Here is a 72,089-nt window from a genome sequence, read left to right as displayed (position 1 = left end):
ACACACATGCACACATACAACTAATGAGACGTGATTCTCTCGTTACCCACGTGAGACCTGCAGATTGAACTCAGGTCGTCAAGCATGGCGGCAAAGTGACTTCACCCACAGCGGTCTCAGCAGCCCAGCTTCTTTTATTTGAAACAGTCGCTATGGGGATTGTTTATGCTGTTCTTCTGGAGCTTTTCCGTACGTTTATAAATAGACGTGGGGACGTGTTTCATTTGTGTTGTCTTTCTACTAAGTGTTTTCCTTTCAGTGCTGGGGCTTGAACCCAGGACCTTGGGCCTAGCAGGCAAGCACTCTGTTGCCGAGCTATCTCCCCAGCTTCTCAAAACTGGCGTTTTCTTTTGGCTTTGAAAGTAATGTTTTCAAAGCAGAGCATTTGGAAAGTAGGGAAAGGCACACAAAGGAATTCTGCTACCCGGAGATCATCACTAAAGGTCTAGATTATACCCTCCCAGCGTGCTTTCCCTGTGTGCCTGTGTTTGCTAGCTTTGGATTATATGGACACTTCTGTCTTATAACCTGCTATTTTCTCTCAGCAGCTCATATCAACATTTCCCAGGTCGCTAAATATGCATTCTTTTATAATGACTTAAGAGTATTTTTAAAATACTTTTATTTTCAAAATTACCCTTTTTTAATGTTAGTGGTAGGGAAATATGTAGTCACAAGACATAAAATAGTGACAGAAACCTTGTCTTCTCCCTGCTCCAAGCTCCCCAAAGTTTCAGGCTTTTCCCTTCCAGTGTGCTACCCTGCAGCTATTCTGGGCACATATAAACAGATGTGAGGACAAATTATTTTTCTCTTCCTTATGCGCAAATGTCAGCACACTGAACTAATTTTACCCTGTGCTTTCTTTGCTTAAGGTTTCGGAGAGAACGCTTTGTATCAGTATTTAAAGAGCTTTCTCGTTTTTTAAAATATAGGATTAAATGCTTGCGCAAGTACAGAGTGCAGCTACACGGGAGGCCACAAAATGACATTCTGCTTTGTCAGTGACATCACTCACATAACACAGGGGGCAGTAGACTGCGTATCTCTGCAGAGAGCAGTTAGGCAGTGCTTATCAAAGCTGTGCAGGAACTCTGATCAACAATCCACTTCTAGGAAACTGTTTCCCTGTGTACTAGCCCCATGTATGACATCCTGTCCATGCTTGCATTTTGTTTTCATTTTCTTTAGAAATATTATATTCTATCATAAATACCCAAGGCTTCTTAACTGTATCCATACATTTAAATGCTTTCTTTTTTTAGGTGGTCTGACAAATGTAGCCCAGGCTGCAGTCTTCCTGTCCCCCAAGTATTGGGGTGACAGACATGTGCCCCCAATGATCGACACCTTATTTTAAAAAGCTGGAAAAATTTCTAACATCGTCTCTTTCGGGTTTTGGCTCCAAGATGACCGAAAGAAGAAACAACAGTCATGCCCAAAAGGGCCGTGGCCATGTGCAGCCAATTTGCCGCACCAACTGTGCTCAGTATGTGCCCAAGGGCAAGGCCATTAAGAAGTTCATCATTCAGAACATTGTAGAGGCCGCTGCTGTCAGGGACATATCCGAAGCAAGTGTCTTCAATGCTTATGTGGTTCCCAAACTCTGTGTCAAGCTGCATTACTATATGGTGGTATACCATTCATAGCAAGGTGTCAGGAATAAATCTTGTGAAACCCGAAGGACTGAACACCCCCACCATGATTTAGACCTGCTGGTGCTGCACCATGACCTCCACCAAGGCCTGTGTAAAGAGGTGGCTTTGTAGGAACAGAAGGAAAACACCTTGAAGAAATAAAATGGAAGATATACTTTAAAAAAAAAAACTAACATAGACAATAAAATACACAAAGGAAGGTGTGAACACAGGCCCTGCTTCCATAAATTATGTAGTCACAACATCTGAGTGTGGGGAAATGACAGAGCTATCAGATCTAGAGTACAATGGGCATGAGCCTTAGAGTGAGAAGACTGCCCTTGTGATCATAGTATCTCTCTCCCCTTCTAGGTAAGCACCACACCGCAGTGTTTTAGAGGAAAAACACTGACTAATAGACTTTCAAACTTTGAGAACAGTCTTCAGAACATTTCACATGGTCTGGAAGTTACAAGTGTATAGCCAGAGGTTTTCTTCCACCCTGTCCAGCCCCGCGGTCCTGTAGTCACTTCTAAAAAAAAAAAAAAATCACTCAGAGAGCAGTCCTCTTTTCCTCCTGGGCAGCTCAGGCACCATGGCCATCATGAATGACACAGTAACGATCCGGACCAGGAAGTCCATGACTAACCGTCTGCTTCAGAGGAAACAGATGGTTATTGATGTCCTTCACCCTGGGAAGGCAACAGTACCAAAGACTGAAATTCGGGAGAAGCTAGCCAAAATGTACAAAACCACACCAGATGTCATCTTTGTATTCAGATTCAGGACCCACTTTGGTGGCAGCAAAACAGCTGGCTTTGGCATGATCTACGATTCTCTAGATTATGCTAAGAAGAAGGAGCCCAGACAGACTGGCAAGACACGGCCTCTATGAGAAGAAGAAGACCTCCTGGAAACAGCGGAAGGAGCGCAAGAACAGAATGAAGAAGGCCAGGGGCACCGCAAAGGCCAACGTTGGTGCTGGCAAAAAGTGAGTGGAAATTGGATACAGCCAAAGGAGTAGATCTTCGGTGATTTGATCTGCGGTGGTGTACAGACAATTTCGGAGAGAACAAATAAACTAAAAGCTTATGAAAAAATCACTCAGAAGCTTATATTAATTATAACTTCTTTGGCCATTAGCTCAGGCTTATTACTGACTAGCTCTTACTCTTAAATTAACCCATAATTCTTTTTTTTAAATTTTATTTTACAATACTATTCAGTTCTACATAACAGCCACAGATTCCCTTGTTCTCCCCCTTCCTGCCCCTTCCCCTTCCCCCCAGCCCACTCCCCATTCCCACCACCTCAGATCAAGGCCTCCCCCGAGGACTGAGATCGACCTGATAGACTCAGTCCAGGCAGGTCCAGTCCCCTCCTCCCAGATTAAGCCAAGTGTCCCTGCATAAGTCCCAGGTTTCAAACAGCTATCTCATGCAGCGAGCCCAGGACCTGGTACCACTGCCTAGATGCCTCCCAAACAGATCAAGCCAATCGACTATCTCACCTATTCAGAGGGCCTGACCCAGTTGGGGGCCCCTCAGTCTTTGGTTCATAGTTCATGTGTTTCCATTCGTTTGGCTATTTGTCCCTGTGCTTTATCCAACCTTGGTTTCAACAATTCTCACTCATATAAACCCTCCTCTTTCTCGCTAATTAGACTTCCAGCACTCCACCCAGGGCCTAACCGTGGATGTCTGTATCCAGATTCCTCAGTTCTTGGATGGGGTTTCTGGCACAACTATTAGGGTGTTTGGCCATCCAATCACCAGAGTAGGTCAGTCCCAGCTGTCTCTCGACCATTGCCAGCAGTCTTTTGTGGGGGTATCTTTGTGGATTTCTGTGGGCCTCTTTAGCACTTTGTTTCTTCCTTTTCTCATGTGGTCTTCATTTACCACGGTCTCCTATTCCTTGTTCTCCCTCTCTGTTCTTGATCCAGCTGGGATCTCCCCACTCTCTTTCCCTCGACCCTTGCCCTTCATTGCTCCCACTCATGTCCAGGCTGTTCATGTAGATCTCATCCATTTCTCCGTCATTGGGTGATCCCTGTGTCTTTCTTGGGGTCCTGTTTTCCAGGTAGCCTCACTGATGATATGAGTAGCAGTCCAGTCATCCTTGTTCCACATCTAGTATCCTCCTATGAGTGAGTACATACCATGTTTGTCTTTCTGAGTCTGGGTTACCTCACTCAGGATGATTTTTTCTAGATCCATCCATTTGCCTGCAAACCTCCCATAATTCTTAATCTATGTCTTGCCACATGTTCTGTGGCTTACCAGTCTGCTGGCATGTTTTTGTTCCTTTGGCAGCAGCTGGCATCTCCTCTCCTCTGCCTTTCTTCCTCTCTCTCTAGTTACAATGTACCACCTAACCTTATTCTGCCTCACCATTGGCCAAACAGCTTTACTTATCAGCCAATCAGAGCAACACATATTCACAGCATACAGAAAGACATCCCACAGCACAAGTGTAACACTGTCAAAGAAGTAATGTTTCTGTACTTTTATGAAGGCCGTTAGAAAGAAACATCATTTAAAAACTAAGGTAGGTGGCCGAATGGCTCAGTAGGTATAAACACTTGCTACCAGGACCTGAGTTGGATCCCTGAGCCCTACATAATGGAAGGAGAGATTTGACTCCAGCAAGTTGTCCTTGGATCCCCACACGTGCTGTGGCTCATGTCACCCTCCACCAAGTAAAGAGATAAGATGTAATATTAATAGTAATAATAAACCAAAGGGGCATGGGGAGGTGACTCATTGGGTAAGATCCTTTGCTCTTCAAGCATGAGGAACTGAGTGTGAATTCCTAGCTACACATAAAACGCCAGACATGGTTGTGCAAGCCTGTAACCCCAGCACTGTTGGTGAAAGGGTCAGGAAGATTGTGGCGGCTTGCTGCTACCAGCCTGGCTCCCGATTCAGTGAGAGAGCCTGTCTCTAGAGAATAGAGTGGAGAGCGATAGAACTGCCTTCCTCTGGTTTCTGCATGCACACCCGTGGGGGTGCACACCTGGACACACATGTGTCCACACCACACATACAATAGGAAAAATGCTAGAAGCCGTATAAAGGCTTTTGCAATTTTTCTTCCTGCACAGTAAGGTAAAAGTTATTCAAGAATCCACTCTTCTTGCCCAATCGTATCAGCCCTCGTGCCTCCTGCCTGCCCAGTGCATCTTTGTGCCTGACTGAAATAAAAGTTTCCTGAACGTGAGTATTTGCACAACTCGAAGCTGTTCTGTACCCTACCAGTGCCTGCAACAAAGCATTTCAAAAACTAAACGTCACTAAAGAGAGCTGAGCTGCCCAGGAAAAGTAGCAGTCCTTTAATTCATCTTGTTGTATAAATAAGATAGGAATAAAGAGAAAGCCTAGGATCCCCATGTTCCCATTTTACCACCGAACAGTGTCAGGTCGAGGCTAAGTGGGTCCCAGCCAGTGGAGCCCTGAACTAAGGCTCTATGTTTTTAGGATCTGGGAGCTAGGAAGAGGGTGCAGATAAGAAATGCTTAAGTGCCAAGTCAGAGAGTGGCATCAGGTGTGCCTCCCTGCAGGTCCCTGGGAATGGCCTCTGTGGAGAGGCCCCCAAAGAGAGGTACCTGAGTGAGGAAGGCAGATGCAGAGTGCCCAGCTGGGACCTGAGTCCTTGATAGTGACTCCTGTCTGAGATCACAGTACCTTGGCTGTGCCCCAAGTCTGGCGTAGGAGGGCAGATTTTTCCCATGTATTCTGTAATTGCCTGTGGTCAGGCCTGAGAGATCACACACAGGCTTGGGGGCAGAGGTCAACCTCCTCCGTACGGTTGGAAACAATGTAAATGTTTCTCATTAGGGTATTGACTATGGCAAGCCAGGACGTTGTTTTACAGTATAGTAGAGAAACCTGAGTCTGTGGCAGCATGGTCAGGAGCCTTGCCGAAATAGATGACTTACTTGAAATAAATGATTGACTCGAGGACACAGGGTTTAAAGAATGCGGTGGCCGCAGGGCTGGCAGCAGGGAGGCCATTGCTGCCCCTAGATCTGATTGAGTGCAGGAGAGAAAGCGAGAGAAGCTCCTGAAGGGATGGGCGGTTCAGGAGACAAACATAACTGCGTCGGAGCTACAGCCTGCAAGGGGCCTGGCCTGTTAGTACCCAAGGAGGAGACAGCACCAGGAAACCATCTGTCTTTTGCTAACGCTTTTTCTCTGCTTCACCCAACTGAAACCAGAGGGTCAGCAAACCTGTTTGACGTGGCCTCTGATGGAGAAGGACATAAAATTTGGAGAAAGAAGAGAAAGTCGAAGTTGCAGAGGCACACAAACTGTCCAGATCAGTAGTTTCACTGTGTAACTATATGTGTGTTCAATTTGGTATCCATTATGCATTTAGTTTGTTTACAGATATAGCTTTTGCTCATTACTAAGTCATTTAATTAAATATTTGCATGCCTGTTCTAATTTTCATAAGGTAGATGGGAGAGAGTAGCTGATAAAAATCTCCAGAAAGCTAACACTAACGAGCATGGGGACCAGCTTGTCTTCCTGTGTCTTCGTTAACTCTAAGTATAATTATCGATCTTTGCCATTTTAATAGAGGGAAATTCTGACTTGCTGCTTTAACCGTTATGTCTTTGACTTCTAGTTTTACATAAACATACCAGACCAAGTTGCTTTTGGCATACCATATCACACATGACACTGGAGCTTCCCAGCTGAAAAGGGCCTCCTGATATCTAATGGTAAAGCCCACGGCTCACCTAATAGCTAATGGTGAAGCCCATGGCTGACCTAATGTCTAATGGTGCAGCCCATGGCTCAGAGCTTTGCATTAATGTTCTAGATCCTCACTTTGTTTGCTTCTTGGTGAAGACCTCCCTCCTGGCTTGTTGGCTTTTTATCCTGTCCTCATCTGGCCAGAGTTCTCTGGTGTCTCTTCCTCACCCCTGTGATCTCATATGTAAGTCAGACTTTTCAACACCATGACAAGAACCTGGGAGGACAATTTAAGAAGAAAGCTTTATTTGGGGTCATGGCTTCCGAGGTTTCTAAGGCTACCCAGATCCTTTGCCTTAGACCTGAGGCAAGGGGGCACAGCAGGGCAGCGGGATCCTGTGGTAGAGAAGGCTGCCACCTTCTAGAAACGAGGAAGCAGAAAGTAATAGGAAGGGACAAAGGTCAAGCTATATACACTTTGAAGGCATACCACCAGAAACTCACTTTCTCTTATTATACCCTACCACCTAAAGATGCTACCACCTCTACAATAGTGCACCAGCTAAGGACTAAGCCTCGAATACGTGATGAACATATCAGAGACATTTCATACTGAGACAATAATACCTTATTGAAATGAAATGGAAAACCATTAAACTGATTTCCTTGAGGCTCTGCGTCCAAAGACATTACAAACTAGGCTTTCAACTTGGAAATTTTGCAAGCTCATAAAAGTCCCTGCCCAGCCTAAGTTCCATGGAAAATCCTAGCTCTAGTCACTAGCCAATTATTTCCTGTCTAACATTTGTAAAGCAGTTGAAGGGCAATGCCTCTTAAACTTTAACATACATGCAATTAGCCTGGGAGCAGTGTCCAGATGATGGAGAGTGTTCGGATCCTTAGGCAGATCTTAAGAATACCCCCTCCCAACTTCCCCCCATGCTGCTGAGAACGAACACTAGACCTTACAAGCACTCTACCATTGAGCTCCGTCATCAGTCCTTGGTCTTCTGAGACAGGGTCCCAGACTGGCCAGGAACTTGCTATACAGCCCCAAAGGGCCTCAAATTCAAGACCTTCTTCCTTCCACTACTGGAGGACTCAAATGCTGGGATTCCAAGTGTGAGCTGCCACGCCTGGGAAGAATCTGTTTCTACCCTCCTCCCAGGCAAAGCTGCTGCGGCAGTCATAAGGACTGTGTTTTCAGTAGCTATGATACAGACCACAAATACCCAGAAGCATTGATTTGGAAGCTTAGAAGAAAAAAGATTTGAGCTTTGTTTATAAGTACCACCTTATACCTAATCTATGTGTATAAATTAAATATGTGTAAAATTATGTATAAAAGAGCAAAGGCTGTTAGATACGGTTTAATATGTTAAAAGTCATACTTGGTTTCAAATAGTATGCCAGCTGTTGTAGATCTTAGACCCAAACATTCCCAGCACTGTCACTGTCTGATTCTCTTTAAATATTCTACCTCTATCCTTCTGAATGGGAATGAGCAAAGATTCTCTCTTCAGGGAAGAAGTTAGGAGGTAGAAGGAAAAGATGGATGTTGGTAGGCATGGTTCAACCTCACTTTTTCTCAAAAATTGTATTGTGCCAGATATGGTAGTGTGTAACACGAATCTTAAAAGGTCTTATTAATAAAAACAAACCCGGAGCCAGGTATTGGGGTGAACACTGAAAGATCAGAGAAACAGAACAGGCCACATCCAACCTCACCTCGTCAGTTCCTTAGCTGATCTTGTTTCCTCAAACTGAAAGCCTCTGAGTCCTCATCTGAATGGATCTCAGCTGAACTGCTGCTAAAAGCTAAAAGCTTAAAAAGGCTCTAGTTCTTGGTCCTCATGCCTTATATAACTTTCTGCTTCCTGCCATCACTTCCTGGGATTAAAGGCGTGTGTCACCATGCCTGGCTTTTTCCAGTGTGGCTTTGAACTCATAGTGTGGATCTCTGCCTCTGGAACACTAGGATTAAAGGTGTGTGTGCCACCATTTTATCGCCCCTGTGTCTATCTAGGGGTTGTCCTGTTCTCTGACCCCAGATAAGTTTATTAGGGTGCACAATATATTGGGGGACACAATATCACCACAGTAGTGCATGCCTGTAATCCATGCACTTGGAAGGTGGAGGCAGGAAGATCAGATTCAAGGTCATCCTTGGCTACCTAGTGAGTCTGAGGCCAGCCTGGACTACATAAGCCATTGTCTCAAAAACCCAACATTCTGAACATTAAAAATGCTTCTCAGGCTTTAGGATATATAACAACCACATGGGACGCTTGGGAACATTGCAGGTGACGGGGCCATGTTCTGGTGTGTTAGTACGAGCAATGGAGGAGGCGAAAGAATGCGTTTTCAGGGGCACTCCAGGTGAGTCTGACAAAGTTGGATCTGGACCCTGTTTTTGAGAAACATTGAATTTCCAGACTGGCAATCACCTCTGGAGAAGTAAAAGAAAATGGGCAAATATTCCCATCTGTTCGATTGTAGCCTTTTAATTCCAGTAAGAGAAAAACAAAAGACAGCACCCACCCATCTGCAGACAGTCTGCCAGCCCATCTCTCTGTAAATTTGGCAAATGGAAATCAGCGTCACCCAAAATCCACAGGAACCTAGGATTGCAGAGTTGGAGTCCCAGTGCTTCCTCCTTCGTTTCCATTTTACATGGGGTCCCAGGAAGCATACACCCAGAGGGCGCATTCACAGAGCACACCCCCCCACACACACACAGATACACACACATATCACACACACCACACCACACACCACACATATACACACATGCACACCACACACACACACACACACACACCGTACACACACCATACCATCCACACACCACATACACACACCACACACACAACACACACAACACATACACACCACACACACACACGCACACACACACACACACACACACACATTTTACCAAAACAAAGGTTTAATCAGAATTTGTAACACACCGATTTTGTTGTTTCTCTCAGATGTTTTGTTGTCTGGAAACAATCATGACACTGGTTCTGTAGTTAGTGTAATGAACTCACTACTTCAGAAGCACTAATGTGACATGGCTACTTGATGTCACAAATGTTCACAAGCTTTTAGAGCAGTAAAAAGACTCTTCTAAGATCACATAGCTGTGAACAGGACCTCAAACTAGTACTCAGATGTAGTGGGTAGCCATTCCAGCTTTGGTCTGGAAGTTCCAACCCCCACTGAGGCTTCTGTAACTATCATGCCTACAAGGTGGGGCCAAGGGAGGGCCCTGAAGACCCGAGATCGGGATGCACCCCACTCTCTTGTTTCCTGGACCCTGGACGCTAGAGGTAGAGAAAGGGGAGTTCTCCAGAAAACACCGCCGGACTGTGCTGCGTCCTTCCTAGAACTCGAAACCTACCTATCCCTTCATTTGTAAGTTATGCCACTAAATAAATCTCCCTTTTAACTGCATGGAGTGGCCTTAATAATTTCACCAATACTCAGACATTAATTAGACTTGTAATCCAATGGTATGTTCACCATGGCTGACTGTATAACACAATGTTGGTTTTATAGATCCCAGCTAGTTTTCTCCTAGGTCAGGGGACCTATTTATATTGATAGATCGCTTGCTTAGTTGAAATATTTTGAAGGGCACAAATGTCTTTTCCCTAAACAAACCACTAGATGGTAGTGTAAACTCTCCTGACAGTGGACTGTTTGTTGAGTTTAGTTGAAATGGATTCAGGTTTGTATTCTGTATTTGCACCCATGTCTTGTGACTTTCCAAGTTGGTATTCCTTTGTGGGGAGGCTGAGATTATTCCCATCCTGGAGAAACTGTTATATGATAATTGCTTTTAGCATAGAAAGTCTAAGAAGGTGGTTAAAGACAACTGTAGTAACTTTAAACTCATCATCTGCAAAGAAATACTCTGCTTAGTACAAATAACCCACTTTTAAGCAGGGCGTTCTCAAAAGATGAAACACAAATGACTGAGAAACACCTAGAGAAATGCTCAACATCCTTAGTCATCAGAGAAATGCAAATCAAAACTACTTTGAAATTTTATCTTACACCAGTCAGGATGGCCAAGAGCAATAAAACAAGTGACAGCTCATGCTGGGGAAGATGGAGGGAAAGGAGAGCACTTATTCACTGCTGGTGGGAGTGCAAACTTGTTCAGCCACTATGGAAGTCAGCATGTCGGTTCCTTGGGAAACTGGGAATAGCTCTTCCTGGGAAACGGGGAATAGCTCTTCCTGGGAAACTGGAAATAGCTCCTCCTGGGAAACTGGAAATAGCTCTTCTTCAAGATCCATCTATACCACTTTGGGGCCCATATCCAAAGGACTCTACATCCTACTACAGAGACACTTGTACATTCATGTTTTTTCTGCTTTATGCATAATAGCCAGAAATTGGGAACAATTTAGATGTCCATCAACTTATGAATGGATAATGAAAATGTGGTACATTTACACAATGGAATATTACTTAACTGTTAAAAAAAATCAGAAATTTGCAGGTTAATTGGATGGAGTTAGAAAGAATCATCCTGAGTGAGATGAACCCAGACCTAAAAACACAATACTGCATGTTGTCTCTTATATGTGGATGTTAGCTTTCAATATGCATGCTTACATCCCATATAACCAGAGAATTTAGGGATCTAGTAAGGAACTGGTGGGGGGAGTCTTCTAAGGAAGGAGAAATAGAATATATTTTTATGAAAAGGCAGGGGTGGGGGCTGAAATAGGAAGATTAAATGGGGAAGTGGGGGGAAGAGGAGATTTGGTGGTTTGAATGAGAATGAACCCCTCCATAGGCTCATATGTTTGAATGCTTGGTCTTCAGTTAGTGGAACTATTTGGGAAGGATTAGGAGGTGTGGCCTTTATTGGAGTAGGTATGGCCTTGTTGGAAGAAGTGTGCCACTGGGGATGAGCTTTGAGGTTTCAAAAGCCCATGGCAGGCCCAGTCTCTATTTTTCTCCTCTTGCCTGTAGATCAGGATTTCAAGCTCTTAGCTATTGCTCCAGCACCATGCCTGTCTGTTTCCTGCAATGATGATCATGGACTAACCCCTAATGAAATGTTTTCCTTTATAAGAGTTGCCTTGGTTATGGTGTCTCCTCGCAGCAATAGAACAGTAACTAAGATGGGGGGACCATAGGGAGGGACAACTAACACTAAGGATTATTTGAGGACCATATGGACACCTACTACTGTAGGAGCTTCCTAACAGATATACATATCTGAAAGAAATCTAAATGGAGTCACTGAACAATGGCAGAGACAATGAATGCCTCAACTAGATATCTTATGTACCAAATGAAACCTCCACTGCCAGGAATGGGTTACATATAGTTGAATTTTATGCCAAAAAGGCAACAAGGAAACCCCCAAACATCTCCAGCATTTGTCAAGACTATTGGCTGTGCTCTACAAGTTGATGGTAATTCCCCATTGCTGAAGAAAACACTTACATATCTCATTGAATACAGAAAAGTTGAGCTGGTACCTAACTAGGGGCTTCATCCCTACTGACTATTGTTCACTGTCCTATATGGTACTCTGCACTTGATTAGGGGAGAAAGGTAACCATCAACCCAGCTTCAAACCCTGGGTTGTACAATGGTGTCCTGCCTGCAAGATATGATGCTGGTGGAAGAGTGTCACACTGTGGGAGTAACCAAATACTCTGATTGGATTTAAGACCCACTCCACAAGGTGAAACTCGTCCATGACACTGCTCAAGTCACTAAGACCTTGAGATTGGATAGGCCGTGGACCTAAGGGAAAACCAAATACTATTGTTCTGCTAAAGGAACAATAGCAACAAGATATTGAATAATATTCTGTTATACCCATCAGTCAGTGCCTCACTCAGCCATTGTCAGAGAAGTTTCTTGTGGTAGGTGGGAACTAACACAGAGACCCAGACCCACAGCAGGATAATACACAGACAGTGCGAGATTTTGGAGTACTCAGTCCTAAATGGGATGTTTTCATCAAACCCTCACCTCAGGCTCAGGGAACTGCAGAGGAGGAGGCAAAAAAATTTTAAGAGCCAGCGAGGATGAAGGACATGAAGGAAACAGTGTTCCCCCAAGACAACGGGACTGATGCACAAATGAATTCACAGAGACGGGCAGTGTGCAAGAGCCTGCACAGGTTTTAGCCAGATGGGGTCCCAGTGCTGAGATGGGGAAGCGGACAATGGGCTAACCAAGAAGCTACTTGCAATTGATGCCCACTTTCAAAGGAAAATATTAGTTTTCTCCAGTGGAATCTCACTGGGTATATTAACCACATTTCATAGGTAGGCCCTATGCTGGGCAGTAAATGGTCAACACAAAATGAACTCAATGGTATCTTTGTAGACTTTAGGTCTCATATTGTTTGGGCACTTTTTTGTTTTATTGGTCTTCTACTTACATATTTTGGTTTCCATTTTGTGGAAAGTATGTGAGTTTTTTATTTTTTTTAAGACGTGAAAGATGGAGTTGGGTGGCTAGGAAGGTAGATAGGATCTGGGAGGAGTTGGGGAAGGGAAAAAGTGTGATCAGAATATATTGTATGAAAAAAATTTTTTCAATTAAAAACTTTTAACAGAATAAAAAAGAAATATTCTGCTTTGTATGATTTTTGTCTTAGCTGCAGTAAGGGTGGAAACATGACTTATGTATGTACCATTAGCTAGTGATCTCTCTCTCTCTCAATGTGTCTCTTTTTCTTCTCTTTCTATCACTTTTTCTCATTCTCTCTTTCCCCCTTCCTCTCTCCTTCTCCATACACTGTTTTCTCTTCTTCTTTGGAGAATCCTGATAAATGCAACTAATAAGGGGATAGTTACAATAGGTTACTTTAAAACAATCAATTTAGCATACAAAAGAGAAACTGAGTTAAATAAAGCAAAGGGAGAGATAACTAGAAATCTCCACGACTGTGGTCTCCCACCCCAGTCACACTTCTCTGAGGTCTTGTGAGAGGAGGTACCCTTTTGTGACCGGCACTATTGTGTCTCTAGTGCTGACCACAACTTTTGCCACATCATAGGCACTTGGTAATATTTTTGGTTGAATGAATGAGCAGTTTTGAAATCTTCCAAACAGAAGGAAGGATGAGCACTTAATGTCACAGGTCCAGGAAAAAATTATGACAACCATATACTCAGCAAAATGTCGGTATCCAAGTCTGCACGTGAGTTCTACATCCCAGCTTTAAAAAGTTCAATAGAAAAATGAAAATGTGGGCAAGAATTTCACAGCACAGGGAAGCTAGTCAGCTCATTAGCCTGTTAAACTGCCTCATTAAACGTCAAAGAAATGCACTTTATTAAAACAGGGACAGACGACGACCCAACCAATGATACTGTCAAGAAGCTGGTATTCTAACAATAAAGGATGGGCAAGAACATGGAGTAGAAAAGAGAATACATGCATTATGCATAGGAGTGTAAATTGGTATAACTACTTTAGAAAACAATGTAGCGTAAAAAATTCTTCCATCCAAGGATTCTACAGTCCTACTCTATCAGTTCCAGTGATCAAATACCTGACAGAAGCAACGTAAGGGAGAAAGACTTAATTTTGGCTCACAGTTCAAAGGGATAGAGTCCATCACAGCAACAAGATACGGCAGCAGGAGTGGCCCAGGGCTGGGACAGTGGAAGCATGAAGGGGCTGGTTACATGGTAGCAACCAGGAACCAGTGTGTTCAGCACGAATGTAACCCCATCTTTATGTCCCTGCAGCCATGTTCCACATCCAGAAGGTTCTACAACCTCCCAAACAACACCAAATGGGGACCAAGTATTCAGATACATGAACCCATGGGGAACATATTCATCTAAAACATAACATACTCCCAGAGAAAGCCTTGCACATCTGTAATGGGAAACATGAGAAAAGTATGGGAATGTTCAGAGCAATGCAGTTCCTAATGGAAAGACATAGAAATTTGATCAGATACCTATTGTCAGGTATACGTCTCTATTGATGAGCAAAGAGAAAGATGGCATGATGATGCCAGCTCTTGTATAGTCCCCGAAGAATGTCTTCTATATTGTCCAACCAGAAAATGCAGAATAAATGTTTTTTTAAACCCAAGCAATGTAATTCATCATGTCCCTTCTTTTTCTTCCCACTTTCAAAATGATTTATAAGCCAGATGTGGTCCTTTAATCCCTGCTTTAAGTCCCTTCGGAGGCAGATGAAAGCTGTGAGTTCTAGGCCAACCTGGTCTACATTGAGAGGGTGATATAGAGAGACCTGTCTACAAACACACAAAAAACGAACCAAAACAAAATTTAACTTACAGTAGGAAGTATGGCTATAAGAGAGAAATAATTTGCCAAGTTGAAACTCTGACTTTACAAAGTCTAGAGTGTGAATGTATAAGAAAATACTTTTAAAAATAATTTCATGACCAACTTTGAAGTAAGTTTGTTAGTCTCTGACTTGCACACTGACTTCGTCTTCACTTTGAAACCCACTTACACCCTAATAAAATGAGCCAGAAAAGCCATGGGGAGGATGTGGTCAGTTCCTTTCGCAATAGTAATTACCTAATGCCTGCGAGAACTGCCTTTTCCTCATAGCTGAGGCCACTTCAGCCACTGATGAAAACAGCAGATGCTGTGGGACGTGTCCCCTCCCGGTCAGCAGATGCGAATGGCCCTCTCATTGAAGAACAGCAGTGCCAAGGAGTCTGTTTACTCCGCTAAGCCCCGTTATGAGAATACCAAATGTGCCCTCAAGAAAAGCACCATTAGTGTTAAGGGTTGAATTCCATCTCTCAGGAACAGAAAAAAGGCAAGGAGGAAGGAAAAAAAAGCCCTCTTGGGAAACAGGAGACTCAGTTAATATGCTAGAGGAAGAAAATGTAAAAGAATAAGATGCAAGCAAAGAGTGAGGAGATTAGAGGGTCAGCCACATTTGGCTCCTAGTGCTGGTTATTGCTAACTAGTCAAACTCTGACGTTCTGTCGTTTTGAGAAAGCTGATTAGAATGTTATGTCTCAGCTGCTTTATTTGAGGGATGGACGAAATACAAGAGCCACTTAGCAGAGTTACGAGAATATAATAATCCCCATTTCATTCTTAGTCTACTCCACAGCAGGGGCACAATGACCTTAAGAGGGGGTTCTGGGTTCTGAGTTGAGTGGCTTGTTTTATTTATCAAAGGTTGCTTTAGAAGTCTCTTAAAGGGTCTCTATACTGCCAAGTTCATGTTCTGTATTTAAGCCACCAGCTCAGGATGACTATCCAGAAGGCACAATGACAGTGTAACTCGGCCACTAAACATGGGTTAGGTAGCAGCTAAACAACAACAGTGCAGATTTTACATCTGTGAGTGACACTTCTGAGCTCCAGAATCCTACACAGAAGAACTTGTTTGACATCTGCACGTGGATATGTCAGGCCTTTCTAACTTGGCTCATCCAAACTGGAGCTCTTCCATCAATGAGTTGGCTCTTTCTCCATCTCAGTCAACTATGTTTTTGTACATCCAGATGCTCAAGCCAGAAATCTTAGAATCATCGCCAAGTCATATCATCCCTTTCAAAAAATAATATTTTTTAAATCTTTGAGAATTTCTAACAATGTATTTTGATCATATATATGCCTCCCCCAACTCCTAGAACCATCCTTACACCATCCACCCAATTTCTAGTTTTCCTCTTTTTTTTTTTTTTTTTTTTAACTCGAGTCCAGTTTGTATTACGCAACTACTCCTGGGAGTGGGACCTGCCTTAGAATGTGATCATCCAACCATGGATCACACCATTAAGAAAACCGACTCTCCTTATGCCAGCAACTATCAAATGCCAATGGTTCCTAAGTTAGTGGTGGGGTTTCATGGTTATCCCAACCCCTCCCATGATGATATTTTGTGTGGCTTGCTCTAAAGTAGGTCTCACAATCCATGTGACTTTATATGCACAACTGCCCTGTTGTGTCTAGAAAATGGTTTCCTTGAGGTGATCTATCACCCCTGGCTATTGCAATCTTTCCATCCCCCTTTCTTTGAAGATCCTTGAGCTTGAGTGGGAGGGGTGTGATATGTAAATCCCATTTAGGGTTGAACACTCCAGGGGTTCTCATTGTCTGCATGATGACCAGTTGAGGGTCCCAGTTTCATGGTAATTGCCATTTACTACAAGCAGAAACTTCCCTAACTTCATCCATTTCTAAAAGAAAATTTTTTCATATTAGAAAGTCAGTAAGTAGTCCATAAACCAGTCCTTGCTAAAGATAGTCAATAATGAAGACAACTTTGTTTCCAGGTGGATTTCTCACCTGGTCCTTGCTTTCTCCTGATTTGTTCTGTGTGTCACTTAATGAGTCTGCTCTCCAGAAAGTTCTCTGTAAGCCCCTCCTCCCCATGTATGTCCATACCAAGGCTTCCAGGGCCATTTCTTCTATTCCACTCTTTGCTGGGGCTCGGCTGGCTCATCTCCCTTTGCTTAGCATTCCCAGGACCTCTGCTCTGACTTCTCTACATCCTGACAAAGCTTCTGCTCCCTCTCTCCATCCAGGCTCTCTCTTCTCTGGACCATGTTGATGGCTTCCAATAGTTGACGGCTTTCATACTAAGAATGGCTCCATTTGTTAGTCGGCCCAGAACTCTCTCAGTTTTAGAAACCTAGACTTGGGGAAATGGAGTTTAGTTTAGTGGTAGACGCTTCCCTAGCATGTTCAAGGCCTTGCATTGAGCCCTCGGTACTAATAAGGGGTGGGGGGATGAAATGGGGGGAAGGGATTTTCATTGGCTTTATTCCTCACTTCTAGAAAGTTCTTCATAAAGATTTCTTTCTTTCAGACTTGTCCCCTTCACAGTCACTGTTATTTCCTGAATAGCTGTCTTTCTTTCCTTTCTCCAGTTTTATTTTTTCTTTGATTTTCCTCTTACTGGTGTGTCCTGAAGTCTCCAAAGAGAAACAGAGGAAGAAATGAAGAGAAGGATTTTTTTTATGAGCTTTGCATGTGTTTGATTCTGCATTTCTGCAAACTTTTCTTTTTCTTTTTTAAATTTAATAAAGTTTATTTGTTACAGATGCTCTATTAACATTCTCTCAGATTGTCTTTCTCAAGGGGACAGTGCAGTTGTGATCCCAGTTTGTGTTTTTCCGACTATTTTCTTTTTTTTTTTTTTTCATTTTTCTTTATTAAGAATTTTTCTACTCATTCCACATGCTATCTACAGACCTCCCTCCTCCCTCTTCCCACCCCCCAGCTCTCTTTCCCATGCCACCCTGCATCCCCACATCCCCCAAATCGAGATCTCCCATGGGGAATCAGCAGAACCCAGCACACTGAGGCTAGGCAGATCCAAGCCCCTTCCCACTGCACCAAGGCTGTGCAAGGTGTCACACCACAGGCACCGGGTTCCAGAAGCCTGCCCATCTTGAGTGAGGTAACCCAGACTCAGAAGGACAAACACAGTATGTACTCACTCATGAGTGGATAATAAATGGGAGGGAAGGGGTGGCCAGACTGCAACCCCCAGCTCCAGAGAGGCTAGCTAACAGGAAAAGACCCTAGGAGGGACACATGGATGACCCTGTGAAGGAAAAGTGGATGAGATCTACATGAGTGGACTGGGTGTGTGTGGGGGGATTGGCAGAGGGTGAGGAGTGGGAGATGAGAACATAGGGAAATGGGAGGGTCAAGCTGGAACAGGGACAGAGTGGGAGGGCAGGGAGGAAGATACCATGATAGATGAGGGCATCATGGGAATAGGAAGAGGCAGGGTGCTGGGGATGCTCTCAGGAATCCACAAGGTTGATCCCACCTGGGTCTGCTGGCAATGGTCCAGAGGGTATCTGGACTGGTCTACTCTGGTGACCAGCCTAGCAAATAACCTAGCTGTCATCATAGAATCATTGTCTAGTGACAGATGGAGGCAGATACAGAGATCCACGGCCAGGCACCAGGCTGAGATCCGAGAATCCAACTGATGAGAGAGAGGAGAGATACTGCAGGCGAGGGGCGTCGAGATCATGATGGGAGGACGTGTAGAGATGACCGGCCACACTAGTGGAAGCCCATGAACTGTGGACTGGTGGCTGTGGAACCCCCATGGGACTGGACTAGACCTTCTGGTTGTTTGGCTTGAACTGTTTGGGGGGCACCCAGGCAGGGGGATCAGGATCTGTCCCTGGTCTATGGGCATGCTTCTGCAAACTTTTCTTTTTAATATTCCTCCCCTGCCATCCCCTCCCTCCCCCTCCCCTCCCCTCTCCTCTGCTCCCCTCCTCTCTCCCATCCCCTCTCCTCTTTTCTTTCCAAGTCTATCCAATTCATGAGAAGTTTTGCTTCTGTCTGGTTGTTGGGAACATTAAGAATTCAGCTAGGCGGGTCCCCTTCACCCTGAGTTGCAATGTTCTCTTGTAATGAGCCTTTTGTGGTCATTTCTCTCTGATACACCTTAGTTCAGGACAAATCTACTGTTTCTCAGCTTCCCCACAAGATCTGTGTTGACATGACTACATCTGGGACAGGAATGTGCTGCACATTTCGACCCTGAGCATTTAATTAAGTGCCAGGTGTCCGTGTCACCTTTGGCATATTTTTGGGGAAGCTCCTTTCTGCCATTCTAGTTTGTTTTCTTGGGATGTCTTTCTCTTTGTTTAATGTTTTAGTTCCCATCAGGGCTTCATATAGGAAATTTAAGCCATTCTCTACTCATTAATCTCCCAGAAACATGGTAATTATCAGATGATTCTTATTCATTAAGCTACAGTTGTATTAGTTCTTTTTATTGTTTTTCATTATACATTATTTTCTGTTCTGCCATCTACACCTTTCTAACTCTTATTTTTCAGGTAAGATAAAAGTCCTTTTTGTACATGAGGCTGACGATGGGGTTTCCCATCCTGGGGTCTGAGCTGGGGAGGGCAGTGGCTAGGTCTGTGAGCAACATGAACAAATCCTACTGCCCATCAGAACTTTCTGTCCGTCGCTTCTTAACCTGGTGTGGTGCTTGGGAATTTCCAAGAATTTGGAACATACTTCCCCAGAACTGTGGATAAAGGCCAAACAAATCTCCCATCTCTGTTCATGTATTCTGAAATGAAATCATGCTGTTAAATATTTTAATAAAACAAAAATCCACATCTCAGCATTCCAGAGCACACTGGTTTTCAGAAGTGTGTTTACAGCTGGGGGAACTTTAAATCTGTCAGCATATCTTATTTTAAAAACTGAAATGAGACAAACGGGATAAAGGTGAAATGAGAGCTTCTGTCAGCAGCAGAAGCACAGGGAAAGAATTCTTCCTAATGTAATCTTGATGAAAATTTTACAAATTGCTGCACACCAAGACGAACTTCTGTCCTTTGTGTATTATGTATATATGTAAATAAACACCCCCAACCCCCACACACCACCACCCAACACACACACAATTAGTCTCACTGTATGGCCCTGGCTAGCCAGACTTGCTATCTAGACTAGGCTGGCCACAAACTTACAGTGATTAGCCTGTCTCTGTCTCTTGGGTGCTGAGATTTAGTGTGTGCACCACCATACCCAGCTTGCGTAATATTTTTATAAAGTGCTTAACCCAGTTAGCCAAGCAACTTTAGATACATGATCTTATCTGGGATTTACAAAAGAAGTATGTAGGTGGAAATGAGCTGTCTCCCATTTTACAAACCAGGTAAGGTGAGCGGGGTTGGGAGTTATTAATGATTTGCTACTGGGTGGGACCCACGTGACAAACTGCTGTTCCCCTTGTACTGACTGCTTTTTAACCTCCTTCAGTACTCTGTGCAAGTAAGGATGACGCCCACCTAGTGATAATATGCCTTAGTGTGTGTTTATAAATATTAACAATGAATGCCTGAAATTTATCTATACCCTGAGGCCAAGAGTTACTATGAAACAGGAGTTGAGATGCTGTAATGTAATCAAAAATAAATATCTGGGTTCCCACCCTAGTTATTGTGCCTAACTCCTTAAACATTTGATAAGAGTGTCTTTTGTGTGCTAACAGAATAGTTGGGACCTCAAAGGGCTCACAGAGAACTTCAGATTAGCCCAAAAGGCCAGGTCATAAGTGGACTATTGGCAATCTCACACTCCCGTGCCTTATCCGCAGGAAGTGGTAAAGGGCTGGCTGAAGTGAGGTCAGTCACCAGTGGGAAATGATTATTCAGTATCTTTGTAATGGCATCAGACTGAAAACCTCTGAAAGAGGGACTTCAAAGAGCTTCCTTCCTGTTGGGTGAACACACGAAAAGTGGCATTTCCAGAGAGAGGGGAACCTCAATACCCCCGCCCAGACCTCTTCCTTCTTACTGTTCCCGAGCTGTATCCTTTATAATAAAAATGACAATGGCAGGCAGAATGGTTTTCAAGTTCTGGGGATCACAAAAGCAAATTACCAAGGGTGTCCCAGGAACCCCTGAAATTAATCAGGGAGTAGGACCAAGGATGGGGCTTAGGATCCAGCTCAGTGGGCAAAGCGCTTGTTTGGTATACACAAGACGCTGGGTTCCATCTCAAGGACTTGGGAGGGATGGAGATGAGGCAGAGTGCCAGTGCCAGCTGGGGACTTGTCTGTAGAACACCTGAGGTAGGGGCGGTTTTGTGAAGCAGAGCTTCCGTGTCAGAATTAAACTGTAGAAGGCGCACACAGTGTCTGATGAGCTGGAGAGTAGCTGGTAAGAGAAGACAGTATCAGCAGCCACAGCAAGCACCGTGGGAAGAAACAACTTGAGATGCTGTTCGTGCTTGTGGGGCAGAGAGAAATTCAGTGGTGTGCGTGGGACCTAGAACCTTGGTCTCATTTAGACCTCCTTTGCTGGAGTCACACAGTCTTCCTGTAAGGAAAGATCCTCAACCACCTGGATGCCTGCACTAACTGTGAACTTCTGCCAGGCTTCCCAGGCATCCTGGTTGATGGGGTCCTTGATGGCCCCAGATGAAGGACTTACACAGGTCAGCCAGCTGGTTGATGTGATGTACCTGCTGGCATCATCAGGAGACTTGAAGTCCAGGTCATACTTGCCAGATGTGAAGAACTCAGAGGCAGCCACATCTGGCCACTCAGAGCCCTGCTGGAGCCCCCAGCTTTGTAATCACGTGACTGGTCTGAGTCGTTGTTTCTGTCACCTCACTTCCAAGCTAGTATTGGAGCCCAGTGTCATCTCTAGGGTGGCTGCAGGCAAGCCCCCTGCCCCAGCAGTTCTGTGGCAAAATAAAAGCCTCAGTGACCCATTAAAAAAAAGAAGACCCTCAACAGTAACAGTAAATCATGAACAAAGTAAGTTTGGATTTTAAAGTGTTCTATGCTGAAAACTGAGAGCCAAAAGATGAATTAAGTAAGCATCTATGTTACTTCACTTGAATTTGTCCCACCTTCCCACTCCCTCCCCCTTTCTCCAGGGACAAGATTTCTCTGTGTAGCTTTGGGCCTGTTCTGGAACTTGCTCTGTAGACCAGGCTGGCCTTGAACTTACAGAGATCCACCTGCCTCTGCCTCCTAAGTGCTGGGTATAAAGACCTGCGCCACCACCGCCCAGCTTCACTTGAATTTGTTATGGAGCATTTTCTCTCCTCCAAGGAAAACAATGACAAATACTTATATTCAAGCACTTTATTTGTAGCTTCCTGTGCTAATAATATGTGACCCATGGGGTCCTTGATGCCTCATGGAATGATCAGGACAATTATTAAGAAAATGCACAGACAGGCTGGAGAGACGGCCCAGCAGTTAAGAGCATTAGCTGCTCTTGCAGAGGACCTGGGTTTTGTTTCCAGCACCCACATGATGGCTCACAACCATCTGCAACTCCAGCTCCAGGAAATCTGACACTCTTTTCTGGTCTTCACAGGCACTAGGCATGCACATGGTGTACATACATGCATACTGGCAGAACACCCATACGCATAAAATAAAAATAAGTAAATCTTTTTTAAAAAAAGGAAATGAAGACCCACAGATTCTCTTATGAAGGTAAGATGGGCGGGAGGTTAGGGGTCACCCCTCTCACTCCCCTTGCTGGATACATGTGGATGTTTCTGTTGTTTGACTGAGTGGGAGGTGTCTTAGAAGTTGTCTCAAATGAATTCTTCAAGAGAGGTGCTTGCTAAAAGACTCAAAGGAACATTACAGCTCTATGTGCCATGCAGTGGAGCCTGATCAGGTTGAGTGGGTTTAGAGGCTTCTTAAAGATAAGAAAGAAAACAGAAGCTGAAGAGTTACCTGTTGTGCCTGTCACACAAGCAGGAGGACCTGCGTTTGCATCCCCAGCACCAACACAAAAAGTTAGGCATGATGATTTAACTTTGTAAACCAGCGGTGGGGGTGGGGAGACAAGTGGACCCCTGGCCATCATTGGCCAGTCAACCTACCCAATCAGTGAGCTCCGGGATCAGTAAGAGACTCTGTCCCACAAAATGAGGAGAGTAGATGAGAAGGATACCTTATGACCTCTGACCTCCACATGTATGCGCACACATGCACACACATGAATGAACAAAGAACACACACATGAAGGAGGAGGAGGAGGAGATCAATAGTGAGTCAAATACGAATCAAGGCTCTGAGACTCTTTATTCCAGAGCTAGACCATTTTTTACCCATGAACTTAACCAAACTGTTAATGCTTTCCTTGTGTTCTTGGAAAAGATAATAACAATAATAATAATAATAATAATAGTAATAGTAATAATAAATAATAATATGAGAGTACAGTTCATACCTCAGGGCATTTGATAACTGGCTGTGTATCCTCAGAGTAGTTGATCTTCAGGAAGACATTTTAAATTGCACCTTGGTTATACTTTTTCAATAGATACTTAAATTAGATTCTTATGTATAGAAAACACTGGTGACAGAGGGGGAGGTACCCAAGCAAGGTTAGAGAGGAGGTGAGGGTGATCAGGACTCTTGGCCTTTTCTGGTAATTTTCCTTAAGGACATGATACCTTTAAAAAAAAAAAAAAGATCAGTGACAAATATGATTCTCAAAGTTGACCTTGGCTAGTTGTGGCTTGGGCAGAATTTCTTGCCTCATTTCTCCAGAAGTAAAGGAAGTGACAAATTATAGATTCTGCAGAGTCACAGGCAAGCTAAGTATTTAACTTTGTGTTAAGGGCTGGGCCCAGTGTACCTTGACAAATATTCAAAGCTTGCCAAATTTGTTCCTTCCAAGTATCAACACATAGGAAAAGGAAAGTCCTACTAGATAGTCTTACGGATGGGGCAAGTTAAAGGCAGGTATGTGTCCTGTTAGTTTATTATCTGCACATTTACATATTAAACAATTGAAACAACAGCTTAGTTTAGCAACAGCAACCTAAAACCAAGGCTAAATTTCTTAGGTGTTTAAAATAATAACAGCAGAGCTTTGTTTGAACACAGATTATTTCACTCATTAATTTTTTAGTAAGCATAGACAACAATGAGCTTTTCTATGACTTTTTTTCCTATGTAGGTATGTGCACATATTTGTGTGTGTGTGTGTGTGTGTGTGTGTGTGCTGGAGTACATGTGTGTGCATTGTGCATGGAGGCCAGGGGTCATCCTCAAGTGTTGCTCTTCAGGAGCCACACATCTTATTTTTGGAGACAGGTTTGCTCATAGGTCTGTTCCAATAGGAATAGCCACAGAGGTGAGATAGCTCCTAAGGGACCAGTGGGGAGGAGAGGACCTTCCAAGGAAGGGGATGTAGAGTCTAGTGTTATAAAGAGATAAAAGGGGAACTAGAAAAGGAGGATTAGATGGAAAAGGGAATGAGAGGGCAGGGTAAAGGAGAGAAGATGAAGGTGGACGAATAACAGTAAAGACCTTTTGAAAAGCCATACGGAAATATCCTGCCGTAGAAGCTTCCTAAAATATAGACATACGTGAAAGAAATTTAAATGGAGTCACAATATAATGAGGGAGACAGTCTCCCAAGAAGACATCTTATGCCACCAAATAACACTTCCACTGCCAAGAATGGGTTAAATCTTGCTGAGCTATTGGCCAAAGGGGTCCCATAAGCCACTCCCAGATTACTCTCTGGTTACTCTCTATAACCTGATGGTAAGAGCCTACTACTGAAGACACAAGTTCTTTATGTCGTCAAATGTGGTGAAATGGAGCTGGTGCCCAACTGAAAGTGTCACCCCTACTGACAAGCACTCATGGTTCTGGAAGGTACTTTGCAGACCGGAGGACAAAAAAGTAATTATCAAGTTTCATCCAGTGATCTACCTGCCTGCAAGATATACTGGTACAATAGTGGTCCAGATGGTATGGAGTAACCAACCACTTTTTAACATTTGATTTAAGGCACATTCCATGAGATATAATCTATATCTGACACTTCGAAAGTGGTCAAGAACCTAGGACTAGAGATGTCATAGGCCCAGGCTACTACTATTTTTCTGCTAAAGGAACATAGTATAAAAATGAATCTTAATGACTGCATTGCTATTTCCCTAGAGCAGAGTGTCACTTAACCCTCATTAGAGAGGTTTCTTCTTACAGTAGATGGAAATTAACAAAGAGATCCACAATTAGACAACGTGCAGAGATTGGGAGACTTTGGAGCACTTAGCCCTAAACAGGATGTCTTTATCAAACTCTTCCCTTCAAGGGCCAGGGATCTATGCAAAAGAGGAGACAGAAAGATTGTAAATGCCAGAGGTGGTGGCTGACTCCAAGGAAACTGTCTTCCAGACACAGCAGTGCTGATAGACACATGAGCCCATGGAGACTGTGACAGCCAGACACAGCAGTGCCGATAGACACATGAACCCATGGAGACTGTGACAGCCAGACACAGCAGTGCCGATAGACACATGAACCCACGGAGACTGTGACAGCATGCACAAGAACCACACGGGTTCAACCCAGACGAAAATCCCCGTCCTGAGAGAGGAAGTGGACATAACGTCCAACCTCTAACCAAGAAGCTATTTGTAATTGATACCTGCTGGGAAAGGGAAAATCAGTTTTTTCCCCAGGGGAGTGTCACTGGATGTATCAGTCGCTCTTCAGGGCAGGCCCCATGCCCAGGAGTAGAGGGGCAACATAAAATAGACGCCACGCTTTCGTGTGTGCTTTTGGTTTCGTTTGGGTGGGTTTTGTCCTATCTTCATTTTTTAGTTTGTCTGTTCTGATTTTCATTGTTTGTTGTTTTGTTGGTTCCATTTTGTTCTCCTTTAGAGAAAGAGAGCAAGAAAAACAGGAAGTGGGGTGGAGGGATGTGGGGGAGAATCTGAGAGGAGTTGGGGGAAGGGAAAGAAAAAAATTAAATTAAAATTAAAAAGCAACTTCCCCAATACAACAGAAATTTTAAAAAATATAAATAAAGTTATATAACTGTAAGTTTTGAGATAGCTATCAGATAGAATTATCATTTCTGATATAATTGAGTGGACAGATAACTTCCAGTAACTTGTATCAAAGCAATACAAGTGAGAAAAAATGTCAGTACACGTTTGAGTATTTTAATCAAATAGCACTGATTGTAAGAATGTGGAAAATATGTGTGTGTGTGAGATATGTGCTTGTACACGTGTGCAGAGACCAGAGGTCAACATCAGATTTCTTCCTCTGTTGCTCCTCTGTATTGTGAGACAGTCTCAAAACTGAAGCCTATCGGTTTGGCTAGGCGGGCTGGCCAGCAGCACTCCAGAGTGAGCCTGTCTCTACCCCTCTCCTGGCACTGGGGTTTACAATCACTCCTGGTTTTTATGTGGGTACTTGAAATCTGGACTCTGTTTCTCATGCTTGCTTAAAAGTCTCCTCAGCTCTGAAAATACCTTTAAAAAAAAAAAAAAAAAAAAACTGAGTGAAAGCCACCTAAGTAAAGAGTCGGAAATTTTCGGTTAATTTTTAATGCAGGAACGTGTGTGTGTGTGTGTGTGTGTGTGTGTGTGTGTGTGTGTGTGTGTGTGTGTTTGGGTTGGAGCAAAAGTCAAAAGTCATTTAGGGGAGGGAGGAGGTCTACCACAGTGAGCACGAGAAGGATGAAGGCAAAGTAGCGCAATCCCTTGTCGGAGCTAGCCCACGAGTGGACCAGGTAGCTGGGTGGAGGTGTGTGAATTGTAGACTGCCAGTCAGTTCCAGGCAGTGTCAGAGTTTATTTCACAGCCAGCTTATATACACACTTGAAGGGCAGAAGTAGAATAATGCACAGCGCAAGCATTATCTATCCTGTTCTTGGGTCAAGGAGCAGGCAGTTTCATTTTCTATCACAATGGACCTTTGGCTGGAGCGTGTGTTTAGCTAGATAGTATGTTCTTTCCCATGGGAAATCAGGACTTTCTCACAGCCCTTTAAGGAGACTCTATGGGCTAATCAGGACTTTCTCACAGCCCTGGAACAAGCAAGCCTGAACTCTGTTGACTCAGAATAGACTCAAGATTCAAACTGGGACGACACTGAGTCACTTGTGGACTCCCACAATCCCTTCTGTGAGAAGTTTTAGTTTTAAATACACTGAGTTGTGAAATAGCCTTCTCAGTTCCCTTGTCAATAGTGATGGACTGGAGTATGTTCATTTTCATTCAAGACTCAGAACATTGGAGTATTCTGTGGTAAAGTCATGGTCACACGTGATTTTGACAAATAGTTTATTCAAGGTTATAAACAATGTTATCAACATAATTGGCTACTTAATTATTATTTTAAGTATATTGTACAAATTCACATAGTCAACATTGTGGTTTCCAGGGGGATGGCATAGATTCTGTTTTTACTTTTGTATCTATAAAACAGTGAAAAATTAATGAAACGGTTATATCATGCTACAATTATATGATCTTATACAGCAATTCCTAGCCTCTTTTATGATATATCACACCAGCTATTATATACAATAGCTTTCATCAATTGAAAATTAAATGCTTACACTTTTAGAAATGGTCATATTGTATTCCATCAGTTTTTTGTTATTTTCTTTTGCATTTACTGTAAATTTTAAGCCAATAAAAAAGTAGTAGAAATTGCTGTTGTCTAAATAAGCAAAGCTATTCCTTTAGCAGCTTAAAATATTACTATATGGTTGAATATAAATTTCACTACTTCAGTAACAGTAAAACACACCAAAAAAAGTTCAGTGAACAACCTTGTAACCAGTAGGTATATATAAAATTCTACAATGTAAAATAAACAAAGCAGAATAAAAGTGTTGGCATATAGATGGCAGAGAAAATAAAAATGAAGTTTAGGGAGTCAGAGATCTGTTAAGGATGTTTTGGTCAAAAGAACCAAAGAAAGGAGGAAGTTAAACTAATATAGTTCACAGTGAACAGTGCCACTGTAAACCCAAAGAACAAAGGATTTGTGTGTAAGGAAGCAAGCCAGAGATGAAAGTGATAGCTCTTTGGAAATTGGCGAGGAGGACATGGTGTGCCATAAACATAGGCCATGGCCAGCTCTCGAAAATCTGAAGTCAATTCAGTGTTTTTCTAGTAAGAGGACTTCTGAATTCACTGTGTGACCCCATTCTACTTGGATACCCTAAGAGGTGACCTGGTCAGTGCTTACAGAGGAGTTTAAGTTTGTTAAATATAGCCGATGATTTCAATCACAGTCGTGAACTAAAATGTGTTCTGTTTCCTAATGTAAGCTTGGCTTGCTTAAATTTAAACTGATATCTTAAAAAAAAAATCAGAATTTAACAAAGGAAACAAGTAGCTGGGCATGGTGGCACATGCCTTTAATCCCAGCATTTGGGAGGCAGAGGCAGATGGATCTCTATGAGTTTGAGGCCAGCCTGGTCTACAAAGCGAGTTCCAGGACAGCCAGGGCTACACAGAGAAAGAAGCCTTATCTCCATCCCCTCGGCCCCTCCACCAAAGGATACAAGTATTGGTAACATTATTCCACTTCACAAATACTGGCTTTCTTTTTCTTTAATTTTTTTTCAGTTATCCTGCTTTTCACACATTTATCCTACCTGTCTAGGTACGTGGGCATTTGGAGCACTAGTTTCTTAACAGAAAGAGCTTGTCTGAGGGTTGCCTGGGGCATCTACCAATACATCTGCTTTATTCTGATTCAGAAGCTGTCAGTCATGCAGCAGCTGGTCCTGCACAAGCTGCTCTGGTATGTCAACCTTTTGATTAGGACCAGGGAAGATCGAGTATTTTTTTTTTTAAGGCTTGTAAATTGGACCCTTGTCGAAAGCATAGCATGAGCTATGGTGCATGCTCATCTGAAGAGATCTGCAAGTGTGAGTTCGTTCAGGACTCAAAGCAGAGGAAAGTAAAAGCCAAGGTGGAATCTCTCTCAGTCTCTTTACAAATGCCCAATGCCATATAGTCATGATTTTATTGAATGTGTAGTGATAGAGGAAAAGAAAAGACTTTTTACATATAATAAGATAACATTCCACAGCATCTTAAGCCATTCCCTTAGATGTCTCTTCCTTTCTCTTCCCCCTTTCTTTAGTGGTAACATTTAAGTCGTTCAACCCAGAGCCCACAAGCTTCTTATTCCATTAAACTTTAGAAAGCTTAAACATGATATTTTTGTTATCTTCATCCTCTTCTTCTATTAGAGCAAGCTGGTTATCTTTAACTCCTATGTACATGTCCCAGGCTTTTTCTTACATTCAAATAAAACATAGTCGGAGGACTTTTTGTGAAGGACGAAATAGACCTGGTCTGGCAGTGGAACTTGACACTTTTGGAGCTGAGGAAAGAAGAGAAAAAGCCAATATGTGAATGGGAAGTCCAGGGCTGACATCGCCTTCCTGGGTTAGAACTCCTAGGAGAATCAGCGTTTATAACTTGGTCTCTCTAGCAAGTTTGTTGACGGAGTTGAGGGGGGAGGAGTGATGGGTGGAGGAAACAGCAGAGGGCACAGGGTGTGGGTAGGAATGGAAGTGATTCACAGGGAGTTGGCCCATTGAGATAAGCCGCTTGGTGGAGACTGAGCAGATCTATATGTGGCTCTTCTGGATTTGGGCCCTCTTTTGCTATTTATTATCTTTAATACAAAGAACATGGTGCTCTGTCTAGCAAACTTTCAGTCTAGCCAGCGTTCCCTACAGATTGGTTCATTTCCAATTTAAATGCAGATGTAGTTTTATATACTTTTAATTAGATTGTTAGATTAAATCTGTAATTAAATTATTAAATACAGACCACTTATTTACATTATCTTTAAGGATTTATTTTATTTTAAATATGTCTCTGTGTGGGTATGTGCCCATGAATGTAGATGCCCATGGAGACCAGAGGCATCTGACCATCTTGGAGCTGGAGTTACAGGTGGTTGTGAGTCGCCTGGCAATAAACCCTGGGGACTCAGATCTTCAGTATAAGCTCTCAATCACTAAGGACTTAAGAGTGATTATGATTTTAATCCATCAGGTTTTGAGATGGTTTGTTGCACAACAATGGCTGACTTCCTCTGAGGATTAAAAGAGACAGGATTCCTGGAGCATTAAGCAAGGACTTGATGTGCCATGGCACTCTGCTTTTATTTTTTTTTTATTATATACATGCTAGACAGTGCATTATATACACTTGAGAATATTGTCTTGAGCAGAATGCTGACCACTGTCCACTGTTTCTGTTGATGTCCTACATGACTGGATCACTTTAAATTTTGTATATTTATAGAAATTGTCTTCTTTATAATGCTGTCCTGTTTTTCTCCTAACTTCTTGCTCTGACTGTTTGCTCTTTGACATGTTCATCCTTTTTGGTCATGACCAGGGGTATACCTGCCATTTACTAAGTAAGAATGGATCAGATGTAGAATTTTACGCTGCTAATAACTGGTGATGTATGGACATGCTTGCTGACCTCCCCTTGGCAGGCTTGGAGCCAGAAATTATTTTAGAAAAGAATTTTTTTTCTGGAAGAACACAGCCAAATGGAAGGATGTGAGATCATTCTGTGTGGAAGTGCCTCTCAAACTGTAGTGAAGAGATGACGCTCTCGGGGGACTGTTCAGACATTAGTTCTGATTCAGTTGTGGGGGAGCCTGGAATCCTGCTTTCTAGCAAGTTCCCTGGGGATTCTGTGCTGTTGTGGAGACCAGACTTGTGGTAACAAGACCACACAGCCCGCTGCCCTTCTTCTTCTACTCCCGAGCAAGTCATTCGAAGCGACTGACTGTGTTTTATTTACAATAGTATGTGCCCAACTCTGTCTCCAGAATTTCCCTAACATCTAAATACACATCAACTGGTAGCATCACTTTGTGGCTGTTACATAGTCACATTTCTGTTACCTCCACAGAGTGGTCCTCGTCATTGGCCTTCAGCCTGATGTCCGTGTCTTTGATAGGACTCATGTTCACCATCAGCAACTTACCATCCACACCATCACCTAACAATGAAAATGATAGCATGTGAGGTAAGGCATTTGCCACTTGGCTGTATTCTACCATTCTACAAGATAGATGGACAACAGATACCACCACACCAGAAGCTTTTGAGGTATCTATCGTGTGCTGTTGTGGGGCCAGATAGATGCTTCTGTGGTTAAGAGCACCTGATGCACTTGCAGAGGACCTGGATTCAGTTCCCAGAACCTATTGAGTGGCTCACTTACAGGGGATCCATTGCTCTCTTCTGGCTTCCTCAAGCACTGCACACATATGCAGGCAAAACATTCACACACATACAATAAAAATAAAATATTTTTTTAAAAGTCTCCTATTATACATGATTAATACAATTTTACCTGTCAATTAAAATAAAAAGAACAGAAGAAATTATAAGTGAAAAAAACTAAGCCTTGTAACTCATCTTAATTTAACTTAACCCAAAGAATCCAAGATGTGAAGGAAAATAGATCATTAATTCATTTAGAAGTATTTGTACCCAAATAAAACTGAGGAGTCATTATCAAGTAAGTAAAAGGCCTTTCTTCCTATCTTTTCCTTTCTTTCTTCCTTCTTTCCTCCCTCCCTCTCTCCTTCCTTCCTTCTTCCTTCCTTCCTTCTCCTTTCTCTCTTCCTTCCTTTCTTTCTTTCTTTTTTCTTTCTTTCTTTCTTTCTTTTTTCTTTCTTTTTTTTTTTTTTTTTTGAGACAGGGTTTCTCTGTTTAACAGCCTTGGCTGTCCTGGAACTTGCTCTGCAGATCAGGCTGGCCTTGAATTTAGAGATTGGCCTGCCTCTACCTCCTGAGTACTGGGATTAAAGGTGTGTACCACCAAGTCTGGCCCAAGAGTCTTTCTAAATTCCTCAGAGGAGGAGGTTAGGTTTTTAATTTCTGTTGTTGTTATGATCTTTTCTAATTTTATGGATTCCAATACACATTGCTTTGGGCATCAGCTTCCCTGTGTGCATGTGAAGCCACTGAGTTGTATTTTAATAGATGATAATAGAAAATTTCCCTGCCTGTGTTCTCATGACTCAATGTTGTTGCTTTCGGGCTAAGTTCTGGCCAACTGAAGATGAGCAGTCATGTGATGTGTAACTTCTATTTGTGTCCTGAAAGGGAAATGGAATTTATTCACCCACCTTCCTCTCACTTGCTAATTGGGCATAGTGATGAGGTGTTAGACCTGGACAGAATGACGATATAAAAGGAACTGCCTCTGGACAACCTTTGGGCAGGATCTTTTCAGCTGTGGCTGAAGATGGTCTATATTATTATAAGTAGCTTATTATTGTAAGTATTATATGTAGCTAAGCCTTTATCCTATTAATCCAGAAATAGATGAGGTGGAATAAATGCTCGAAGAAGAATGCATCTTACAAGGAGTGTGGGGTTGGAGATAATCTTTTGAACCGCTCTTTCTTTATTGTGGACTATTTTAGACTCATCTTTGTTCTGGATGAGAATTCAAGCAAACCCCCCCCCCCCACCCCCACCCCCACCCTGCCAGCACATTACCTGACTCATTTGAGGGATGAGGAGACTCATAGTAACGTAGCAGCATCTTGTCTGAAAGACAACACGGTATCACTTGGTGAGAGACAATTTGTATCTGAAGGTTTCAGTTCCATCATACACAGGGCCAGAAAACCTTGCCCTTAACCTCATCATATACCAATTAAAGCGAAACTTTAGTAGTTCTCACAAAAATCTCAAAATATATTATACTGTGATGAATTCTCCAACATGGGTGTTACACTGTTGATGGCAGAGAAATAGTCTTTGACAAATAGTCATTTAGGCTAAGACGACACTGAAAAGGTTGGAAAGATCTAGTGAGTATTCAGCATTAATAAACACGTGTTCTCTCCTTCTGTGCTTCCCAATAGTTATTTCTCAACATCTGTATTCTTCCCTGAAGAACCTGACGACTCTGAACCCTTCTTAACACAGGAAGACTGGAATTAGCAGAGATGATGAAACCCATTGCTGTTGAACATCTCAGTTAATCCATTGTGGATAATTTGGTAGATTTTTTTTTTAACCTTGCCAGACATCATTACTAAGTATAGACATGAGGCAATAGTCTAAAGTTGTCTACCTTTTTCTTGGTCTTTTCCAGAATCTTCAACATTGATCACATAGCGTCCATTCTCCAATACTTTGAAACAAACAGATTGGTCATCGTATGTGCTCAGGGAAGCACAAGATTCTGTAAAAAGTGAAATTCCTGTCAGTAAGAATAAAAAACAAACAAACAATCCTCTGAACAATTTTCTTGGCTATTTTTTTGAAGTAATTTCTCTCGAGAATTTTGTTTTTTAACCGGAGCTATACTTTGTCATTGTAACATAGGCAAAAGCCGTAGTTGGCACCAGGGTGGGATTAAAGGTGATAACTTCCTGCCTGGTAGGGTTGGGGGTGAAGAAGAGCACAGACAGCTCCATTTTTGCCTTCCTACAGTCTAGGGAACTGTGGGAAAAAATGGCCATGTTTAGGAAGGCATAGGTTAACATATGCCCTTTTATAAAGCGTGATTACTTAGGGATTTTTCGACACTCTGGGGCAGTGGTTCTCAACCCTTTTGGGTATTGAACAGTTCTTTCTCAGGGGCAGAATATCAGATATCCTGAGTATCAGATATTTACATTACAATTCATAACAGAGGCAAATTTACAGTTGTGAAGTAGCAACAAAAGTAATTTTATGCTTGGGGAATCACCACAACATGAGGAACTGTATTAAAGGGTCTCAGCACTAGGAAGGTTGAGAACCATTGCCCTAGGGGGATGCAGATGTAAGCTAGTTTGTGCCGTTGTCTGAGATGCAAACAGAGCACATGATAACATTTTTAAAGCATATATGGTTTAAACTGAAGCAGACTTGGATCCATTTGAGGATCCTATATTAAAATTTACTGTATCTGCTACAGGTTACTGAATTTTGCAAATAAAAATAATATACAAAATAAGAATTTTTATGTGAACATCTAAAGCAAAGTAATTTAAAAACAGTTTATGAGAAATGAATATTGATTAGGAGATTAATATTATTTGTATTAAATATATACTAAATACATACTATATATGATATATACTAAATTGTTTTATATAATATCCTATATTATATATATCCTATAAAAAGTAATATATATTAAAATAACAACATGTGATTTTTAATTGTGTTTCCTTAGTGGTGGGGTTGCTGTCACTTGTTAATTAATTAATTTGGGGATTTGTTTGTTTGTTTGTTTTTGAAATACTGTCTCTCTCTACAGTTCTGGCTGTCCTGAGACTCACTGTGTAGCCCAGACAGACCTGAACCCACAGAAACTCACCTGACCCCCAAATGCTGGGAGTCAAGGCACATGCCACTCTGCCCAGGACTCTATTTTTTCCCCACATTGATAGAGATGAGATGCAGAGCCTTGCACATGAGGCAGTGTCCCACCTGAACTAGATTCCCTGGACTCTCTTCAGTTCTCGATGATCACGGTTTTACGTGGGACTTTGCACAAATGTTAAAAACTTTAAACTATTCTTCGAGCCGTACCATGTTAAACTTGTATTTTAAAAGATAATAGTTTTTTATTCTCTTTCATGATGAACAATTTGAAATTTGGAGATTAATGCAGTTTTTTTCTCAAAGGATAATTTATTTATCAGGACTAATGTAGACATGATTCCAACCTACAGCAAATATTCCAAAATATCCATGGAATGCTAACCAGAGAATACAAAGGCACAGTTACACCGCACCCAGTTTGGATGCCACTGAGCCAGCACACGGGCAGGAAACAAGTTTCTGATACATGTTTGGTTTTTTTTTGTTTGTTGTTTTTTTTTTTCTCGAGACAGGGTTTCTCTGTGTAGCTTTGGAGCCTGCCTTGGAACTCTGTAACTTACAGAGATCTGCCTGCGCCTGCCTTCCAAGTGCTGGGATCAAAGGCGTGGGCCACCGCCGCCAGTGAAGATCTATCACCACCCAAGAAGATCTTGAGTCTGCTCTGTAGAGTAGCACTTGCCAAGGCCCGGTGTCTTATCTTACACCTCACCACCGGCCCCCCAGGCCCCAGCAAGGCCCCTGTGAGTATTCACACCTCGGATACTCTCTCTGACAGGTAAATCAGCGGCACATTCTTGGAAATTGGGTGTATCCAACATGGAGCGCTTCATGGCATCCCTTGGGTAAGCAGGGAAGTTCCCTTCACGCTTTCTACCTGCAAGACAGCAGTAGGAGTCAGGGGTGAACCATCTATCTTCATTCTGCAAAGATGTCATCTTTTTGATGGGCAATATGGCCACAATGGTAAGTGATGCCAGGGCTGTAGTCACCCAATGGTCTAATGGAATAGGTACCTCTTTTTTTTTTTTTTTTTTTCGAGACAGGGTTTCTCTGTGTAGCTTTGCGCCTGTCCTGGGACTCACTTGGTAGCCCAGGCTGGCCTCGAACTCACAGAGATCCACCTGGCTCTGCCTCCCGAGTGCTGGGATTAAAGGCGTGCGCCACCACCGCCCGGCAGGGATCTGTACCTCTTGAATGGGGAAGTCTTCATTTTAAAAACCAATTTTTTTTTTTTATTCACACTCCAGCAGAGCACAGAGAAGAAAACTACTCACCACACTTGCAACACTCAAAAGCAGCCCCTGTGAACCATTCAGTTCACCTCTTTCACAGTAAAATATGTCACCCCAAATGATTATGTACTTATTTAAAATCTTGTATCATCTGTTTTCACTCACCATTGTATCCATTTCTCCCATGTAACTAAAAACCCTCTCCAAAATGGCCAACACAGCATCATCTGTACTCTTTTCCTCAAGGAGAACTTGGATGAGGAAAACAATTGTATCCACAGATGTGGAAAGTAAAAGCTACTGGATGTTCATCAGTCTGCCCAGGGATGAACATACCTGATTTTAGTGAATAACCTTGGATGGGTTCTTTCTCAAAGTAACAGGCCTCCTTTTTTATGGTGAGGCCAGAACGAAGCCTCATGTAGTAGACATGGCAAATTTCTTTGGTCTTCTGTTGGGATCCTAACAATAGAAAAAAGTGTAGATTTACATAGGTCATATCCTGTAAATATACACAGCGTATTCAACAGAGACTGGAGTTTCACTACTATTTGCATATAGTAAGGCATAGGATATGTTATACAAAAGGAAATGAAGTCTTATATAGTTACTTTTCTCATTATTGTGACCAAATGTTTGGCAAGAAGCAACTTAAAGGGGAAAAGTATTAGTCTTGCTCATGTTTCAGGTCATTTTTAGAGGGAAAGGCATGGCAGTGGGAGGCTGCCTGCTCACATCTCAGCAGACTGTGAGTGGTGGTGTTTAGCTGTCTTTATCTGTATCCTTTTTAATTGGTTCTGGATCCAGGCCATGGGATATTGCAGCTGCCCATTTTCAGGGCGGGTCGAAATTAATCCTTTCTGGAAAATGCTGTCATAGGCATACCCAAAGATATGCTTCAGTAATTTCAATCAAATTGACATTTGAAATTAACCATCACAGACCTTGGGATTTAACAGACAATAGGCTGAGTTCTATTTTGTTGCCAAATAAGTTGTAAAAACACTTAGGTCTTTAGAAATATTTTTATTGTTGTTTTCAGAATGCCATTTGAGGGATCATGGCTCTGCATTCATTATGCATCAGCTGTTGCCTAACTGAAGGGAATGTGAACATCCATAGGAGATTTGAGCTGTTTTTCTGCTTAACCCTGAATAAACTTTTAATAAACCTTTCTGGAGGGTGTCTGAAAACTATAAAAGGTATTGATACTAAAATAACTGCCATTAACCAAGTATCAGCCCTAGGCCAAACACTCTGCTAACTAATTTTATATGCCTTTTAACTTAACCACTCATAACAATCTTGCAAAGTATTATCATCTTAGTTTTGCAATGATAATATGAGGATGTTAGGAATCACAACACTGCCCCAGGTTACATGGCCCATGAGTTGTGCTAAGGGGTGTGTTACATGTCCCCACAAACTCTTGTGCTTGAACACTTGGTCCTAACCTGTTGACACCCTTTGGGAGGTTGTGGAACCCTTGGGGTATAGGACCTTGCTGATATACATAGACCACAGGGGCCAGCTTCAGAAGCCTGGTCCTCCAGTTCCCTCTTCCTGCTTGGTGCCATAGGAGAAGCTGCTGCAAGCTATGGCTGCTGGAGATCAAACTGATCCAGCCTCCATCCATGTCATGATGGACTGTGCATTCTAAGCTGTGAAGCAAACTGAATTGTCTACCTTTAAGTCGCTTTTGTAAGGTTTTGGCCATAGAGATGCAAAAGTAATTAATATAGTATGTTTGATATCAAAGCTATTCATTAGGCTCTACCTCCACTGATGAAAATGACCACAGGCCAGATGTGGTCATGCCTCTAGTCCTGGCACTCAAGAGGTTAAAGGAGGAGGAGGGTCACGAATTCCCAGATAAGTCTGAGCTACATAGAGTCTTATTTGGCTACGGTAGGAGGTGGGGGTGAAATCTGCCCCTCAACCTAAGAGACTAGCCAAATGTAAATTCAATCAATCAAACTAAAAAAATAAATCAGTAATCCTGATTTTACTTAGCCAAAGAGAAATGTAAGTCTCATGTAGAACATTTCATTTGTGTCTTGGACATCATAAATAGCCTTTCAGGGTCACGTAACATGTGACTTCTAAGATCTCAGTATTCAAAGTGAGCTCTGGCACCAATGTCAGAAATTCTGGAATATCTACTCCATAATGCAGTATCTATAAAGGGCCTCATTTTCGGGGTACTAAGACAGTGCGTTCTTTAATATGGGACATTTGGGCACACCAAGTCACTTCCACTGAATCACTTCTTCTGCACAGAGCATTCTGACACAAATACAAACGAAAGGATCAATTAAACTGTGATTTCCTGGACATTCAGAAACCATTGTCAGATTGGTTTTTTAAATCCTACCAAAAAGTGGGTGGGTGGGTGGTCCAGAGCCTCCGGGAGGGCAGAGGGGACATTGCTTTCTCTTTAGGTCATTCACACGTTCTAGCTTCCTTCCAGCCCACCAGAGCTCTGTTACTCTCCTTGGTAGTCTCTTTCATTGTATTCCAAACTTTTGAGTTTGTAATTAGATAATTATATTTGGCCCATTCTTCTTTATTTGGGGGCCTGGGCATCTTCATTTTTGATTCTATCTTTTATCAATAATCAGTAAATCAATACACCAAAGGTCTTGACAAATATGTGGACTAAAAGTGGGTCAGTTTAGAGATTTGTCAGTTAATTAGGGGAAAGGTTTTGGGGATTTGATGGCAGGAGCTGTGAGAAGTGTGAAGGGATTGATGCAAAAGACCATATTTTACTAAGTTACACTCATCAAAGATCTAGATTATCTAAGCCGGCCTATCCCGTGCTGTACCCAGTGACAACAGTGACAATATAAACTCTTCAAAAACAAGGCTTCTGTGTCCTCGGAGCCACCTCTGTGTTTCCCTTTCAGTTCTTATATTCTTAGGCACTTTTGGTAAGGTAGCATGTCTGAACATTGAAATAATAAGTATTTGATAATAGATTTCAAACAGTGTGTAAAACAGGAAAGCCGACGCTCTTACTTCTTGGCTTGCAAGGTTTTACCAAGGCTTTTCCAGCTGCGCTGCTCAGCTTTGCCGAGGACATTTTGGACGTTGAGTATCTCATTGTAGGTCCCATTTTTCAGGTTTCTGTGGGATTAAAATATAATATTAGTCCAGCTATATGTACCTGAAATCACCAGATACAACCTCCTCAGCTAACTCAACATGAAATTGATAGCCATACAGAAAAAGTAAATAACTGAATTTGAGCATAGTATTCTGACTGTGCACTATGTGCTAGAATCTAGCCATAGAATAAGAAAAAAAAAAAAGCACAGAAAAATCTCAAGCTGAGTAGACTTATTGTTAGTGGCAATGTTTGTATTGAAACCTTAGGACAGTTTAGTTTTAGTACATAGTTATTTAAAAAAAAAAAAAAGTAACCATACATATGTTGCATGGTTTTCACTGTAGGGGAAAGAAATAGAAATATGTAACTCAGAAGTCAAGACAAAACCCGTGTAATGTTAAATTTGAGTCAGTATTAAATGAATGCCCAGCAGCATGTGCATGCATCATATTTTCCAACATTTTCCCCACTTAAAGGAACCATGACTCCAGATATTGGGCCAGGTTGTCTCAAACCCTATGGGAGCCTCCTTGGAGTTTCTGCCTGTCAGATTTGGCACCAGCTGAATATTTGAAAGAGTAATGAAAGCCGGGCGGTGGTGGCGCACGCCTTTAATCCCAACACTCGGGAGGCAGAGCCAGGCGGATCTCTGTGAGTTCGAGGCCAGCCTGGGCTACCAAGTGAGTTCCTTAGCAAAGCTACACAGAGAAACCCTGTCTCGAAAAACAAACAAACAAACGAACAAACAAACCCCCACAAAAAAAAGAAAGGAAGAAAAGAAAAAAAAAGAGTAATGATGGTGATCCGTATAAGCATAGTTTCTCAAGAATAAAGAAAGAGTAAGATTACTGATTTTCTCTGCTCACTCACAAGTTAGAAGATCAGGGTAACAAAGGAGAAACTATATTCCAAGGAGACAGAGTGGAAAATCACTGGGACTTGAGTGGCGGGGACTCAAGTGGGGGGACTCAAGTGGCGGAGGGTTTAGCTAATATGCATGGACAAAGAATAAGATAACGCCGAGAAGTAGGAAGCCGTCCAAAACCCCAGCCCTGGCTCCCGGCATGGGTGGAGGAGGGGTAGAGGGGCTGGGAGGGGTCAGGAGGAAGGGCAGCAGCAATCACGTGGCCAGTCGGGATTTGGGTGGCCATCATGAGAACAGAGGAGCGGTGGTGGCCACGGGAGAAACCCGTAATTGACAGATCTCACAAGCGTTAATTCCAGGGCAGGAGTTTGGTCTGAGGTGAGTCCCCTCTCACGGCTGCCTTAGCACTAAGGAGCCATCTCCTCACTCCCGGTATCCTAGAGCGTTGTCATCAGGAGCTACCTTCAAAGGGGGTCTATTGTTTGAGACTGAGCAACTCTGGAGATCAGAAAATACAGGCAGGTGACCAGTGGGAACACTCTGCCATCGTGTCTGTCCAGGAGGAGACCCTGTAAGCAGAGGGGATGACAGGTCCACTGAGAACTTTCGGTAACCCGGAGCCTGGGCTGTGGAAGGCACGGCGGTCAGAAGTCCTGCCCCCTTGTGGCGAGGACTATGACCTGTAGCTTGAGGTTGTCTGCGGAGACTGAGGCCTCCAAGCCTGCAGCGGCAGGTTTCTGATAAACCAAGGCAGGCTGATTGCCCGCCCATTCAGACAGCAGTCCGCGCTCGGTTTGCTCTTCACGCTCAAGTAAACTGGGTGAACTTTGCCAACTCGTGGGTTTCAGACTGAGGCTCTCCGGAATGAATGGGAACCTGCCCAGCCTATAGGATGTAGAGATCAGCGTGGGGGTGCAAAGGCCCCATAAACGCAAAGGAAGAAAGCCTCTAGACGTTTATTAGAGTCTAGAGTGAACACAGCCAGGATGCAGATGAGATGCCCTCGACTGGCCTCACCTAACGCCAGCCTGCTTAGCGGGGGCAAATTCAAACCCACTGCCCTCCCCACACAGCCCTGGAAAAGCGCTGTCCCCCTTTTTATTGTCCTTTCATTTAAAACTATTGTTTATTATTTTAAATTTTAATTTTTACTCCTCTTCTAATTTTATCTGCTTCTTTTGTATTTGAGTTTTAAATCTCTTGTTATCTTTCTCACGTCGTTTCAATCTTAACACGTTGTCTTTTCTCTTTTTTTAAAATTTTTAAAAATTAAAAATATGATTACATTATTATTCAGGCAAATAGAACCATCTGATTCTGGACAGAGGTATCAAAAACATATATTGGAAAAAATGTAGTCTTAAACATTTTTACTGGGAAAACTGGATATCCACATGTAGAAGGGAAGCAGAAATCTATATCTTGTCTTACACACACACACACACACACACACACACACACACACACACACAAATGAAAGTCAAAATGTTATCTCTTCTCTTTCTCCATTACCATCCTATCTCCTTTCTCTGTTCAGACGGATTAAAAATTAGCTACTCTATAAAAGTTACCGCCCTGAAGTAAATGTAAAGCCATTTACCTGCATTAGGTAATAACCATGGGGAGGGGTCCATGTGAGTCAGAACTTGGAATTTTGTTTTAAACATTCTGCTCTTTTTATACTCAAAGCCAATGCCCAGCTTCTTTGAAATAGTAATAATAAATTTCTGAAGATGTCAGAATAAGGCAGAGTTCTCTGAAGAAGCTGTATCTGTGTGAAATATTCCAGACTCTTTTCCTTGGGTGAGCCAAATATTGTGATTATGGAGGGATGTAAGATCAAAAGCCAGGATTTTCTTGGACGTCTCGGGCTCCACTTACTTTTAATAATGGAATCTGAGTTGATGCCCTCAGACTGTGTTGTTCGTGTTACCACAAAGCTAAGGAGCGGTAAGATAACATACAAAACCTACAAAGAAAGATTTCCTCGTTTTTCTATGTCTGACTATCTGCTGACTATGTTGCTTATGACTAATGCAGTTGCTGCGTATATTGATTTATGACTTTCTTGGTCCCTTGCCTGCAAACCTTCATGTAACTGCTTTTGCTTAGGAATGCATCATTTAGGGTAACCTGAATCCATGCTACTGAACTATAATCAGTCACCATTGCTAGCTTAGAATAAACAACTTCCTTTAAAGCAGACCTGTAACTTTTACAAAATAGTTAATTTTTAACCCTTATGCATGGGATAAAGGGTTAGGTAAACATAAGGTTAGCTTTTCAGTTGGACAGAACATAGTTTAAATAGTAGCATGTACCAGCAGGAATTGAGTCGGTGTGAGCAGAATGCACATTGCCCTTCTGAGCTGCTTCAAAAACAGTGATGGGTTTTGTTTGCTCTTTCCCCCAAGAGTATGTGTGTCCTAGAAACAACGTTTTTTTAGTCATAAAAATTGCTTTGTAAATAAATTTGTTTGTTGTAATCTGTAGCCTATTTTCTTGGAGAGTTCAAATTCATGTTAGCACAGTAAAGACGCCATAGCCTCTCCCTGAAGCGTTGTGCCTGGCTTTGCTTTTCTCTACTTTCAGTGATTATCATAACCCTCTATTTCCTTCATCACTCCCGTGGACTAGCTTGAGCAAACGCATGTGGAAGCACTCTGCCCTGAAGGACCACTCGCTTGCATGGTTGAACAAGATAAGAAGTCATCAAACTGGAAAGTCAGCGTCATTATTAGAATTACAAAATCCGAGGTTTGTAATCCAGAGCTATTCTCACATCCCATTCTGAAAAACAAACCACTCTATTCAATAACAAGCCTTTTATCTTTTATATATCGGAATTATTTGAGAGCCTATAAACAGTACTGTTTTCTCCCCTCCACAGCAGAGAGCAAATACTCTCGTAGACTGATGCGGCACTCACCTCAGTCGTGGCAGGGAATAGCTGCTCCTGGATAATGTGCGTGTGTTCCTGCAGTCAGCACTTGCTGATAGGCAGGACAGTCACACTCCAGTTCTATTTATATGGTAGCTCAGATTAAGCAACGTAGGTGACAGTAACTGAGGAATGAAGCTATGCAAATAGAGCTAATCTGAATGGATTAGAATGTGTGGGTGTGTAGCTTTTCCCTACAGACAAATCCCAACACAGCAGTACATTCAGAGTTATTCTTAAGTACTAATTTTTTTTTAAAAAAAAAAAAAAAACATAATCTTTAAAACAGATGCCCAGTGGTGCCTTTTCTGGAATATATACAAGGGAACAGGTTGTCTCTTCTGTAGAAAGTTGGGTTTTCTTTTTCTAGGTAATTTTTTTTTCTGACTGTAAAAATGATATGTGTGTCCCTAGGAAATTTTTTTTTTTAAAAAAGTATCAACGCTATCAATTTTTTTCCTCAATGTGGAAATGTTACATATGCATCTACTTTCAATTAGAAAATAGAATCATACTGCAAATATTTTGTGAACCACCTTTTTGCTCTCTGAAATTAACACTGTTCCCTGGGTGTTTCCTGCTTTCAATCACATACATCGATCTCTCACCAATCCCTTCCTGATTCACAACACATTGGCTGCTTTCAGGCTTTTCTGCCTGCCTAACATTAGTGTTCCAGCTGAAGGGGGAGGAGGGCATTGCATGATTCTTAGAAAACTTTGAAGTTCATTGGTAACATACGTTTCATAAAAGTAGAATTTGCTGGCTCAAGGGGTCCGGCATTTGTTTACTTACATTTTTATTTGCAGTTATTCTCATTGCAAAACATTCAGTGTGTTTTGTGAGCATAATTTTCTTAATGTGTAAAATCCGAAAGGAAAAGAGAGGAAAGACCAGTTTAATGGTCAATAAAAATGATCGGGACAAAAAGTAGTGAAAAAAAAAAAAGCCAGGGTCATGTAGTAGGACAATACAAAATGCATGAAGCTGAATGCAGGCTATCCACACACTTCACAGAATCCTTGAGTGTCAGTATGAGGAACTCCATAGCTCCGAGTCTTAAAACAAACCCAAAAAGGGCAAACTGTAATCCGTTATAAAGTGCAAATGTGTAGTGTGGCCTCCTTGGCTTTTAGAGAGTTACATTTAACAAATATTGCATTCTCACATTTTAGGCTAAGGACTCTCAGCATGAGCCCATGGGACACAATGTGAAATTTTCTTTTCCCTTTGTTGTATTATCTACATCTGGTCAACCAGCAAATCCTTTCCTGAAACACCTATGTTCTCTTAGGTGTCTGCTGATCTTCTTTGTTGATCAAAGACGTTGACATATTGTCAGAATGTTAATCTGAGTGCTGACCTTTCTTTTCTTAGTGAGAATCTTACTTTGAAAACTTGACTTGGATAGATTGCCTATTGTTATAGGCAATATTGTTAAAATGCAAGGTTTTTAAGAAAATTTTTATTAAACGTGCATACTTAACTTGGCAAATCTGGATAACACTGAAAAGTTGAAATTCAACTTTGACACTCAAGAAAGTAATTAAATGCTTTGGAAATCATTGCAAGGAAAGCCTAACTTCCCCGGGGTCCTGAGGTCATAGCAGTGATAGGCTTGGGTCTGTTTACAGAGGGCTGCCTCATGACAGTAACTATAATAAATCAAGTACTTGGTTGTGAGGCTAGGTGCCAGGGCTGCAGTAGTGAACTAAATCAGAGTTTTGCCCTCTGAAGTTTAGTCCCCATTGGGGAGGTAGCTACTGAGTAATATTCACACAGATACGTTCCAGAACACTGATGTCAGGAAGCAAAAGCAGAGGAAGTTCGGTCACAACACGGCGTCTAAGGTCCATCGGAAAGGTGCAAAGAGCGTGTGGAAGGGAGGGGCAGAAGTGCCTTCCAGGCAAAGAGCACTCCAGGACAAGGCACTCATTCAAGACAGGCATGATCTGCTTGAAGGACAGGGAGCCTGGCTGAAACACAGTGGCTACCATGTTTGATGGACTTAGAGATGGGAGAGGGCAGGAGGCAGGTTTGGTAGAGCTCAAGGCACAAAAGGAAGTAGCTTGGCCTCAATTTAAAATATAGAAGGAGTCAAAGAAAAAAAATTAAGTAATATGGATGTCATTTTCTTTTTCTTTTCATTTCTTTTCCTTCCTCCCTTCTTTCCTTCCTCACTCCCTCCCTCCTTCCCTCTCTCCTTTCCTTCCTCCCTTCATCCCTCCCTCCCTTCCTCCCTTCCTTCCTTTCTCCCTTCCTCTTCTTCTAGACAAAGATTCATGTATCCAAGACTGGTATCAAAGTCACTGTGTAGGGGACTTCATAAAATTACATTTATTAATGTATTCATATGCCATGGCATAGTCCGAGGACAACTTGTGGGAGCCACTGTTCTCCCTTCACTATGTGGACCCCAAGAATCGAACTCAGGTGACCAGGCTTAGCAGCAAGCATCCTTCCCCATTGTACCATCTTAGTGACCCAGCCTTGGACTTCCAATCCTCCTGACTCTATCTCACAGGTGCCGGAAGTGCAGTCTGCCACCATGTCCAGTTACAGGATGCTGGGGTTTAAACCCAGGACTCTGTGCATGCTAAGCAAGCACTCTACCAACTGAGCTTTGTGTCCTGGCCTTTCCTTTAAAACAAACAAACAAAAAACAATGGTGCCACACTAGCCTGTGTGAATTTATTCTCTCTCTCTCTCTCTCTCTCTCTCTCTCTCTCTCTCTCTCTCTCTCTCTCTCTGTGTGTGTGTGTGTGTGTGTGTGTGTGTGTGTGTGTACCTGTGTCTGTGTCCACAGAAGCTAGAAGAGGGTGTCAGATCCCCTGGAACCAGATTTACAGGTGGTTGTGAGCTGCTGCCAGATATGGGTGCTGGGAGCCAACCCAGGTGCTCTTCGAGAACAGTATGCACTCTTAACTGCTGAGCCATCTCTAGCCCTTGGGTCAGATTCTTGAGTGAGGAGAGTGATGGTGACAGCAGCCAGTGTTTGGCCAGCATATGAGAGCTGGAGGCGTTTCCACTAGTTACTTAGATATGATTATCTCTCTTTTATAGGTGAGGAGTCTGGCAAAGGCTACATTGATAATGTAGATCAGAAACCAGATCTGATATCAAGGTCTTTTCTGGAGGATATGGAGGACATTGACAGAAATGGGGTGATGCTGAAGTCCAGGGCCTCTCGTTCCAGTTTACTGCTTTGACGTGCTTTGTGCTCTGTCATGGGGAGACCATGCATGAGTCTGTGGTGGGATCTCAAAGGCCTGTTGCTACTCCATAGGAAAAGACAGTGTCCCCCAAACGGCTGTCCTAGTCTTGTCTGTGTTGCTGTGATAAAATAGTCCCACAATAAGCGACTTGGGGAAATGATGGTTTTTACTCACAATCCCAGGTTATATAATCCATCGTTGTGGGGAAGTCAAGGCAAGAACTTCCAACAGCTATTCATATCACATCCACAGCCAAGAGAAGAAAAATGAATGCTTATATGTTTGCTTGCTTGTACTCAGCTCAGTTTTTCCATTCCTGTACTGTTCAGGATCCCTTTTTAGGGAATTGTCCCACCCGCAGTGGACAATTTCACATCCATTAACCCAACTACGACAATCCCCCACAGACATCCATCCAGTCTGGTCCACTGCACACAATCTCTTATTTAGGCTCTTTTCTAGAATGGTTCTAGGTTGTGTCAAATTGAAACCATCACATGGTCCTAGCTGTTAGAAAGGAAAAGAAACTGAGATCATGGCTGTTTCCTAACCCTATGACATCATCTCAGGACAGTAATGATGCAGAGTGGTCTCTCACACGAACCCTCTGCTCTCCTGGGTATAGTGATTTCACTTCTTTCTAGTGGATGTCAGAATACAGGATGTATAGGAAGGGGAGGCTGAAGTGAAAGCAGCCTCCTCATTGAGCTGGATTGCTTTCTCCTTCCTTCCTCCCACTGCTCTGAAATTTCCCTCTCCAAAGGAAAGGAAATGTTCCGTGGAGAAACCTGACAAATCAGTGAGTCAAGACAGGTCACTCAGAGAAGACAGGGATGGTGTTACTACTGGGAAGATTTCTTTAAAGCCTTTAAACTGAGAGGCACTCAGTATTTTTTTAAATTATCTTTATTTGTGTGAATACACACACACACACACACACACACACACACACACACACACACACACACACAGACCATCTGTGTGCCGGTACCCAAGGAAGCCAGAAGAGGGCATCAGTTCCCCTAGAGCTGGAGTTACAGGCAGTTGTGAGCAGCCTTACATGGATCCTGGAAACTGAACTTGGGTCTTCTGGAAGAGCAACAAGTGCTTGTAACCACAAAGCCGTCTCTCCAGCCCCATCTCTCTGCTGTGCTTTTCTGTTTCTTCTCTGGATATAGTGTTCTGCACTGATTTTCATACCTGCCAGGACGTGCTCCATCAGTCTGTATCACTTTCTTCCATACCCTCTACTTCTCAGAGGACAGAGTTGTCTTCTTTGGTTGCCTACCTGCTCTCACACCTGCACACCTTTGCCCACCTGTTCTTGCCAGTGACACCTGACAACATTTCAATTTGACCCTTGAAACATAATTCAAGTATTTATCTCCCTAACAGCCCACAACTAAGACAACTTTATTGCTTTATCTCTTACTTGCTTATCACTTCCAGATCTGTTTCTCTGCCCCTTTCCTTGGACTGCTAACTCATTGGGAGCCAGGGCTGTGCTGGCGTCATCATCATTTTCCAGTGAACTATCCATTGCAAGTACTTAGTACATATTCTGTAGTTTGGATCAGTGCTTGCAAAATCTCCATGAACTACTTAAGGCAGGTATCAACCCTGAAGATATATAGGACACCACTCAAACTCCAAAGGTCTACAGAGCAGGGCAGATGGAACTCTGGGTAGAGATGTACAAACTGGCATTTCCGCTATTTTTGACCTATGGAGTAATGATTTACATATCTTAGCCTAATGGAACTCAGACTGTTCTTAGGTAACAATTCTTCCTAAAGTATTTAAAGTAGCTGACCTGCTGGCTGGCTTGCCCATGCTCTGCGATCTTAGATAGACCATTCCAAGTATTCAGTTCAGAATGTTCCTTTATTTCTCACCATCCTCTCAAACCCCACTGTAGTGGGCAGCCATTCCAGCTTTGATCTGGAAGTTCTAACCCCCACTGAGGCTTCAGTAACTGTCACGCCTACAAGGTGGGACCAAGAGAGGACCCCGAAGACCCAAGATCCGGACGCGCCACCTCGCTTGGTTCCTGGACCCTGGACACTGGAGGTAGACCAAACAGAGTTCTCCAGAGAACACTGCTGGACTGCGCTACGTCTTCCCCAGACCCTGCAACCTACCTATCCCTTCATTTGTAAGTTACGCCACCAAATAAACCTCCCTTTTAACTATGTGGAGTGGCCTTAATAATTTCACCAATACCCCACCTGATACTTTATGTATTTTGGATGTTCCCTATGTGGTGGGTGCGTTAATTCTGTAGTGATTTTGAATCTCTCTCTCTCCCCCGCAATGTGCTGCTTCCCCTTCTTGGGTCTTTCAGTGTTTCTATTAGATTTCCCATCTTCAAAGTGAGGTGAGTGCATTTTACAACGTGTGCATTGCTTCCGGTCTCCCAGAATTCCCTTTTGTACCTGCACCTGCCCCTTGCTCATCCTAAGGAGGCCGTCCTGGTCCTCTTCCATCCACTATGAGCTCCTGCACACAGGATGAGGCAGGCAAGTCTGAAGTGGTGTTTGCTTCGTTTTGTTTTTATGTCTTCAGAAAGCTGGCGGTGCCAGAAGAAAGCTGTGTGTAATGGCATGAAAGGTGTGTGTGACAAATGGACCTTTGGCTTTAGTTTAACTCTCAAGGGTAGAGCCAGTTTTTCTTCTACATTTAGAATAGGTTTTAAATGAAACAACAAATAAATACATAAATGACTTATAAAAATTCAAAATAAATATGAAATATCCAATGAATATAGCTTTGTTTGTTTGTTTCATTCATTTTCTCTTTTTCAATACCCAACCAGGAACACATTTTAAAATCTACACAATATAAATATAATTAACACTTAAATAAGGACCGTGTGACAAGTATGTTTTACATGGTTAAATATATAATATATATAATTAACACTTGAACAAATATTGTGTGACAAGTACTTTGCTAAGTGTTTTACATAGTTAACTTGGTCATCAGAGCAGTCTCATCAGGGTGGTACTATACTCTGTCTTATACAGATGAAGAAAATGAAGCACAGATATGTAAGTAATTGACCCAAGGTACAAAGGCTAAAAGCCCAAGCAAACACTTTAAGGAAATGGGTGGAGTGACTCAATCCTGCTGCATTCCAGATCTCCCTCACCACCCTCACGTCCCAGCAAACTTCCTCTTCCATTCTGAGCTTATGCTTTTCTAGGCAGCAAAGGGTTTTGCTGCTAAGAAAACAAAAACTAGAAGCTGGAGATGTGACATTAGATCAATGTCATCTGTATTATTTGACCCCATGAGTGAAGGTCACACTCAAGATTCAGAGGATCATGGGATCTGGTCTCCATAGAGAGCAGATTTAACAGTATAGTAAAGAGAAATCTATATGCTATAGTTAGAAGAGGGAACTCTCAAAACATTTCAAGACACAGACTCCTTTTCTGAAAAAAAGTAACATTTCGTAAAACTCTAGTAGATAAACAAAGAAGCAAAATCATTGATTTATTGATAAAAGCATGGTTTCTAAGTTTGAATTTGTGTTTGGTCAATATAAATGCAATTAGGCACAAAATTGTTTCCAGCACAATGGTGAATAGTTACCATGGAAACCTTCCTGACAAGAATGCTGAAACTAAAAGGTTAAAAGGAATAGGCCTGGAGAGATGGCTCGGTGGTTAAGAGCACATACTGCCTTTGGAGAGGATCTGGGTCAGTTCCCAGTTCCCACACATTGGCACACAACCTTCAGTAACTCCAGTTCCTGGGGACCCAACACTCCTCTGGTCTCCAGGGGCACCAGGCGTGTATGTAGTACATATACATACATGCAAACAAAACATTCATACACATAAAAACAAACAAGTCTTTAAAAGAAAGAAAATCAAGCGGGGCAGTGGTGGTGCACGCCTTTAATCCCAGCACTCGGGAGGCAGAGGCAGGTGGATCTCTGAGTTCGAGGCCAGCCTGGTCTACAAAGCGAGTTCTAGGAAAGGCACAAAGCTACTCAGAGAAACCCTGTCTGGAAAACAAACAAACAAACAAACAACAACAAAAACATAAAAAAGAAAGAAAATCGAAGGTTGCATGTGGTGGTGCACAATAGTAATCCCAGAACTCTGGGAGATGGAGTCAGAGGACCTAGAATTTGAGGCTGGTCTGGGCTGTGGTGTCCAGATCAATGGCAAGCAGGCAAGCTCAGTTCTTTTCTAAAACTGTCCTTCATGTCCCAGAGAAAAGCTAGAAAATTATCCAAAGGGCCAAGGTTGGGGGCAAAGGCCCAGGACATGCCTAAGCTGGCACTTCTCACAGGAAGTTGATGCCTAGAAAAGCCCTCTCAAGAGGCTGCACTCGGAGCAGAGGAAGGATTGAAAGAGATAAAGGCAGAACACTAAGAGAACAGCTAGGAAGCCTGTCTCAACCACATCCCTTTGAGAATTTGTCTTCTCCTTACAAGTCAGGTCCCACATGAGTGTATATTCGGTCATCATACTGACCCCGCGCTTCCTAACTACTGACCTAGAGAATTAAATGTAAAGCAGTTTTAGTAAAACAGTGTCCTAAAACAAATGGGAACAGCAAACACAGAGTTTAAAGACATTAGCCAGACTAAAAAGCAGCTATTCCATGGGTGTTTCAGAGCAAATGAATAGTTTACAGTCCACATTCACAAAGTGAGTAAGAGTTCTTATGAGGGTGAGAACCCGCGGAGAAAAGGAGCTGAGAGCAAAGACTTCATTCGTTGGAACAATCTGGAAAGTAATGTAAAAATAACTGGTTTTAATCTGTTGATCAAGTATTCTCAAAGAAATAGAAAATAGGAATTTGGAGCCTTGAATAAAAACACAGCACTAAAACTAACACCACATCAGTGAAGCAGCAGATTCGACACAGGTGAAGCAAGTCCATTACCCAGGAAAGATGTAAAAGTGTTGGTTCAGATATGTCCAGAGACACAGATGGGAAATGTGAAAAAGAGCGTAGGAAATTTGGAAGGTAGATGAGACAGTTGACTGTGCGTCCAAAGGAGCAATATTGAAGATAGAATAGATGAGAACTTTTCAGAGCTTCTTAAAGATAACAATTCACAGATCCAAAGATTCCAAAGGCTCTTGAGCAGGAGAGGAGGGGGAGAAGGACTCCACATATTGATCTGTTGTTGTTGTTTTATCTTTTTTCAAGACAGAGTTTGTCTGCATAGCCCTGGCTGGCCTGGAACTGGCTCTGTAGCCCAGGCTGGCCTCGAACTCACAGAGTTTTATGTGCCTCTGCCTCCTGAGTGCTGGGATTAAAGGTGTGTGCCACCGCTGTCTGGCTCATAGCTTGATTTATTACTTGTGAAACTGATGAACATTTAAAAAGGAGATTATAATGTTAGTTCTGGAAGACAAAGAAAATATTCGTATGAACAAAAACAGAGTTTACCGTAAGCTTCTGGGTGGATGATTTATGTCTTACATTAGCCCCAGAACCTTAAGGTTAACACCAGATGTTTGCAGAAGTGCCATCTACTAAACACTACTGAGACTGCAGGGATGGCCCCAAACACCTTGTTTTACTGGTGAGGCATGTGACAGTGAGCTGGAGTCTGCTGGACCCAGAACCAGGACTCGGGTCGTTCAACTCAACTCAAAGGGCAATTGTTGTGAATACTTTGCTCCCATCCTCCTGGTATTGCTTTATCATGTTAAACAACAGCAAAGAAAAAAACAAAATGTGAGGAAAATTACAGTTCAATCTATCAGGGAGGGTTTTTGTTTTGTTTTTGGTGCTATTCCTGTTTCGTGTATGGGATTTAATCACTGACCGCATTGCTAGTCTCCAGGAAGACTGCTCTGCCCTTCACCCTGTTCATGGTGGAAGGGAATGTAGCCTTGATTTGTTTCCTCCTTGTGTGCAAGAAGGTACGTAGATGGAAGAGGAAGATTATAGACACGTGTTTAGAGCTCAGGCACAGAAAGTTTGGCACAACGTTGCGTGGAAGGCAGCTGAGGACAGACAGGAGGACAGACAGAAATCTCAGTGTACACAAAGGCTTTGTTGAGAAATTAATAGACAGAGCAAGGGCATGGCTTTTGAATCAGTCAACTCACTGAGGTAGGGGAAATCCAATTTGTTTCACTTCAGCTCACCAGTTCTAACTGGTGTGGCTTGATGTCTAAAATGTCTATACCATAGGCCCACAAAGGAAGACAGTTTACAAGAATAAGGTACAGTGACCTCGAAATGTTCACACTGCTTATTCACAAAGAGAAAGTACCATACGCACTCATGACAGTTTATTTCTAGTTCTCAGCTAATTTACCACAGAGATATCCCACCAGGTTTAAAAACATTTGCGGTTGGCAGCAATACAGTCCAAAGAGATTGCTTAACTGAGGATGAAAAGTTGCTCACTAATGTAAGCCTGGAAATAGTACCGAAATTCCAAAGCCTTAGATGGTTTCTGCAGCATGCATGATTTCAGATCCTAGCTAGAACATCTTTTATGGCAGGGCCCTGACTTCCGTCAGCCTGTTTGCTGTTTATTTTTTAAGGGAAGCGTGAGATTTTCCAGACCCTAACACGTTGGATTTGGGAGCCCAGCCTCAAGTAAAGTTCACTGTCTCTTTAAATTGATTCTCCCGTAAAGGAGCAGGCTTGTTGGAGTCTGTGGCATTTCTCAGTTACACAAAACACTAAAAAGAAGTTTGTTTTTCTCTGGACACTACAGGACTATGCTCAGAGCCAGTAAAAGTATCCTTAACTGCATTTGGTGCACAGGATGCTTCAAGACGCTTCTAGAACAGACCCTATGCACCCCTAGATGTCATTGAAAGGCAACCTTAGAAAACGATAAGAACCAACAAGAGGAGTTTGGGAAAGGATGAGGCATGTGTTTATAGAAATGAGGAAAGAAGGTTCTATACTTTAATGGTTAAGACCCAAAGAAGGATACTCAAAGCAGTAGATACAATAGCAAAATTGCCCTGGTGGAAATGTACCAACTCCATTTAAAAAGTTTTCATATATATCAAATGCATATCTGTGTTTTCAAGCCAGGCAGGTTAGTTCACATCTGTGACCCCAGCACTCAGGATGTTTAGGCAAGAGGATTACCACAAATTCAAGGTCAGCATGAGCTGCATAGTGAGTTCTAGGCCAGTCGGGGTCACACAGAGAGACACTGTTTCAAAATAAAACAAATATGTGTGTATATTCAGATATAAATGTGTGTATTTTCAAGAAGGGAAGTCAATTGCTGTTTAGTAAAGTGCTTGCTAATTAATTAAAAGAAAGTTTCAAAAATTTGCTTTGCCTGAACTTTTAAGAAAAGATTTATCATTTTATGTCAGTTTTATGTGCACCACATGTGTACAGTGCCTGAGATTGATGTGCATCACATGCATGCAGTGCCTGTGGAAGCCAGAAGAGGGGATCAGATCCCCTGGGACTGGAGTTATAGACAGTTGTGATCTGTCATACGGGTGCTGGGAATCCAAGCCAGGTCCTTTGCAAGTGCAGCCCATGTTCGTAAATACTCAGCATCTCTCTCCCCCAGTGCCTGAACTTGTTATCCCCAGGCTTCTGATGCCCATCAAGAGGTAAGAATTGTCCTCTGTGGAATGTGAGGGAGAAAGCTAGCTACCTGGATAGACTCCCTCCAGAGCCAATCCATAGCTTGAGGTGCTTCAGTGTCGCATGTGATAAAGTGAACAAAGCAAATCATTTATTAACTAAATTATACACCACTTCAACAGTATTGTTAACTGAGAAAATTAGTGGGACAGATTATGATTGATTTGTAATGACTCAACAATATCCTAACTAAATTTTCCTAATGTATAATACCTTCAAAAGTCTAAAAATTCATTGTTCTTGCTGGGAAGTGGTGGCACACGCCTTTAATCCCAGCACTCGGGAGGCAGAGGCAGGCAGTTCTCTGTGAGTTTGAGGCCAGCCTGATCTACAGAGTGAGTTCCAGAAAAGGCGCAAAGCTACACAGAGAAACCCTGTCTCTATAAAACAAAAACAAACAAACAAACAAAAAAATTCATTGTTCTTGGTTTTTTTTTTTTAAACTGTGGGATTAGATAACCTCCTTTTTTTGTTTTCTCTTTATTTATTCTTTGTGTCTTTCACATCATGCCTCCGGATCCTACCTATCCCCACCCTGAATAAAACAAAATAAAATTTAAGAGAAGAAAAAAGGGGACAGAGAGGAAGGGAAAATCTCGTTATGGAAGCTGCAGTGTGACCCAGTAAGTCACGCAGTAAACCCCTTTATCTGTATATTTTTAATGCAGCATTCATACAAGAATGTTGTTTTCCAGACCTCTCTGTTGTACCATCGATACTGGCGTACTGGATTTCTGACATCTGTTGCTGCCTTGTCATGAAATCTGAGCCTGTAACCTTTCTTAAAAATAAAAATTCTACTACAGCAAAATTGAACAGGTTATATGTGATCTCACTGTATGGCAGGGTGTCTTTCAGCCTCTGTTTCCACCTCCAAGCCTGTGCCCACCCCAGCAGAGAACATTTTTAAAGTGCTCTTGATCACTGTTTTTCTCCAAACAAGTACTATGTGAAGCTTGTTCTTTTACTAATGTTTTCTTCCTTATTACATTCTTTGCAGCTAGGATGCAGATTGCTCTGTATCAATTATGATTTTTTTTTTCCTAAATGTTTTTTAGTCTTGGTGAAAAAAAAGCAAACAATATTTCTTCAGACTGGCAGAGCATGTTTCCCGGCGAGGTATCAGAATAATTAAAATGAGAAAGATAGGAAAAAAAAAAAAACCCACAAGCATTGACAAATTTGGGGAAGATCTGTTTTTTTTTTTTTTTTTTTTTTTTGGTTTTTCAAGACAGGGTTTCTCTGGGTAGCTTTGCGCCTTTCCTGAACTCACTTGGTAGCCAGGCTGGCCTCGAACTCACAGAGATCCACCTGGCTCTGCCTCCCGAGTGCTGGGATTAAAGGCGTGCGCCACCACCGCCCAGCAATCTGGAATTTTTATGTATGATTAGTAGAAGTGTTAATTTGCTACTGCCACTATGGAAAACAACGTGGCATTTCCCTCTAAGCCTCAACAAATGCACATCTTTGGGCCAGAAGTTCCACTGGAAGGTATGCACTCAATACTGAGACACAAAAGCGTTCACCAGAAGGTACACAGCGAATGTTCTGAGCAGTCCTGGGCATCCATCTCTAAGTAGGGAAGAGCACACACGTTGTCCATCTGCCTTCTAACAGATGTGCTATGCTGCATTTATTTTGGGGAATTCTAATCAGTTATGTGAAGTTAAAACCTGAACAAACAACAAAACTGCATCTTAGAAGCACAGATGTTGAGGGAAACGCAGGACACACCCTAATGTATTGTTCAAAACTGCACATGAATTACAGTCATGCATTGCTTAATGATGGGGACACATTCTGAGAAATACATCATTGTGTGACGATTACATGGTGTAGTTACTCAAACTGAGATGGCTCATGAGCCATATCAGCACTATAATCTTATGGGACCACTGTTGTGGTCTGTCATTGACGAAGCATGATCATGCACAGAGGACCATGGATGGCATTGGGAAACATGATAATGGTTGCCTTTGAGATGGAATATTAGAGGGGTGAATGCGGAGACTTCTGGGGTCCAGTAGTCTTCTGATTGTTTACATAATTACAGAGGTTTGTGCAGTTCATGACAGTTCATTAAACATACAATTTGTTTAATTTTGTGCTATATTCTGTATATTTGTTAAAAATCAATAAAATGCCAGCTTCTTTGTTGTTAAGGGAGCGAGATCATCAGTGGATTCTAAAATACATGGATTCTACACTCACGGTTTTCTTGGTCAGAATTGATAAGAAAAATTAAAGTAATTCTTAAGAATTGTTATGTAGTTAACAAGGATTAAGTAACTTAAAAATAAATTTTAAATTTAAATAAACTATCTGAACCAGTGTTAGGAAATAGTTGACAGGAAAGATAAAAATCCTCTCTTCTGTTAGACTGAAGATGAGCTTCTGATATGCTTGATTAAACACTAAGTTTTCTGTCCTTAAAGAACTGAAAGGTGATCATATTAAAAGGGATAGCTGAGGTGTCTACGAGGCTATGGCAGAGTCCTTGGAGCAGCTTTCAAGGCTTCAGCTGCCTTTCTTAGGTGTAGACATGAAGTCTTTAAAAAACAAAAAGCACTGGGTGGTGGTGGCACATGCCTTTAATCCCAGCACTCAGAAGGCAGAGGCAGCTGGTGGATCTCTGTGAGTTTGAGGCCAGCCTGGGCTACATACAGAGTGAGTTCCAGGTAAAGACTCCAAAGCTACGCAGAGAAACCCTGTCTCAAAAAACTAGAAAGAAAACAAAACAAAACAAAACAAAAACAAAAGGCAAGGCTAGAGATGGCTCAGTAGGTGAGAACTCCTGTTGTGCAAACACATGAGGACCTGAGTTTGAATCCCCAGCAGCCATGTAAAAGGCCAGGGAGGCCATGTGTGTGCCTGTAACTCCAGTACCTTGGGGGACAAGGCAGGAGGGTCCCTGGGACTTGTGGCTCCAGCATCACTCTAGGTTCAGTGAAAGACCTCATGTCAGGGCATCAGGCAGAGAAAGTGATAGCGCTGGATACCCCTGGCTTCCGTGTGCATGTATACACACACACACACACACACACACACACACACACACACATACATATGTGCATGCAATCATTAGAATTTCTCAGACAAATTAGTTGATTTTGAGAGTTACAGAGATAAATTTTGTTTTTGAGAAAAAAAAAATCTCTTTTCAAATATACATCATTCACGGCAATCTCATTTCTTAATCAGTCAACAGTGGGTCTCAGCCAGATATGATGGATCATTCCTGTAACCCCTGCTCTTGAGAGTCTAAGGCAAGAAGAGTGTCATGGGTTTGACGTGAGCATGTGCTACATAGTGAGCTCCAGGCCATGCTGGGCTACAAAGCAAGACCCTAACTCAAAAGAAACAACAGAACAGCAACAAAGAATGCCACCACCGCCACCACCATGACGACATAAGATCCCAGTGTCCGCATAAGCATAGACATGTGACCCAGACCTGACCAATGAAATGGAAGAGGAACTTCACCTGGAACGTCTGCAGAAGTTATACTCCTGTGTGGTGGGTAGTATCCCTTTGTTCTTAGGGAATAGTAAAATACCGTGTCAGCATAGTCTCCAAAATGTGTGTGTGTGTGTGTGTGTGTGTGTGTGTTTATATAAAAATGATTATAGGTATCATATGTGTATAAATCAAGCATGTTGTAGTTACAGATGAACAGATAATGACAGAATGACTTTTCAAGACTTTGAGCTGGAGATGATGGTCCCTGCAGTCCCAGCACTTGAGGGTGAAATCATGAAATCCAAGGACCAGTCTAGCCTTCATAGCAACAACCTGCCCTCGCCCTAAAATAGACTTTGAAAATCAAATTTCACACAGCCATGAGGGTAAATAGGGAATGATGAACATGAAACTCACTTCCTCAGGGGAGAAAGAGGATCTTTTCAGATCATCGAATGGGAGGACGGTTTAAAGTATTGGAAACATTTTGTTGTTGTTGTTAAAAAATGTTGTGTTACTATTTTTAAATTGTGTGTGTGTGTGTGTGTGTGTGTGTGTGTGTGTGTGTGTGCCACAGTGTGCTTGTAAAGGTCAGAGGACCACTCTTGGGAGCCAGTTTTCTCTTTCCACCTTGCTTCTGAGGCAGGGTCTTCCTGTGTCTACCTCTGTGTCGCATAAGCAAACACTCTTCTGTATCTACTTCCCATCTATCCCTAGAACTGCTAGGATTACAGATTGGAACCACCACATCCAACTTTGTATGTGACTTCCAGGGGTTGAACTCGGTTGTCAGGCGTGTGTGGCAGGAACCTTGACCCACTGAGTCATCTGACTGGTCCCAGCAGCATTCTTTTTGATGCTGAGTAGCAAATACGTTTTACTGGATTTTTTTCTTCAGAATTTACATTTACATATGTATTGGCTTTTAATGTATGAAATGTTTCCTAATATAAAAGCTTCAGTTAAACATTTGCTTCATACACTGAGCTGTTGAACAGACATCCATTTCCCTCAGGAGCTAATATAACTCCCTAGTTAAAAGAAAAATTGTAAATACAACCAACATTAAGGGCAAGAGATGTGGCTCAGTAGTTAAGAGCACTGGTTGCTCTCGAAGAGGACCTGGTTTTGATTCCCAGTAGCTACATGGCATGTCATAACTATCTTTGACTCCAGTTCCAAGGGATACGATGTCCCTCGTCAGGCCTCCACCGGTACAAGTCATACACACAGGCAGACAACCACTCAGACCATAAAATAAAATGAAACACATCTTAGAAAAAAAAAAGCCCAACAGCTGGGTGGTGGAGGCGCACAGCTTTAATCCCAGCACTTGGGAGGCAGAGTCAGGTGGATCTCTGTGAGTGTGAGGCCAGTCTGGTCTACAGAGTGAGTTCCAGGACAGCCAAGGATACCCAAGGAAACCCTGTCTTGAAAAACCAAGAATATGGGACCTGTTCTTAGTGCATGGGATGGCTTTTTGGAACCTAGGGCCTATGTTGGGCCTTTGCTCAGCCTAGGTGAAGGGAGGAGGGAACTGGACCTGCCTCAACTGAATCTACCAGGCTGAGCTGAATCCCCAGGGGAGTCCTTGCCTTGGAGGAAGTGGGAATGGGGGGAGGATGGGAGTGGGGAGAGGAGGGAGGAGAGGGGAATCCGTGGCTGACATGTAAAATTAAATTAATTATAAAATTAAAAAAAAAACAAGAATAAAATAAAATAAAAATTATAAATAAAGCCCAACATCAGCACTTGAAAAATTAAGCAGAACAACTTGTCAATTATGGCAATTTGGCTCAAAAGAAGAGCTAACTAAAATGACTTAGCCAAAACAATCATGAAACTTCAACTTCACAGTGGCATTCAAAAGACAAAACTACAAGATGTTTTCTGATTAAAATATGATTTCATATCACCTTTATTCTAAAGTTAATTTAAATGTATCAATAGGTACAGGAAAAGTCTCCCTTGTACAAAGGCTATCATCACTTCTAGTGTAGCTTTTATGGCTTTTCTCTTGTGTTTGTGATGTCCTCATTGGAGGGCAACAGAAACACTCACGTTGTAGAGGAGGCCGTTAGAGGCTCTGCCCAGCTCCATGTGTTTCACAATGCATTCACCGCCACACCTTCCCACGCCAGCTGGCACAGTCAAAAGCCAAAAAAAGAGTCCCTCCCAGCACCGACATTCAGCTGCCAGGCTTCATAGACTTAATTGTGTAAGACTGGCTCTCACTTCTGCTTGTCCCCCTTCTTGGGCATCTCCAGCTGCCGCCTAGCCCTCTGTTTTCATTGTTTTCACCTAGGATTCCCAGTGGGCTCTGTCTTGGTTACTAAAAGTTGGGCTGAAGTGAAAACATTAAGCGAAAAAGACTGTTGAACATGGGTCTTCTCAGAGGTGAGACTAATGAACAGCATCGTGTACCGAATATTAGCTAATGATCAGACGTGTGAAAGCTGAGAGTCTAGGGGCTTTCCATGCACAGATAATGAGGGAGCCAGTGAACGAAGCATCAGTCCACACCTTGGCTACTTCATCCCACAGTCTAGTGATGATGCATTACACGTTAACAGAAATACCACTTAGAGATCTGAAGGGGCACCAGCATGGTGTGACAGACTTCACAGGCTGCAGCAGCTCTCTGCAGATCCCTGCCTCCATGGCTTTAAATGGGACCCTTAGCAGGCTTGGTCTTCCTGACCTAGTTACTGGGTTTGGTGTGAAAACGACTAGGGGAAAAGACTTTTAAGTACATCTCTTCTCAAAGCTAACACAGAGAAGATGTCCCCTGTTTTATCAGAATACTAATGGCCTTAATGCATCTGTATCTGAGTCTGCTCTCATGGGTCTGGCACTGAGGAGAAAGCCTTCCACTTGATATAATGAAGAGGATAACAGTCAGATGCTCAGCCTGACTGTCACATTCTAGGCATGGCACTCTTCAAACAGTTAAGTTGTTTGTATTCATTGAGTTAAGGGCGCCCGATTTATTATATTAAATGTCTACTACATAATGAAAATTAGGATGTTTTCACAATACATACTCTTAGATTAGTGGAGAAAAAAATATGTGCCTTTTTTTAATAAAAAAAAAAAAAGAATCTATATATCCATTCCAGTAATAGGGACGTTTTGTTATGGAAGTCAAAGCAGGAAGCTAAGCTAAAGACTGTCACTAAGTCAGAATATTGGTACCAGTTTCTCTGGCTGAAACTTTCAAACAATATTTGAAAGAATTAGTGTTCATGAAAGCTTAGCACCACTAGTAATAATTTGACAATATGAAGATGTTATATAGAGATCTGATGAAATGTGGTTTTGCTTTTGTTTTGAGACAGGCTCTCATTATGGATGCCTGGCTGGCCTGGAATTTGCTATGTAGACCTGGGAAGAACTTACAGAGATCTGCTTGCCCCTGCCTCTTCAGTGCTTTGATTACATGCATGCTCCACCACATCAGGCTACAAAGTATTTCTGAATATGATTGATGTGAACATGGACAGGTCATATACAATGTATGCATAAAAGATAACAGAAAATACAACCCCAGGAAGGAAAAATCTGGAACTAATAAATTCAGGGTTGAAGAAGTTCTGTTTGGTTGTGAGAACAAGTGACGAAAAGCTTACCATCCTTTATGAAAAACAAAAATGAAACAAAACATGCATGGTGGGTCATACTTGTAATACTAGCACTTGAGAGCCTGAGGCTGGAGGATTGCCATGAGTTCAAGGCCAGTCTGGGGGGTTCCAAACTAACCTGGGGTACAGTATGAGACTGTGTCTCAAAAAAACAAAACTTTCTTTAAAAAGGTAAAAGGGTGGGGTGGGGCTGTTAAGAGAGCTCCGCTGGTTAAAGCGTTTACTCTGCAAGTCCAAGGACCTGAGTTCAATCCCCAGAACCCACATAAAGGTGGAAGGAAAGAAAAGATCCTACAGAGTTGTCTTCTGATCCCCCTCACACACACATATGAACAAAAGAAAATATAACTTGCTTAAATATCATTTCTTTAATATCTGTCATTAACACGTCAACAAGCTAAAACTGGTTGAGACTGAGCAGACTAGCCATACACAACTAAGTTCTGTTAAACTCTTCACAAAAATGTCCAGTCCCTATTAGGATTCCATGGGAATTAATGAGCAAAACAGTCTTCCGATTATATTTTTTTAGTGCATTCTCAGATGAACTCAAACTGCTAAGAAATTTTTTTTTTTTGATCATTTGATTTACGAGGTGTTGAAAGTGGAGAGGAATTAGACGTAAACAGTAAAACACCCAGCCAAATTTGTGGGCGGATCCATCTTATTCATAGCAACAGGAATAGCATAAGAAATAGAGAAGAGGTGATGGAAACCTTTCCCTCAGGTAACGGTGGGTGCAGCTTTGCCCAAATAGGTGGAAGACTCTAATGTTTTTTCACTAATATTTTATATTTAAAAATTATGGGAATTTTAAATCAAAGGTGTTCCTGCCCAGAGAGGCTTAGGGACATTAATGAAGTTGGTTTAGAAGCATGCTTACTATTTTTGTTTTGTTTTGTTTTCTTAATGAAACTTAGCCTTGGATTTTAATCGCTGACCTGAAATTTACCAGCTTTGCTGTTTGGGGTAGGTACAGTCTTTCCAAATCTCACTTTCTTGGTTTCACAAATCTCTATGGTAACACTTATGTCACAGAGATACTGCAAGAACAGGGTAACTCAAGGTAATCTCACATTCAGTAGATGCTCAGAGAGGGAATCATAATCTTTGATGATCACTTCCAACTTGTGGAGCCAGTCTCAGAACTTCTCTTGAGTAGGGTTTTAGTGATGTTGATTTGATGGTTTTGTTTTGTTTCACATTTCACACCAGAGGGGCCAAAATCAGGTTCAGGAATGTTGAGTAAGATCCAAATTCACATAGCTAATAAATGATAGCTAGATGATGGACTTGAAGCTGCCACCGAAAACTGTGGCCTTTTCCCCCCATTACCCTAAATCAGGCTTCCCCTAAACAAAAAGAAAAAAACCCTCAGGGGTATAACCTACCAATGGCAAAAGCAGTATGTTCCAGGAGTCTGCAGCAAGGAGAAAGTTCCCCAAGCTTCCCACACCCTTTGGTCTCCTCTCATCTTGAGATCTGCCTGCCCTGTAAGAGTTGTTACCTTAGACGTGCCTTTTGTGGGATATTCAATCACACTGTGAACCTCGAGTTTGTGTTTGTGCTAATTAAATAAAATCAACCTTGGGTCTGCAGGCCAAGTTAGCAACTAGTTGACAGAAAGTAATCATAGAGAGTCATAGGGTGTCTATAAGATGATAAAGAGATGCACAGGAAGTAGGGAGGGACTTAGGTTAGCATGGGTTCTTTTGTTTTGGTCAAGCAGAAGAATGCTCTCTTTCAGGGACACCGGCAAAGAGAGAAGGTCAGCTAGTTGCTACTCAGCCTCTCTGAGCTAGCAGGTTTTCACCCCAGCTTCTGACTCCCGAGTCTTATTAATAAATAGAACGATAGAGATTTAATTAAAAGCTGTATTTGGCAGCAGTGACACAGCCAGTGCCTGTGGGAACAGAACTTCTGCCAGGCCTGAGTGGCCCGGTTGTCCAGAGAAGCAAGCCAGTAACTGTGGAGCCACATCTGCTGGCTAAAACAGCAGCAGGTTATAACACAGGCTCTGTGCCAACAGAAAAACAACAAGTGCCTGCAGGAGGCTGGAAAGAGAGTTCAGTGGTACGGTATTTACCAATATGTCCAAAGCCTTGGGTTTGAGTCACAGCACTACAAAACGAACAAAAAAGAAGTTCCCTTTGCACACCCACACCAGAGAAGTGGTAAGGAATGGATGAGACAAGAGGCTCTACCACAGTTTCCTGAAGTCTGAACCAACCATCGTTTTGCATTGTTCCGTGGAACTGTGATTCCTTCCTACCGCTGAAGGAGGTCACATTTGATCCTGTACTGTCTAACTGTCTCTTCTGCAAACTGATGAACAAAGGGGAAATTCTCCCCCTACCCTTAGACTCACAGTGATTGCAAAAAAAAATGTCAACTGTTGCATAAAAGATGCATTGATGTTTGGCAAAGTCACACTCAGGTTGTTAAAAACCAAACAAATGCCATATTATTAGACTTCCTCAGCAATAATATTCCCAGTCACATATTTATCTCCTCAAAGCACTGCCCCCTTTATAGCGTTTTCTTTTGATGACTTGATTTGTGGATGGAATGTAACTTTTGAGAATTGATGCTCCAGTTCCCTTACAAGCTGCTCACAAAGTTCTTTTCCTGTAACCCTTGGCAGACCCAAAGAGAAGTCCCCACTTCCTACTTTAAAAAAAAATTCATTTTCGACCCTATCTCAGCCTGTACATGAAAGTTACAGTTCATCATGCAATCGTTTTCTCTGTAAATGTGAAGTATATACTGCAAGTTAACAGGGATCCGAAGAAATAGCATTTAGGTGGCTGAGGAAGTCAGAAGCTACTACTCACCTTTGCATGAGAGATCGAAGAACCTCTCAGAGAAAAAAGGGGAAAATGTGAAACTCAAGCTGGAGAACCACAGAGCAATCTGCGCGGCATGCTTAACTCTTTACGGGAACTCTCTCACCGTGTGACAAGGTTGGGGGAGGGGCGCGGGGCAGAGTCTGAAAAATCAGAGGATTCTGAGATGCTTGGAACATAGCACTGTGCATCATCTGGGAGGGAACCAGAAGGGAAGCCTCAGGTATTTGAAAGACAAACATGAAAAGCAGTTGTCCAGGGTGTTGGGCCCAGCGCTGGTCCACAGTATCAGTCAAGGATGATGAGAGGCAGGCACGCACGTGCAGTCTCTGGCTCCTGTGTGACTCCAGCATGGGCACTTCGTGTTGTATTCTTTATGAAAACAATCTGAAGGGCATACATGCATCTAGAGCAGTTTCTCAAGTGGTGAGTCACAACCCCTTTGGGGGGTTCAACCGACCCTTTCACAGAGGTATATCAGACATACTGCATATCAGATTTCATAGCAGTAGCAAAATTATATTTATGAAGTAGCAACAAAATAATTTTATGGTTGGGGGTCATCCCGACTGTCTTAGAGGGTGGCAACATTATTCGGAAGGTTGAGGACCACTGATATACAAAGAGGTAAAGTAGAGAAAAGTATAAGGAGGAAGGATTGTCATGAAGGACAAGCAGCCTTCAGAAGAGAGTCTCTCAGGTGAACAGTATCAAAATATAGATACGTTTTTAAAATGTGTCCATGTAGGTAATCAGCACCTTATTTTATCTTCCCCCACAAATGCTCTATTCTGTTTTTCTGTGATCTTCCTTTTACTGAGAGTCACTTGCATGCAATCGCTAAGCATAAAAGTAGAAAGTCGAGTTACCATCCTGCTTGGTAAAGTTTCGTGGTAGGAAGGGATTTAAATGCTAACATTGTCTAATCAGGCAATTTATTAATAATTTTAAACTGACAGAAAGGAAAGCAAATGGTATTATGAGTTAGTAGCAGCTGTTTTTTATGGTTTCCTTCTCAGAAATAAATAGGGAGGGGGGAGCTCTGCAGTTCTAAGATTTTTCTTTGCAAAACCTGATTAAAAATTTCGCACGATTTGGTCTCACTCTTACCTCAGTGATCTTGTCCGGATTTCTCTCTTCAGCAGCTGCAGTTTCTCCTCTGTGCAGAGCATCTGGGCCTCTTTTTTATTGCCCAGGATTTGGCAGAGAACCAGACAGTCTTAGAAGGGAGATGTGGGAGGCAGGATTTGGGCCAATTTTTCTCACTTCTTTTGACAAAGCTAATGGCATTGTTCTTTTCAAGATTACTGCTGGCATTCTCTAAGATTCACCGACCTCTGCCTCCCCTCCTGCCTTTTCTTTATATGTTGATTTGTGTATGTGGGGGGTGGGGGGGTGGGGGGGTGGGGAGGAGGTGAGGGACAAGGTCTTGCTGTCTGACATAGGCCTTTAATTCAGGATCTTCCTGCCTTAGCCTCCAGGGCTGGACTACAAGGTCACCACACCAGCTCTTCTCTGTCATGGCTGTAAATTTTAATTACCAATGATGGGTTTTATGTGTTCCCCCGACCCCTCACCCCTTCTTCCAGACTCATGCCAGAATTATCTCACGTGTAACCCTTCTCCCATCCTCAGGCCCCAGTTCTTCTTCTGCCTCTCCCCCGCCCTTCACGATTGGGCTCATGAATTCCTAACTTCTAAGTTAAAGCCCCAAGTGTTACCTCCAACACTCTTATTAGCAAGCTTTTGGTTTTTATGTTTCACTTTTGCCACTGGCTTATTTTGAAATCTTCATTAAGATGCCATATTTTTCTTTCGGATTCTTATATAATAAAGTCATTCCCTGTTGCATATCAGAAATATGCAGCTTATCTACAAATAAGAGCTCTCAGAGCTCCATGTATCTCCTCATAGCTGATCTGTCTCCACACCCTGGCCACAGAGTAAGCTAGCAATAATAATGATAATAGAAAAGAAAGCAAACACCAGTGGTTTGAAGAATCCACACCAGGAAAGAAGAAAAAGATCCTTCAGGCTAGCTAAGGTGATTGTCTCATGGGTGTAAAGTTACCATCGAGACAGCACAAATCTAGGCTTCCCACAGAGACCAAACAAGCTAGCTTGAAGACAAAAATAATAAAGGCATGTTTCTAGGGATGAGCAGTGTTTACCTTCTTGCACAGAGATGTCATTGCAAAGAGGCTGATCTGGAGTTGAAGGAAAGCCAAGTGTGGGAGCCCAGCTGGGAGACTGGCTCCCACATTTTACAACAGGGTACTCCTGAAGAGAGAGGATAAGAGATATTAGAATGATAGAGGGGAGAGAGATAGAAACACAGGATAGCCTTGGGAGGGCCTGGATCATTATCCACCAGCCCCTTCTGTCTCTTCTAAAGGGCTATTTATAGAAATGCCAAGGGGTGGAGCAAAAGACCTCCCCCTAGCTCAGCTAAGTGCAGATCTTTCCAATCACCTTGTAACCATGTATGTGGTCAAGCAATCCTCTAATGCAGCCCTGCTGGGTAAAGCAAGCTCAGATCTCACTAGGAAACCTTTGTGGGTCTCCACAGTCAACTTCCTTGTCCCTTCAAAGGAACCTTTCCCTCAGCCACTAAGCAGTACCAGGAACAGATCCCTAGTGACAGCCCGTCAGAGCCTCAGATGTCAGCATGCCAGGCTGGATGAGCTTGGAGGAATGTGCACTGTCTGGTAGCAAGTGGTGAAACATGTGCTGTGTGGTGGAAAGTGCGGGCGCCATGTTTTAAGAAAGGAACCAGAATGCCTGCCTTCAGTTCTGTGAAAAGATGTGACTGGCTGGAGAGGATGGGGGAGAGAGAAGCTGAAGGAAAGATGGAGGACATTCTCAGAATGTCTACCCTCCCCACTTAGGAGGAAGGGGAAATTACATGTCCTACAACTTAATTCTAAAAATAAATTTTTAGTGCACTTTCTCTACTCCTTAAGGAAACAGTTGGTGAGATCTTTTCAGGTCCACTCACTAATGAACAATGAAAAGTCCATAAAGAGAATGGAGATGGCTTCCAGTAGAAGGACTCTTGGTAACCCTAATTCACCAGGCAGGCTTCAACCTACTGAATCATAGGTTAGTGACCATCAGACACATCAGACAGCTACCCATCTTGGGAAGATTTCAAGCTAATGCTCGATATCATTCCCAACATCCTTGCTGGTTCCCTTTTTGCTGTGATGAAAAATGTGGCTAGAAAAGAAAGTTTGCCTACCAAAATGGATGGTGCCAAGTTTACTGATTAGCCCAGTGTTTGCTTTGTGGAAGTCATGGACATGCCTCAAGGTCCCTCTCTTGGTTCTCCACATTAGAGCCTGAAAAGATGACCCACAAACCACAATCCTCAGAAATGGGGCTATTAGTGGTAGCAGGAGACTAGCCAGGTGATGCTGGCTATAATCTGAAGAGATTTAAGGACTTTGTGGGGGCACTTAGGGACCCAACCTACCTGTGGTTGGGATCCTGGTTTATGCTGTAGAAAAGAAGTTCAGGGTGGGCCATCACAAAGCAAAGTTGGATTTATTAAGAAGGAAGAGAGAGAGAGAGAGAGAGAGAGAGAGAGAGAGAGAGAGAGAGAGAGAGAGAGAGAGAATGCATTTTAGATATAAACACAGGCATTTGGAGAGGCAGATGTGACTTGAAAATAGCTGTGTATGATTTTTATAGCTTTTAAAGTCAAATTGCTTCGAGTCCAATTTCCAACCAGGGTCAAAGATGAAGCAAAGTTTAAAACTTCAGTAAAAATTTAATGTTGTGAAGTTAAGTTTAAAACATGGGCCAGTTGCCTAATTGCTCTTTGCAGAAGAAATTTCCTTTTGTAAATGAAATTATGTGGTGGTTTATGAGGTATACCATTCAGGTCTATGGGTGCCTGTTAGGGTCAACTCAAAGGTCACATTGCATTTAGGCTCTGAGTGAGCATGGTTTGCTATTTGGCACTCTTTTCTAGGGGGAGTTTCTTAGGAAAGTGAGCATTTCCCTGTAGGCAATCTTCATAACATGGTTTTTAGTTGTGTTTGAAGACTTTATTTTCACCAATGAGAATCGCAAACTAGATCCAAATGAAACAAAGGGCTTTCCCCCCTTCCTCACATTCATTTAACTTTTCCCAATTTTCTGTCTTGCCTCGGGAGACACTTGATGCCAGATTCCTGTCTCTTTTTAGTTAGACCCCAGACAGCACTGCCCCAGGGAAGAGTCTGTCTGTGCATCTGACAACACTAGCCAGCCTTAGTTCTCAGACTTTCTGAGAGCCAGAAACATTTTCCAAGATTTTTTTTTTTTTTTTGAGATGGAGTCTGGCCTAAACTCACAGAGTTCTGCCTCCTTGCTGGGGAATTAAGATGTGTGCCACCACCCCAGTCCCTAAGATACAATCTTAACCAAAACCTGTCAGTATGCTGACCTGTGGGAGTAGAGTCCCTATAGTTGAAGGAAATATCACTATTGCTTCAAGTCTCTAGTCTGAGGAGGCTTCAAGACCCTAGAGTTCTGCAGAAGAAATGGAAAACCTGCCCATATATCAGGATGCCCTACTGTGTCCCACAACTAAGGGAAGTTCTGAGAGAGGCAGTCTTTTCAGGATTTGATCCCAGAATGCTGTGGCACATCACAGGCCAAGAGAAGCTAGAAGTGAAATGACTTCTTGGTGGGTTGCTGGACTGAGTGTGTTGATGAGTAACGATCTGTGCTCTGGCTATAGCTTCTGAGCCAGGCAGTCTGACCTTCCCCTCCTGGTCTCTTGTTAGTGTAAAGCTGTTTGGGACAAGTTCATCCTCACTACAGGACCCTGACTCTCTTGTCTGATTTGATTGCTTACCCATCCCACCCACTGTAGTTGGTTTTTTTTTTTTTTTTTTTTAACTCTTTGGGAACCAGCCACCCACTTCGCAAATAAATACATAGAGACTTATTCTTATGTATGAATGCTCAGCCTTAGCTTGGCTTGTTTCTAGTCAGTTTTTCTAACTTAAATTATTCTGTTTCTCTCTAAATACATTTTGCCTCTGGGCATTTAACCTCTCTCTCCATCTATCTATCTATCTATCTATCTATCTATCTATCTATCTATCTCTATATCTATCTATCTATATCTATATATCTATATATACATATAGATATATATCTTTCCTTCTTAGTCCATGGCTGGCTGTGTGGTTGGGTGGCTGGCCCCTAGCATTCTCCTCTTCTCTTTTATCACTCCCCTCTCTTCTCTCTAGCCTAGATTTCTCCTCCTATTTATTTTCTCTATCTGCAACCCTGCCTGTCCTTCTGTCCTGCCTAGCTATTGGCTGTTCAGCTCTTTGTTAGACAAATTAGGTGTTTTAACAGGCAAAGTAACACAGTTTCACAGTTAAACAAATGCAACATAAAAGAATGCAACACATCTTTGCATCATTAAACAACTATTCCACAACATAAATGAATGTAACATATCTTAAACTAATATTCCACAACAGCCTACTTATGCAGAGTCAATTCTAACTTTCCTAATTCATGATCACATTCACTTATTTCCTGTACAGGCTCTATTGTTTGATTATCAGCCAGTCTCACTGTTTTATAGAGTGTGCAAAATTTTATTATGTTCTTATTTATTAAAAATATTTTATGTACATGTGTGTGCATGTGAGTGCATGTATGTGCACCAGTGTGCAGGAGCCTGTGGAGGTCACAAGAGGCATCAGATTCTCTGGAACTGGAGTTACAGATGACTGGGAGCCACCACGTGGGTGCTGGGAACTGAACCTGGGTCCTCTACAAGAGTTGCATTTAGGCCGGGCAGTGGTGGCGCACGCCTTTAATCCCAGCACTCAGGAGGCAGAGCCAGGTGGATCTCTGTGAGTTCAAGGCCAGCCTGGGCTACCAAAGTGAGTTCCAGGAAAGGCACAAAGCTACACAGAGAAACCCTGTCTTGAAAAATAAAAAAAAAATAAAAGAGTTGCATTTAAATGCATTATTCTTAACTTCTGAGCCTTCTCTCTAGCCCCAATTCACTCATTTTCAAGAACGCAGTAAACAGTGTTATCATAGTGTTGTGCTGGTTTTAAGTAGGTGTTAAATTACTTAAGGGAGTTGTAGTTCTTTTCTCTTTGATGTAGTAACCTCAAGGGTATGTCTGCCAAGGCTTACAATTTCCTCCACCTAAAACTGGAAAGGAATCACTTTCTTATTGGTGTCATAGGAACTTACCGCAAACCCAATGGCTGAAAAGAACATGTTTATTATCTTACGTGTCTAAAGGTTACAAGTCCCCCACCAGGCTCATTAGACTAAGTTCGAGATTTTGCTATGGTTTCATTCATCTCAAGAATCATAAACTAGGAGCAGAGGCTGTGCCTGGGAAGCATAGTTCCAAGGAAGGGATTTACAGATCAGAACGGGGAATCTACCAGCCTACAGAGACCTGGTAACGAGGAAGGTCAGCAAAGGAAGGCTTTGACCTTTCTCCCATCTGATCTATTCCAAGAGTGACTGATCCTTCAGCTGGAGTCCCCCGATGAGAAGATGGATGTGTTAGCAGACTCCCAGTGTCCCACATCCGTAGCTAAGCTAGAGAACCAGAGACGTGGTGTTTCCCATGACTCCCATACAAGAGACAGAAATAAGTGCTTGCTGTAAAGACCAGTTTGTTTCTGCACCCCATCACTCAGTGAAAGCTTATTAAATCCTGTCACCTTGCCTGGAAGAGACTTTGCACAAGGACAGCCTATAAAGTCAGGCTGTATGAGCCTAGAGCAGAGTTGAAAGGCTCGGGGCGTAGAGAAGCACTCAGAAGCCATCCAGCCCACAGCCTAAGGATTCTCTAAGGCTCTTTGATCTATCAGTCATGTTTGTCTGAGGGCATGAAATCTAGTCTTCTGATACTCAGTGATTGCAAGATATGTCTTTTTTATCCAGATACTTTCAATCTGTGTGTAAAGTTTCTCTTTTGTAGAGAGTATACTCCTGGGTTTTCCTCTTTGTGAATTCATCTGGAGGTAGTGCAGTGAGACCCCTCTCCTTAGGCAGATCCTATGTGCATAGACTCGGATTCCTTATGCCAGAGTAAAGAGGGTACAAAAGTCAAAGGCTCATCAGAATCAAAGCCAGAGCATGCCCAACGGTGTCCCTCTCGGCCATTTTCATCTTTCCAACATTTGTTCCATGCTGTGCTGGTTAGTTTTTGCTAACTTACCACAAACAAGGTTCGCCTCTAGAAGACTGGCCTGTAGACAAGTCTGTGGGGCAAGTTCTTGGTTAATGATTGCTGTTGGAGGTCTAACCCACTGTGGGTAGTACCACCCCTGAGCAGGTAGTTCTGAGCTGTATTTAAAAAAAAAAAAAAAAAAAAAAAGCTGAGCAAGTCATAAAGAATGAGCCAGAAAGCAGCACTCCTCCAAGGTCTCTATTTCAATTCCTGTCTCCAGGTTCCTGCCTTGAGTTCTGGCCCTGACTTCCTTAAGGTTGGTGGACTGCAACTCTAAACTGAAATAAACCTGTTCCTCCCCAAGCTGATTTTGGTCATGGTGCTCATTACATAAATAGGAACCTAACAAAGACACAGTCCAGAGATCTTCCTTCTTGAACCACAACCTTAAACTGAACACACTCAGGGATGTTCTCACCCTTTAAATGATTTTCTGCATGAATACATTTAGGCAAGCTTCCTTTATTTGAGGAGGGCTTTGCTTTGGCAATGACACCCAGATCTGCTTACCTCCTGTGGGTGTTCTGTTGGAACTTCTGGCTGACCCCTGTACAAGCTGGAAAACCCTGTCTGCCCTACTTCACATTAAACATTAATAAAACACATCAATAAGTTTAAATCACAGATTAGGTAGACTGGTCTCCACTCAGAGCAGAGAATTCTGAAATGATGAGTTAACATCTCTCCACACCCAACTGTATTGTAGTGATCTGAAAGAAAATGGTCCTCAAAGGGAGTGGCACTATGAGGAGGTATGGCTTTGTTGGGGGAAGTGTGTCACTGTGGAGGGGGATTTGAGGGCTCATATATGCCCTTAAGTGTGACAGACCACTTCCTGTGGTCTGGAAGTCAAGGTGTAGGGCACTCGGTTACTTCTCCAGCACCAAGTCTGCTTGCACACCACCATGTTGCTCCATGATGATAATGGACTAAACCTCTGAAAATGTAAGGGAGCCACCACCATTAAATCTTTTCTCATTATAAGCATTGCCGTGGTCATGGTGTCTCTTCACAGCAATAGAAACCCTAACTAAGACATATCAAATAGCTTCTGTAGAAACAGATCCCCTACTCCTCCATGTGAAGAAACAGGGGCTGTGTGCAACCCTGGCCTGAGGAGAATTTATAAGGAAAGAGGGATGTTTGTGCATAAACTTGGATGTCTCTAAAACCCAGAGTGGGAGCCTCTGAAAAGATGCTAGAATGTCAGATTTGGGGAAGAGCAAGGCCTATGGAGAGTTCCTTCCCTAAGCAAGTAAAAGAAAATCAGGTCTACTGGAAAAGGGAGTTTAGGGTCTCCAGAACAGCATTGCACAGCTTGCTGGTGTCTCATCTCTCAGACTGAAGCCTAACCCTCTATCTACGGTGGCCCATCTGAGAGCAAAGACAAAACTCTTCTCCCAGTGCCTGAGGGGAGACTTTTTTTCCCCGTTTTTCGAGACAGGGTTTCTCTGTGTAGCTTTGCGCCTTTCCTGGATCTCACTCTGTGACCAGGCTGTCCTTGAATTCACAAAGATCCACCTGCCTCCCTAGTGCTGGGATTAAAGGCCTGGCTAGAGGGAAGACTTTTATTAGGTTACTTCAACAGCAAAATTATCCTCAGTGATGACACATCATGATAATAGAAACAACCCACCATAATAATAGCTAAGGAGAAGGTCCAAAAAGAGAACTCTTTAAATGAAATTCAACAAAATGTCAAAAATGTTCATATGGTTTGTTAAGTCAAAAGATTTGGGGGATTCTGTTTTTACTTAACACCACCAAGCAATTCAGTAGATTTTTGTGGTGGTGGTGGTAGCTGTTGATTTGCCACAAAGATACAAAGATACAAAATAAGAAGGAGGAGAAAGAGGGTCTTTTGGAGAATACATCTGTCAAGATGATTTTTTAGGGACTTCCAGAACAGGTAGGAAGGAGAGATTCCATTTTTAAATGATGAGAGGCTGGAGAGATGCTTCTGTGGTTACAAATGGGTACTGTTCT

General features: G+C 42.5%; 1 protein-coding gene, 1 non-coding gene and 2 pseudogenes across 2 annotated transcripts; 2 read left to right on the top strand and 2 right to left on the bottom strand.

Moving 5' to 3' along the window:
- Window positions 1–1,272: 1,272 nt before the first annotated feature.
- LOC114710888 lies at window positions 1,273–2,126 on the top strand (annotated as a pseudogene).
- On the bottom strand, window positions 1,850–2,017 carry LOC114711028. Its single transcript, XR_003732797.1, has one exon. It is a non-coding gene; the product is annotated as a U1 spliceosomal RNA (small nuclear RNA).
- Window positions 2,127–2,203: 77 nt separating the features above from the next.
- On the top strand, window positions 2,204–2,737 carry LOC114710877 (annotated as a pseudogene).
- A 25,470-nt stretch (window positions 2,738–28,207) lies between these two features.
- On the bottom strand, window positions 28,208–42,294 carry Il33 (interleukin 33). The gene is given in 9 exon segments (XM_037205607.1): window positions 28,208–28,874; window positions 28,877–28,975; window positions 30,527–30,624; window positions 32,139–32,189; window positions 32,722–32,832; window positions 34,720–34,839; window positions 35,534–35,659; window positions 38,219–38,326; window positions 42,104–42,294. Coding segments are annotated over 8 exon segments (795 nt in total). The 5' UTR covers window positions 38,316–38,326; window positions 42,104–42,294; the 3' UTR covers window positions 28,208–28,781.
- Window positions 42,295–72,089: the final 29,795 nt, after the last annotated feature.

The sequence above is a fragment of the Peromyscus leucopus genome, chromosome 1, assembly GCF_004664715.2.
Source record: "Peromyscus leucopus breed LL Stock chromosome 1, UCI_PerLeu_2.1, whole genome shotgun sequence".
NCBI classification, from domain to species: Eukaryota; Metazoa; Chordata; class Mammalia; order Rodentia; family Cricetidae; genus Peromyscus; species Peromyscus leucopus.
This window is presented reverse-complemented; position numbering and strand designations above follow the sequence as displayed.